This window comes from Pinus tabuliformis, chromosome 1_2 (assembly GCF_031772625.1).
Source record: "Pinus tabuliformis cultivar Carrire ecotype Pingquan chromosome 1_2, CPIR1, whole genome shotgun sequence".
Taxonomy (NCBI): Eukaryota; Viridiplantae; Streptophyta; class Pinopsida; order Pinales; family Pinaceae; genus Pinus; species Pinus tabuliformis.
In genome coordinates, this window is record NC_142298.1 from 1266799855 (window position 1) to 1266871943 (window position 72089).

The 72089-nt window shown below is 35.9% G+C and overlaps 3 protein-coding genes across 3 annotated transcripts; 1 reads left to right on the top strand and 2 right to left on the bottom strand.

Annotated features, from left to right (window-relative positions):
• Window positions 1–30937: 30937 nt before the first annotated feature.
• On the bottom strand, window positions 30938–33112 carry LOC149210828 (uncharacterized). The gene is made up of 2 exons (XM_089399110.1): window positions 31836–33112; window positions 30938–31688 (listed from the first exon to the last, which is right to left on the bottom strand). The coding sequence occupies exons 1-2, from the start codon at window positions 33110–33112 to the stop codon at window positions 30938–30940; spliced, it is 2028 nt and encodes a 675-aa protein (XP_089255236.1).
• A 2196-nt stretch (window positions 33113–35308) lies between these two features.
• LOC149210829 (putative glucuronosyltransferase PGSIP8) lies at window positions 35309–39024 on the top strand. Its single transcript, XM_089399111.1, has 4 exons — window positions 35309–35438; window positions 38033–38231; window positions 38426–38681; window positions 38896–39024. The coding sequence occupies exons 1-4, from the start codon at window positions 35309–35311 to the stop codon at window positions 39022–39024; spliced, it is 714 nt and encodes a 237-aa protein (XP_089255237.1).
• Window positions 39025–40133: 1109 nt separating this feature from the next.
• LOC149210830 (F-box protein At3g26010-like) lies at window positions 40134–41165 on the bottom strand. The gene has a single exon (XM_089399112.1). It carries the CDS (start codon window positions 41163–41165, stop codon window positions 40134–40136), a length of 1032 nt encoding a protein of 343 aa, XP_089255238.1.
• Between the last annotated feature and the right edge of the window lie 30924 nt (window positions 41166–72089).

The window sequence follows — 72089 nt, forward strand, 5'->3', positions numbered from 1 at the left end:
GCAACAAGATGAGCCTTACGTAAAGGCAGTTACAAAGAAGAACAAATCAAAGAGGGACCTACATCTTCTACAATTCATCAAGCAAATCTCATCATCAAAAAAGTCCACTTGGAGAAGGCAACTTGAAAAACATCAAGATTCTAGGAAGGCAAGCCATCAAGTCTCCAAGGAGAAAGAAAATCCACCACATCTGAAAATCTATCAAGTAAGTATGTGTCCCCTTCTGAATATACATTAATGTCTTTTTTCAAGGAAAGAAACAAATTAGAAGGTACCAATAAGTTTCTTTAATGGAAGAAGAGGACTAATTTACTTCTCAAAGAGAAAGAACTCCTAGAACACATCAAAGGGAATATTACTATTCCTGCTAAGGAACAATCTCAAGCCTTAGCCAAGTACAATAAGGATGAAACACGAGCTCAAAGGAATCTAATAGAATCTATCAATGACTCTCTCATTCCTTACGTCTCCAAATTTGAAACTTCAAAATAAATCTATTATAAACTAGTAGATCAATTCTCAGTAACCATTGTTGGGGAAGTGATATCTCAAAGGTATGAATTGTACACGATGAAGATATCAAAGGAAGGAATATATCCCTACTTCATGAAGATCTCTCAAATGAGAGATCAACTTCAAGAGCTAGGGGAAGTCATGTATGAAAAAGAAATGACAACTGTAGTACTCAATGCTCTACCTGAGGATTGGGGAAACCTCACATCTAGCATATATGCTAAGAAGGAATCTATCACACTAAGTGAAATGTGGTCTCTATGCAAAATATAGGAAACCAGACTCAAAGCTATGGAAGATGTGGGATCAAAGGAGCAAGGATTTGCTACCATGGCGCAGAGAAAGGGAAAATTTGGAAAATTTGGTCCACGAAGAACAAACAACATAGATATGTCCAAAATCCAATACTATGGACAGTACAAAATGAATTGTCCTAAGCTTAGGAAGGACAACAACAACAAAAGAAAGAGGGAAGAATCTCACATGACTGAAGAGGTGGAAGAAGAAGAAAATAAGCAAAAGAAGGAAGATCCTCTGGATCTCTACTATGACTAAGTCAAACTCTTTACTTAAAGTATTCTTTCAAAGTTTTGAGTTGGATAGGAGCATGTAGGAATAAAATAAAAGTTCATGGCTAGAAACATCTTCTAGAATCTAGAAGCATGTAGTACATAAAGTTCTAGATACTCATGTAGAAGTAGAATTTATAATGAGAACAAAATGCATGGTTAGAAATATGTTATAAGAATATAGGATCATGGTAGATATAGCTCAAGATATTCATGTAGAAGAAGCACACCTAGAATAGGACCTCATCCACTATGAAACAAAATTGACCATGATTAAGAATCTTAGAAGACCTCCATCATCAAAAGGAAAGAAACATTTGCAGGGTAAGGGTCCTCAAGATTCTATGATGGAATCCTCAAAAGAATATTTATAAACAAAACCATATGTTTCATTGGATGCCCCATTCATGGGATTCAAAAAATGGATGATGAGCAGACATGTTAAGATTAATCAAGAAGCGCCACACCATGAACAATCAAATAAATTCAAGGTTATCAAAGAAGAATAATTATGAGGTATGTATGCATCAATGTTTAGTCATGTTATCATATTTGTATTATTGAGTCATGGGAATAGTTCTATAACATGATCAAGTATGGAAGAATCTATTTCACAAAGGACTTGCTCGAAGGCATGTACTACAATGCAATGAAGGTCAACAAAAGGATATGCTCACATAAGGAGTATAAGGTTGCTGACTAAGAAGCAAGAAGAAATGTTGACTAGTCCAGGAAGCAAGAAATGAAGATGTGCTCTCACAAGGAGCATAAGGTGGTTGACCAATCTATCCAAGAAGAAGAAAATGAATAAATAAATCAAGCATGTGAAGAACACCATGATAACAAAGAATCACTATCTAAAAAAGAAACATTGATGATATATCCCGAAAGAAGGCAGGACAACTTTGACAAAGGAAGGAAGGACCCTTAACACCTTTGAAGGCCTTGGAGATATGAAGGATATAGATAAATAATTCAACTCCAAAAAAGATGTCATAATGAAGAAGTCATCCAACAAAACCAAAAGTAATGTTGAAGAAATATCAGGATGAGGTCATGATTGGCTACTAGGTCAAAGCATGTAAACAAGAAAGTAGGAGGAAGCATCCGTGGGAAGGGTATTCTGAAGCATGGACAAATGACAAAAGAGTAGTTAGATTACAAGAAAACCTTATGTATGTCAATAAAGCTACTTTCCATGAAGGAAGCTATGACATGAGTAACTAGGAAGGAAAGTGATCGATTGATGGTACCCTACCTAGAAGAAGTTCAAACAAATACGTCATGACATCAAAGAAAGGAAGGAGATCAAGCAGTTGAAGGACCCACAAAGAAGAAGTTGTTGATGAATGAAAGAGTCCCTAGTTAAGATGGAGCTATGAAATGTCCCTAATCAAGAGGAAGATTTGGATCACCATTGATTACAAAGGAGTGACACTTGTGTTTTTCCATTTCATGTGTCATGCACTAGACCATGACTAATAACCGTAACTCTAGATGAAGTCTATGAATGGAAATTTAGACACAACATAGACACACCATTCTTGTCTTCACTTGGAAGAAAGAATTGGAGGATTAGGTAATCATTTGGCATCTAATACTCTTTGAGGATGTGTAGAGTGTCCAAGACAAGAGTAGGTAGGAGGACCAATATTCTTTGAGGGCTAGGAACCCAAGGTAAGAATAGTCCTAGAAGGTCATACTCAGAGAACACCTAGGTGGGTATGTACCTTGAGAAATAATAATGAAAGTATCTATAAATCATTGGTATCACCAGCATTGTAGATCATGTTCTCATGAAGAGATTGAGTTGTTAGTCAAGGGCTTGCACTATGATAATGTTGATTGATATGATACTATAACAGATGGATTGCAAATCTGGTTTCTCTTATGTGTATTCTTCAAGATTAAAAAATAGCCAAACACCTTCTAATGATTTATGAATACCTCAATAGTTAAGAGGGAGCATTGAAGAAAGTGTAACTAGGTTCGGTCTTCATAAATGTATCTTTGATATTTGTATTTACCCAACAAAAGAGAAATTATTTTTATGATATTTGTCAATGAGTTTCTTGCTCATTGAAGTAGGTCAAGCACATACTTAAGTGCTTCTAGGAAGTCAAAGCGTCAATGTATTTATGCAAGACCGTTTGAGGGCATGTTACACTATGTATAAAATGGTATAAATGTCAAAGGAATACCTCCAAGCAAATTCAAAGTCATCTCCTTGCAGCGAAAGCCTTCAAGCAGTAAAATAATGAATAAATAGTCAAGTCAGCCTAAAAGTCAACCTAAAGGAGGGAGAATCCTCTATATATAGAGGTTTTCCACTCCCTCATAACGTCAATCAGTGATTTTGAAATCAGAAAAGAAAAGGAGCCTATAAAGGGTGAAAAAGTGAAAAAATGGGCAGCCTCTAGCGCAACGTACAAGGTGAAGTCTAGGTTGAAGTTAAGAGGATTGTTTTATAGGGTAGAAAATAGTAACACGTGCGAGAAACAGAAGTTTCCTTACGATCATTACAACAACAAGCTAACGTTCATGAATATCACATTGTTTGAGCTAGTAACCTATGCCTATAAGTCCTCCTACTCAAAGCGAAGAAGAGAGTCTATCAAATGAAGAAGAAAGGAACCAAAGCATAGGAGAAACCTCCCACACATGCGAGAAATTAGGGTTGCAGTGTAGCCATATCAAGTCTGCAACTACACCTCAAGAAGAAGATAATTTGGATAAAGGGAAAGAAGGTATCCGCATCGATGAAGGATCTCACCATGGACCAAGGATTTGGGTCTCTTCTAGAGCTCACATAAACAAGGTCCATCACCTGTTTTTAAAAGAAGGAGGACGAAGTGCCAGAAGGAGGATGAAGTGCGGAGAAAAAAAGTGTAGGAAGAAGAAGGATTTGACTTGTGCTTCGAGGATATTCTAGTCAAGGGTCTAGGATTTGGCATTTATCAAGAAAGAAGCTTCAATAACAGAAAACTTACCGAAGGGTTTTCCTCTCAAGAGAAGAGACGTTTTCACCCTAGCAGAGAGCGAACATCTTGTGTTCTTGTTCTTATGTTTTATATTGTAGTTTGATGAAGTACACACACATGATTTAATAAGAAGAAGAAGATTAAGCTAACAATAAAAGTGAAAAGACTCCACAAATTGTTATGAAGTCAAGAATAATCATAGTAAACCTAATTTCCCTAGATTCTTCAACATGGCCCTCCTTCAATGGATCACTTTGTGTCCACTTCATCTCATTATCCATGAGGATGATCTAGAAAATGACTAAAATATTACCACGTGTAGCTCACTTTGTGATGATTGCACTGCATAAAGAAAAAATACTAAGGTTTATAGTCAAGAAAAACCAAATTCCTTACAATAAAATCAAATGCCAAAAACTGAACCTTAATGCTTTGAAAACCACATAGATCCTTAATGGGGAAAATTGAAACGTACATGAAAAACCTCAATGCCTTTGATGGGAAAAATTTGTACAAAATCCAAATTCTAGGGCCAATTTCTCAATTTTCCATAACAGGCAACAAAACCTTCATCTTTTGGTTTTGCGTTGATATTTGGCGGAGCAGCAAGAAACTGTCACCCTTGGTGGCCAAGGTGAAGTAAAGGCTACCAAATTCACCATAAGAATCTTGTAACATGACCACTTCACCAAGAAATTCGTCTAAGAAATGACACCCGAGTTCAACATACAGTGGTGCCTAAAGGCTACCAACTTCACCATACACATCTTATAACATCACCGCTTCACCAAGAAATTCATCTGAGAAACTATACACGAGTTTAATAGGTGATGGTGCCTTGGGATCCCTAACTTATGGGACAAGATGTGTGAGGTCCACGAGCTGACACGGTTATGTGTGATGAGATGAGTTGGAGGCCAACCCCGTTTTATGCAACGAGTCATGCAAACTCGATTTTATGTGACGAGTTGTGTGATTCAGTTTTATGTGATGAGTTGTGTCGAGATGAGGTGGGTTATACGCGATGGTGGATGACATCGGTTGAAGGGTGATGGGTTGACATGACGATGAGTCAGCATGAGAGTCAAAAAATTGAAAGGTAAAAATCAGCTAAGTGTTGGGTGTCATCGAGACTTTATACAATTCGACAACGTGTGGTTGAGCTGACTTGCAGAGGAGCCAACATACGGTTGGACCAACCTAAACAAGTGGAAATATGGTGGAATGAGTAGTGGACTTGGAGGAGATCCAAGGCCCTCTAACACATGGGCATCACATATATATCGAAGAGGGATACTTAGTGGAAGGCAAGAAGCCAAGTGAACTCAAGCTAAAGAAAATCCAAGAGATTTGGTGAGCAAGAGGAATCATAAGGCGAGGGCGAATGTGCAGGTCGACAGAAGGAAAGAGTTAGGGCCAAAGCAACCATAACCGGATTTCTAAGCGATCGCAGAGCAGGGGTGTTGACATGGTTTGGGTGAGCGCACACGACCCGGTGTGCAGGCAGGCCATAGCTGGGTGCATCGACCTGGACTAGGGGGTGGACACGACTTGATGGACAAATGAGTTCTAGGCAGGGTGAGTGCATAGATAGGTGGATGACCTGACAGATAAACGAGTTATGGGCAGGCGTCAATGGATAGACAAGTGGATGACTCGATGGACGAGCTACAGTGAACAGGCATATGAGTTCTTAGATGGCGCAACTGAACAGACGAACGAATGCATGACCCAACGATGAGTTGCGATGAATGGGAAGACAAGTTCTGGGCGGGCGCGCAGGACCCGCGACGAGCTGCTGTAGAGTTGGGTGCACCGACTTACGCGACCCAACATAGTGAGAAGCAAAGCTACTGTTTTGAGGCAAGTTGTAGGGTAGATTGGAAAGTTTTGCTAAAGGGAAATTTGAGGTTTCCAGCAAAGGAAAATTATACATTGTATACTTGCAGAGATTATTGAATTCTTATTACTGATTGGGAAGACTCTATATTTGGGGAGTTACCCCTCCCATTCAAGAAAAGTGTATTTCTATTGTGCATATGAATAATGTTATGATAATGTGAAGAATGCATGAATGCTTATTTCTGCTGTGTTATAATACTTAGTAGAAGAAACAAAAAATAAACTAAGTGTCAAAAAGTTAGTCCAGACTCCGTTCGCAATATTGAATGCTACCAGGGAATTGTTGTCCAGACTCCGTTCGCAATATTGAATGCTACCAGGGAATTGGTAGAGAAATTCCTCCAATAAAACTTTCCTTTACAGTAAATACCCTTTCCGAAAGGGTCAATATTATTGGGGACCATCATGGAAACTTGAGTCCACGCACTCGACTCTGAGTCATAAATACACATCTCAATTTCTCTATAATAATCCCGCCCTAGCAGAAGAGTTCAACACCCTGTGGAAGAATCGAAGGCTAATCCGCTGAAAAAGTAAGCTGATACAGGAGGCGGTGGAAAATGTCTCCAGTTGCTACTACCAGGAATGCCTATGGAGAATGCGTAACTATTCCCTTTCCTACGAATACACATGATGATTTTATAAGAACCCACAACAATGTTATGGGGCAAAGGAAGTTTGTAGATCTCCGAACCGCGCCCTTCTAGAACCCAATATTCCATGTCATCTTCCACATCCCAATCCCATTGGATCTGAATCAAAAACCCCGCGGTGGAATTCAATGACCAATTTGGAACATTTACTTGGAGAGCATCATGGGAAGAAAGCAGATAATTCCACTTTTTACAAACAATCCTCATTTTGCAAAGAACTCTCATGGGTATCCTTGCTAAAATCATGTACACCAATTCTTCATTGAGGCTTTGCCAGATTTTTGGTTCCATTACTACCATATTTATTTTTCACCGAAAATTACTTTTGACTAGGCAATCACTCTTTTTAAAAACCCTTGAGAGACTTTTTCTCGCTGTATTAAGATCTAGGCTGCTATTTTTCTGCACTTAATAGATATAGAGTCAAGATGGATCTCGACTGATTTAAATCTCCCTTTAAATAAGCTATATTCCACATGAATACTTTGGGTAATACCGTGGGTTTTCATAAACATGGAGCTTAAAAACCAAAAATAATGTGACCAAGTCAAATTCACTTTAGCATACTCAACAAAAATTAATGTAAACATAATAACGGAGAATATTTATTCTAATATAGAATTATTTTATTTTATTTTCATCCACTTAAAATGTTTACATTACATAAAAAAATTATTTATTTTTATTTTAGTATATTTTTATGGACATTACATCTCTTGCATAAAGACAAGACCCATATTTTTTTTACCATCAAGGTCCACTTATATAACCACCCATCAAAAAATGTGCTGTTGTCGCTACACAGAAAAGGTATCTTCATTAATTAATTAATATATTTACGAAATTGTTTCTTAAAGTACACATAAATTCTAAAAATAATTAATTCAAATTCGTTACATTTTAAGATAAGATAAAACTAAACCCAAGAGTTTAAATAGTTTAGAGTTAGGTGTGAAGTTCTTTTTTGGTAACATTACTAGTTGTTGTTGGGAAGGTCCTTGATTTTATTACAGCTAGTTGTTGTTGGATGAAGGTTTACCTAGTTTACCATCCAGAAAAAAAGTGGGAAAGTACTTTCTTGAGTCCAAAAAAAGAAAGGAAGGTGAATCTAAACTTTATTTTTGTCTATTTGGAGTAATCCCTTTTTTAAATGTGAGAGGGTTTTCCACATATTCATGCTATCTTTTCCTCAATTATAATATATTATTTTATTATTTTGAATAATTTTGGTTTATTATTATTAATGAATTTTATTTTCAAATTATATTTGAAGGTTATTGCATAAAAAGTAGTGCAATGTTTTTTAAGATAATTTTGTAATTCAGATTCATTAAAAATTGAGAAGAATCAAAATTTTTATGTATTTTTTTTTATGATGTAATACAAAGGAATTAATATATGACATGGAGTAGAAAAAAAATAAAAACACTAAATTAGATCTTAAGGAATTTGACCATTATATCATGGTTTAAAATGGATTTTCCCTCCTACACAAAACTCAACTAAAGGTATTTAATAATATTTTTCCAACTAATGTGCACTCTACAACCTAGTATTAGGAGACTTGTCACATTGTAATATATAATTTTAAATTAAAAAATAATATTGAATATAAATACTTACTTTAAAAATTACAAAATACAAGTCCTTTTTAAAGTAAAAGGAAAAAAAATAGGAGGAAGGAGAGCTCTGCAACTAAAACCTAATGGCGACCATGAGGTAAAACAACAGGGAGAAACCAAGATAGTTAACGGTGTAGAAACTAGAGAGTAACGGCAAAAGACAAGCGGAGAAACCGAGAGCAAAGGTTGTGATGGAAGAGGTCAGGAGGGGAGAGATCCCCTCCTACCGAGACGCCGCAGCAGGAGAAGGACAAAACAGTCAGCCAACAGTAGAGAAGGAGAACGCAGGCCCTGTCCTAGGTGCGACCTAGTAGGCAAGTAGAAGGGGAAAATGTCTGCCATGTGCATAGGAGAAACCATAGTTCATAATCCCACAAAATAAACGGGAAAGGTACAGAAGCTACATGAAGGATCACACCATGATCTACAAGTTTGTTGGAGTATGGTCATCCGAAAAAGACCTCACCAGATGGATTTAGCAAAAATGGCAGCCCCTAGGACACATTGAGCTAAAGCTGGGATCAGAAGGCTTCTTTACGGTAATCTTCTCTAACCTGCAAGAAAAAGAAAGAGTGTTTGAGAATGGTCCTTATTTTTACTATAATGCTGGTCTATTCATGAGATATTTGGAAGAATGCTATAACCTCGATAAGGAAAAAAATTTAGCAGCACCGGTATGGGTTAGATTATTTGGTTTACCAATGGACTTCTGGGACCCAGAAATTTTTGAAGGGATAGGAAACGCAATAGGGAGTTTTGTGAAAATAGAAAAAACTACAAAAAAAGGAAGGTATACTTCGTATGTTAGGGTTTGTGTATACATGAAAAATGCTAACCTGATCCCAGATACAGTGCAGTTAGAGTACCAAGCAGAAGTTTGGCAGAAAACCCTGGACTATGAACATATACTTTTTAGATGTCGCAGATGTCACGAATATGGACACCTGGTTAGAGAGTGCCCCATAACAACGGAAGAAGACCAACAAAACAAAAATCAAACGAAGGAAAAAAGGTATGGCAAACAAACTCAGGAAAATCAAATAGCTTCAAAATCCTCTAAGAAGAAGGGGAAGATGAGGATCAAACCATGGAATACCAGGAAGACAAAGAAAGACACTAGCTCCAATAGTGAAAGGACCCATACTAAGAAAAAAGCACTAATTGATATTCTAGAAAAAGGCAAAGAATAGGAAGAATAGACAGAAAACATGGAGACAAAAATGGAGATAAACAAGATAGAAGACCTAAGAATAGAAGAAGAAGTCATGAGAAAGTTATTAAATGAATGGAGAAACTTGGATGAGTGATTTATCCCCAAGGATCAGAAAAGACTCTATGCGGAAACATTCCAGCAATATCAAGCCAAACAGGGAAAAGGAAAAACAACAACTAAAGAACATCAAGAGAATCAGAAGGACAGTCAACCATACCAACAAGGACAAGTAAAAGGAGGAAAAAAAAACAAGGACAGAAAATATTCCATCCAACTAATGGGGGAAATGTTAGTGAACACAAGGAGAGTTGTTTCGCTTTCGACGGTGTTCCAAACCCTCAATCAAACCCCTGAATGATAATGACATCTTGGAATATAAGAGGTCTGAATAGTAAAGGGAGCAGAGACATCTAGCGGAACAACTGAGAAAAGACAAACAACAGATTATGCTGCTCCAGGAAACCAAAATCTCAGGACAAAAGATGGAGGAAATTTTAAATAAAATTAAACCTAGATATGAGCAAGTAACCATAGATGTTAAAGGAAGTGCAGGAGGGATAGCAGTCATCTGGAACCCAGCAAAATTCATAATAGACTGGTGGATAGGAATGCCCAGAATCCTTACAGGAAAGTTTAGACTCATAGGGAAAAGTTAATGGTTTTTAGTTTCAGCGGTCTATGGGCCCCACACTCTAGTAGATCAAGGCTTATTCCTCACTCATATGCAAAAGCTTGGGAATATGCATTAGGAACATATGTGGATCATTGCAAGAGACTTCAATATGACAACATCCAAAGAAGAGAAGAAAGGAGAAATACAGAGGGAAGACCCGAAGATGGAGAGATTCCGAGATTTGCAAATGGAATTAAGGTTGGTGGATATTCCAACTATAAATGGAAAATTTACCTGGAATAACAGAAGAGGCGGGAACAAACAAATAGCGTCAAGACTAGACAGATTTCTAGCCTCTGAACAATTAATAGGAAATGACATCTTCTATGAAGCTTCCACTCTCCCATCTATAAGGTCAAACCCTTGGCCTATTAAATTGGAGATTGCTATGAAGCCTCAGAATAAAAAAAGGCCTTTCCGGTTTGAGGCCTTTTGGCTAAGAGATCCAAAATTCGTAGACAAAATGAAAACGTGGTGGTAGGAGAGTAAAACTAGCATGGAAGGTAGAAACAAAATGCAAACATTCCAAATTAGACTAAAATACCTAAAAGGAAAAATAAAGAAATGGAATAGAGAGGAATTTGGTAACATTCAAAAAGAGAAAGAAGAACTACATATAAGAATGGAGGAAATCCAACAAAAAATCATAGAGGGAGGAAGAAGTGAGGAGCTGGCAGAGGAGGAATGGAGGGTGATTAACCAAATCGAGGAAAGAAGAAAGCAAGAAGAAATTCTAAGGAAACAAAAAATCACGAGTCCAATGGTTGAAAGAAGGGGAGAAAAATTCAAAATTCTTTCACAAATCAATGTTGAACCATAGATAGCATAATAAAATATTTTCACTAAAGGACAGTCAAGGGAACAAGGTACTTCAACAAGAAGAAATGGAGAATTTACTGGTAGATTACTTCAAAGTGATCTTAACAGAACCTAATATACGAAGGGAGGAGGACATTACTAACGTGTGCCAATATATTCCTAAAAAAATGACCAAAGATCAAAATCGGGCTCTACTCAGGGTGATCACGAAAGAAGAAGTGGAGGAAGTGGTAAAAAAAATGGCGAAGAACAAGGCCCCGGGCCAGATGGATTTACTATATAATTTTACCAAGCCTCCTAGAGTTTCATGAGCCAGGACCTTGTGGAACTTGTGGAAGAATCAATATGTATGAATCGCATGCATCCAGCCCTAAACGCCACCTTCCTTGCTCTAATCCTGAAAACTGAGAGCTCGGAAGAACCCCGGGGCTTCAGACCAATATCTCTTTGTTATGTAGTATACAAAATACTGGCTACAATAATGGTAAACAAACTTAAACCAATCTTTCCTGACCTCATAGCTCAGGGGAAAACTGGTTTTTTTAAGGGAAGACATATAACAAATGGTATAGTAGTTGCTCAAGAGGTAATACACTCACTATAAAACTCCAGAAACAAAGGCATGTTAATAAAACTGGATCTGGCAAAGGCTTATGATCGTCTTCGTTGGGATTATCTGGGGGGTATCCTAAAGGCTCATGGCTTTGACGAAAGATGGGTGAAATGGATAATGTCAATGGTAAGCACCCTGGTTATGTCAATTATGCTCAATGAAACCCCTTCGAAGCCTTTAATCCAATGAGAGGGCTTAGACAGGGAGACCCCCTCACCCCGTTTCTATTCATTCTAGCAGTAGAAGATATGGGCAGGCTGGTGAAAGTGCACTTGGCCAATGAATAGATAAAGGGATTGTGAATTTGGTGTAATGAAATTCCTATAACGAACCAACAATTTGTAGATGAGGTAATGATCTACGGACAAGCCACCCTCAAGGAAGCCCAATAGATCCTAAAAATTCTCTCAGAGTTTACAAAAGCCTCAAGGGCAGAGATTAACAATGAGAAATTAGAAATATTCTTCTTTAACACTCAGGTAGCATCCTAAAGATTCTTGGCTAGAACAATGGCATTCCGAGTAGGAAGCTTCCCAGCAAAGTATCTTGGCATAATGCTCAATGAGTATCAGTACAAAGTAGTGAATTGGGGACCTCTCATAGGCAAGATAGGAAAACATATAGACAATTGGACATTCCAGTCTCTAAATACCCCTAGCCTGATAATCTTACTAAGAGAAGTATTGTAATCCATTCCAATATACCAGATGTTTAGCCAAGCTATTCCTAAATCTATTTGTCAAAAATTAGTAGCCATGTTTAAGAAATTTTTATGGCAAGGAACAAGTAAAACACGAAAATGGGCATTGCTCTCCTGGGAATGGCTCAGCAAACTAATCAAAGATGGAGGCTTAGGTCTGCGTGATCCTTATATACTCAATCAAGTGATGGGCACAAAATTGTGGTGGAGGTGGACAGGACCTATGGAAGAAAATTTGGGAGAAGAAATATGAGGCAACAGAGAAACCAGAAGATAAGATGAGAAGCCAAATAGAGGAAAAAATATCAGCAATATGGAATCTGGCTAGGAAAAATAAAGATTTGATAAGAGACTACATCTTTTGGGAGGTAAGAGAGGGGGATGCTGTTGAGATTTTCAGTTTTAATAAAATAGGAAAAAATCTCAGTAGGTGACAATAATCAGATTGTGTTGCTATTTTAGCTCTATTTTGTTGGGAGAGAGTTAATGCATCCTATATTTGTTGTAAGAGGATTTATGAGGCAGTTAGATCCTCTTAGCTATAAAACAGGTGTCCATACGGATTGGGGTGTGGGTGTGAGATTTTGTGAGGAAATTGAATATCTTGTAATCTCCTGTTTGATAATAAAAATTGTCGATGCCTATGTTTGGTGGACGTAGCCCAGAATGGTTGGGTGAACCACGTTAAACACCTGTGTTTTTTGTGATGTGTTTATATGATGTTGCTTGTCTTTTATTTAGTTGCACGCTGGTTGATCTAACAAGTGGTATCAGAGCATGTTGGATGCGTGGCGCAGTAGAGGAGTGGCATAATCTGTTTGAGTGTTGCTTGGTGTTGCGTTGGATTGTGGTTGTGAAAATGGCTTATGCCAATTTACATGTGTGCTGAATGTACCTACGTATGCGGTGGACCTGTGTGGCGGTGGTCTGGTATCACGTTGTTTTGAATGTTGAACATATTAATATGGTGGATCTATCCATATCGTGGCTGAGCATTGAACATTGCTGCGTGGACCTACTGCGTGCGAGGATTAAAACCATAAATGACAGCATGTAACATGGTTGTATATGCACTGCGCTTCCTAAACACTGTGCGTGTGGCTGCGTATGTGTGGCTATCTATGAACTGCGCTCCCACAAATCAATAAGAGAACCGGAACGCATCTTTACACATGCCATCAGTTCTCAAAACTGTTGTAATAACCCGTGAAACTCCACGTGACACAAAACTGCTGCGAAGGGTGCGTGTTGATTGCAAGAACATGCAGAATAACTAATGAGTAGTGTATTTTTGTTCTGAGTTTTTTATTTGTGATTGGCGCGGGCTAGGATAAAACAAGTGCGCCAATAACCAGAGTGGCGCGAAACCGATTTGATTAAGAGAGCCAATGCGCCTATTTTCAGATCAGCACGGATCCGAAATTAGAAAGCGCGTCATTTTTGTCACTCTAAGCGTTTTTGCTGTTGGCGCGGTCTTTCTGGAGTTACGAGAGCACCAACGCGCCATCGATTGTGTTGGTAAAAAATTGCAATTGTTTTTTTCTGGGTTTTTTTATTGTAATTCGCACAGCAAATTTTTTTAAAAGCAAAAGCAGTGTAATATAAGGCATAGGTGGTTTGTATATATTATCTTCTTTTATTTAAAAGTTGGATTTGGAGATTTTTTTTTTAAACGAGATGGCGAAAACTCAGAGTGCCCGATTTGAAATCGAGAAGTTTAATGGCAAAAATAACTTCGAGATCTGGAAGGTCAAGATGCATGATTTGCTGGTACAACAAGGCATGGCAAAGGCACTGTCGGGCAGATCCAAACTGCCTTACCCCATGACAGATGATGAATGGAATGAATTGGATGGAAGAGCCTTGAGTGGTATTCGGCTATGTTTGGCTGATGATGTTTTGTTTAACATCGTGTCAGAGAAAACTGCTGCTGGTTTGTGGACGAAGTTGGAGAAGCTGTATATGACAAAATCCTTGACAAGTCGGATTGTCCTGAAGCGACAACTATACAGTTTGCGAATGAAGGAAGGTACTTCCATTACTGATCATTTGAATGTTTTTAATACTCTAATCGTGCAATTAGAAAGCATAGAAGTAAAATTTGAATCCGAGGATAAAGCCATAACTTTATTGTGCTCGTTGCCCAAGTCGTGGGATCATTTTGTTACTTCTATAAGTCTTAATTCATCCGAAACCATTGAATTTGATGATGTCGTTGAATCTTTGTTGTCTGAGGAGACCAGGAAGCGGTCGAATGCTGACGCCTCTACATCAGAGGCAATGATGGCTAGAGGTCATTCTAGAGAAAGATGCTCTAGTAAGCACAATGATTCGCGTTCAAAGTCAAAAGGAAAGAAGAGTAAAGTAAAGTGCTGGTTCTGTGGCAAATCATGGCATTTGAAGAAGGATTGCTGGAAGCAACAACAAACTTCTAAAGAAGCTTCATCGACAAAGAAGAAGGAAGCAATACGACCGATACAGGTTCAGCATTTGGTTCAAGTATGAGCGACGAAGTCTTATCAGTTAATTTGTCAAATCATGATCAACATTGGTTGTTAGATTCCGGTGCATCAAACCACATATGTTTCATAGAGAATGGTTTAAGATGTATAGATTAGTTAATGATGGAGTCGTGTACATGGGTAATCATGTCACATCTAATATTGTGGGAATAGGGAGTATACAGCTGCAAATGTTTGATGGGACAACCAAAATGTTAATTGATGTAAGACATGTACCATATTTAAGGAAAAATCTAATTTCACTGGGGGCACTTGACACAAATGGATATAAAACTATAATTCAATGTGGAGTAATGAAAATTTACAAAGGTATTTTACTAGTAATGAAAGCTAAGAAAGTAGGAAATTTGTTTCAGTTAGAAGGAAGAACATGGTCAGTTCATGTGTCTACCGTGTCTGAACATGACAGTAGTTCCATTCGCCTATGGCATCAAAGGTTGGGCATCGAGAATGACAGTAGTTCCATTCGCCTATGGCATCGAGAATGGGTATCTTAACACACAAATTCCTTAATTCCCCCAGGAGTTCAACCTATTTTGGGTGTGCTGGCTAAAGTGGATCAAGATTTCAGGAAATGGAGGTAAATTGGTTGTAGGATGACTTCTTCCTTCTCTTCTTCAAGATATTTAGGTAGATAAGTGGATGATTATCTGGGAGCCCTCTCCCATACCGAAGGTTGATCTCCTAGATTTCCACAGCATAAGGAGGATAGGATGTCTCTCCACTATAAACCTCTTGTGCCTGCTTGTTGTTCGAGTTCAGATTGGGTTGAGCAGGCATTTGATTTTTCTTAGGTGGAGTAGGATGAGTGATTTGTGGTTGATTTTGGGGTGGAGGTAGTAAAACAAAATGTTGCTTATCTTAAGGCCTCCACCCTTGTGATGGGTTGACCCATTGAGAATATTGGGGTGGATATGACTGAAAAGGATGTTTAACATGTTGGGGAGGGTATTGAAGAGCATAAGTCCAAGAAATAGGTGTGTACCATGATAGTTGATTTGAAGGGTACCAAGGCTAGAAAGCTGCATTATGGTTCAGATTTTAATACGAGTAATGTGCACCTTTCATTCCTTATGGATATGGCCAAGGTCCTTGAGTCCTTCTTTGATTAATGAAGAATATTTGATTTGACCCACATTCTTCCCCTTGGTATACAAATTTTAAGCTTGGAAAAGAGGGGAATTTGTCTGTTGCATTATTTTCTTCACAAACTAGGAATACTTCTACGACATTTGATGGGCATTCATTTTTAGGATGTCTTTTAGTGAATCTAGCCTAAAAAATAGCTAGTTCCCTCTCTGATTCCTCTTGATTTTTTTTTTATTTTCATGGTATCCATTTGAAATGCAAACATATGCAAACTTTCACTCTTGATATACTCCAACATGTTCACTATCTCATTCTTGATGGATGTTGCAGAGGGAGAGGAACTAACCAAGCCTTGACTAGCCCTACCCTTCTTCCTAGTAGCCCTAGAGTGATTCTTGAATAAAATTTTGACATTATCATAGTGTAATTGATAGATATCTCCTCTAGACAACATGTTGAGGGTTTTCTAACATATCCTCCCATATCCCTCACAAAATAACTAGCTTGAGTTATTTAGGACCAAGGGTGTAGTTGGCCCTCCTATAATTGAGTTGAAATATCTCCTAATAGTCCTCTAGGGATTCATTAGGTCCCAAAGTCATCCTAAATATTTCTTCATTAGTTTCAGCCAAAAATTGTTAAGCCTTGGTATTACACCATGAATGTTGCAACTCCCAAGGGCTCCTCAACTTAAATTATCAACTCAGGATTTGAACATAATTATAGGTTATAGTTCTATATGAAAAGTAGGTTAGATTCTACTCATGCCACCCTCATTCATAAAATTAGATCAAGGTGTTAATAGACCATTCCTCCTACTAAACTATGGTGAAATATTATTGATGAAAGCACAATTGAAAATGGTATGAGTTGTGAAAGTAGAAATGACATTTTCTCTACTTATATATGCTAATTTATCATTCCATGAAAGGAAAAGGGATAATCTACTTGCAGAAGGAAATATACTCTATCTTACATAATTCCTCAAACTAGAAACATAATTGCATGTATCATCTATTTATTTAACAGTTGCTTGAAAATCATAAATATAACTTGCATCATGCCTGTGATTAAAAAATCTAATTCTACTATCTTTTGCAGTGAGGAATAGGAATGTTTGGAATGGTCTACAAGCTTCTCTTGATGATCATATCATAACATAGGGTCATTATTCATATTGACTGAGATAAGGTTGAAGTGGGGAACAAATCATGTGAAGAAAAGTGGTGTTATAAGTCTAATACATGAGTTTCTATAGGAGGTTGTTATACAATAATTTTTCACACTCCCTATCTCATACCCTAAGTTGTCGAAAATTTCCCAAAATGTCGCAAAGTGACAAAGGTTGTCAATGAATTCGCCATGCAAAACATTAATTAGAGCATTCCTAAATAAAAGAAGAAGAAATTCCTTGAAGTAATTATGGAAGATCTTGTCAAAAAACCCTATTTGCAATCCCAACACTACTTTTAGTAGGCAAATTCGTGTTGATACCCTTTGGTATAACTAGTGAGTAGCACTCGTAGTGTGACTTTCTTTAGGAAAATCTGCGATGATCCTCTTCAAGTAGTTTCTCCAAAAAAGGAGCAGAAGCTTCTCTTACTAGAAACCTCGACAACGACAAGTTGGTTATTTTTGAGCAAGGATATGGTCAAGTTCTAACATTTTGAGTCCTTAATACTAACCTTAGGGATCTTCCCCTTAAGACATGGACTTTCTTCCCCCTGTTTTTGATCCCTAACTCCCTCTCCTTCCCTATAAATAATTTCCCTTATAACCTCAAATGGTTGGTCATACCAGATTCGTCATTCTCTTGATAAATTGTGCCTAATTGTTGCCAATTTGTGAAGGAGAAAGGTGAGCTTGAGAATTCCTGGCTTGGACTTGGAAACCCATCCCGAAGGAGGCTTCGAACATCAAGGCAGTGGTTGCATACTTCCCTCTTGTGTTTATTATTAATAAAAATCATGTTTACTTTCCATAAGCATGTAAATGATTACTTGATTAGTATGATGCTCCTTGATTTGTCATATAGTTTAAATTAGAATGCATATATTATGTTTTTCCTTTGTTGTGTTTGTTTGATCTCTCTTGTAGGTATTCGTGCGTAATAGAATAGCGAGGATCGAGCTTGAATGTGAGGAGATCGAGATCGACATAAAAAATAGGCTGCATAGTAGTGAAGTAGGCCATATTTCCTCTCTCATGTTATTCTAATTTAAACTAGTAGATTTTTACATGTATTTGTTCCAATTGTTACTAGATAAATTAATTAGACTACAGGGGTTGCCTAGATAACAAATTGGCAACTTCACTAGGTATCAAACCTAGAATCTATGGATTTTAACAGAGGAACCAGTCGACCGTTAGAGATCCTTCATAAGTTGCCTATTACTTTGGGAGGAAAAATCATCTATCTCGACATGGTGGTTTTCCAAGGCCCTTTGGATTTTGATTTACTCCTCGGTTGTGACTATGTTTATGTGACGGGAGCTCTTGTCTCTTCTCTCTTTCATGTCATATGTTTCTAACCCGAAGGAAGAATTGTTGTCATTGATCAGATTTTGTTTGTTGGTCCTAATCTGACTCCCAATAAACCATCTTCCCTAAATTTTCCTTGTATGCAAGTGGTATCACCCTTGCCATGGGTTAATTATGTGTCCACCTATTCCATGCCTACATCTACTAATGATCTAGTCAGTGATATAATGCATCATGAACTGGGGGCATTAGAACATGATATTTCTATTAGATCCCATGACATGTATCCCTTCCAGAGTGTCGTTGTCCCGTCTGATGAGAACCTCTTGGAAGCTATGACATCTTATAGGCCATAATCAAGGTCATGAGGATAGATCTATGACTATGTCAACCTTGTTAAAAAATGAAATAGGTCCCCATGAGGGTGGTTCTTTTACTATGTCAACCTTGTTAAAAAATGAAATAGGTCCCCACGAGGATAGTTCATTTACTATGTAAACCTCATTAAAAAATGAAATAGATCCCCATGAAGATAGTTCTTTTACCATCTCAACCTCGTTAAAAATGAAATAGGACCCCATGAGGATAGTTATTTTACTATTTCAACCTTTGTTAAAAACGAAATAAGTCCCCATGAGGATAGTTCTTTTACTCTATCAACCTCGTTAAAAAATTAAATAGGCCCCCATGAGGATAGTTCTTTTACTATGTCAAACTCGTTAAAAAATGAAATAGGTCCCCATGAGGATAGTTCTTTTACTATTTCAACCTCGTTAAAAAATGAAATAGGTCCCCATGAGGATAGTTCTTTTACTATGTCAACCTCATTAAAAAGTGAAATAGATCCCCATGAAGATAGTTTTTTTACTATGTCAACCTCATTAAAAAATTAAATAAGTCCCCATGAGGATAATTATTTTACTATGTCAACTTCGTTAAAAAATGAAATAGGTCCCCATGAGGATAGTTCTTTTACTAAGTCAACCTCGTTAAAAAAGGAAATAGGTCCCCATGAGGAGAGTTATTTTACTATGTCAACCTCACTAACAAATGAAATAGGTCCCCATGGGGAGAGTTCTTTTACTATGTCAACCTCATTAAAAAATGAAATAGGTCCCCATGAGGATAGTTCTTTTACTATGTCAAACTTGTTAAAAAATGAAATAGGTCCCCATGAGGATCATTCTTTTACTATGTTAACCTTGTTAAAAAATGAAATAGGTCCCGTGAGGATCGTTATTTTACTATGTCAAACTTGTTAAAAAATGAAATAGGTCCCCATGAGGATAGTTCTTTTACTATGTCAACCTCATTAAAAAATAAAATCGGTCCCCATGAGGATAATTCTTTTACTATGTCAACCTCATTAAAAAATGAAATAGGTCCCCATGAGGATAGTTCTTTTACTATGACAACCTCGTTAAAAAATGAAATAGCCCCCATGAGGATAGTTCTTTTACTATGTCAAACTCATTGAAAAATGAAATAGGTCCCCATGACGATAGTTCTTTTACTATGTCAACCTCGTTAAAAGCTAAAATAGGTCCCCATGAGGATAGTTCTTTTACTACGTCAACCCTGTTAAAAATTGAAATAGGTGTCAGAGCGTAGTTCCTTTTCTTGTGTCAAACTCCTTAAAAAATGAAACAAGGTGTCATGAGCATGGTTCTTTTTTTGTGTCAATCCCATTTAAAAAAATGTAACATATCCCCTTCCAATTCAATTCCTTGTTTAGATTTCATAAGTTCTCAGTCGAGTCTTTCACTTGATCTCATAAGTGAACATTCATTTCATCCTCCTGTTAGTAACCAATAGTCTACTTATGTGAATGAAATGAAGCTTGTTGGGTGTGTATATCAAATTAATTCATTACGTTGGGGGCATGCAAACTCATCTCAAGCATAGTTTATCTTTGTTTCAAGCTTGTGTAAATATGAAACCATTTCTCTTTCTACCTCTTGTGATTGCCATTTTATGAGCCTGTTTTTTCTAAATGAGCCTTTCTTTTTTCATTCCATCTTCACCATCTCTTTGGCTAATCATACGCTTTCACTTGGTTCTTTTACCCTTGTCTTACCAACATCCGCGATGAGTAGTCTTATTAGCCGACCTCTTGACCTTTACATGTTTTTATCAGTTCCATCATAACCAGAACTAGTTCTTATCCTTTTATACCACTTATTCCTCTAGGTGGAGTCATATTTCATCTCTTTCAGACTCCAAAAATATGAAAATATTGTTGAGTAATTTTCGTTTCAAACTCGTTAAATTAAATGAAATTATGTTTACTTAGTGTAAGTTTAACCCTTTTATGGACTGAGATAGACTAATGTACAAAAAACGAATACCTTTGTCACACGTGGGTAAGAGGTTTTCTTGAATATTGTTTTCCAGCTTTTCAGATTCGAGAGACTATCTACGAGAAGGGACCTTTGGATTTTCCTTTTTGATTCTTTTTCAAACTCTCTAAACATGAAAAAGATGTCAACTTACCCCTCCATCAGACTCATAAAACTTAAACGACGCAATACTTGTAACCATGACAAGACCGAGTTACTTCCTAAGGGTTACTATGATGGATTCATTTTAAGGATGAACTTATAAGACAAGAATATGGTATCCACTTCAAGCCTTTGATTAAAAATAAATATGTATTCATTAGAAATAGCGAGGGGAAAATGGAAGTAAATGTGTCTTGTATTCTATATGAAAGGAAGCATGTCGATTTTGAACATGACACCCATCTGCATTTTGTATTTGGTTTGGGGTATCCTCACTTAGTCACTTTCCTTCCTGGGTTTGGGAAATCCTTTTTCCTCTCATTTGATTGTTACCTATCGTCATCATGACCATTGATCCTATTTTGAGTCAAATGCTACGAAACTCTAGAGTCGTGTATCCAATATGTTCAAGAGAAGTTTCATTTGCAAATTAAAACCTATAATACCCCATTTGACCTTCTCTACTAAAATCCTGAATCACTCTTGCCTACTCTTCTACATTCTATGTTTCATGTCGATGTTGTGGTAAACATTATGGCCTGTTGAATAAAGTGTAACTAGGTTGAGTCTTCATAAATATATCTTTGATATTGTATTTATTCAAGAAAAAATAAATTACTTTCATTAATTTTTCAATGATTTTCTTTCTCATTGAAGTCGGTCAAGCACATGCTTAAGTGCTTCTAGGAAGTCAAAGAGTCAATGTATTTTTTTAACACCCTTTGAGGGCATGTTACACTATGTATTAAATGCTATAAAGGACAAAGGAATACCTCCAAGCAAATTCAAAGTCATCTCCTTGCAACGAAAGTATTCAAGCAGCAAAATAATGAAGAAATAGTCAAGTCAACATGTAGTCTTATAGTCGGCCTACAAGTCATCTTAAAGGAGGGACAATCCTCTATATATAGAGGTTGTCCACTCCATCATAACTTCAAGCAAGTGCCTCTAAAATCACCAAAGAAAAGGAACGTGTAAAGGGTGAAAATGTGACAAGAAAGGGAGCTTCTAGTGCAACATACAAGGTGAAGTCTAGGCCGAAGTTAAGAGGAGTATTTTCTAGGATACAAAAAAGTCACATGTGCGAGAAACAAAAGTACCCTTATGGTCATTACAGAAACAAGATAATAGTCATGAATATCACATTGTTTGAGCTAGTAACCTAGGCCTTTAAGGCCTCCTACTCAAAGCGAAGAAGAGAGTCTATCAAGTGAAGAATAAAGGAACCAAAGCATAGGAGAAACCTCCCACTCGTGTGAGAAATTAGGGCTTCAGTGCAACCATATCAAGTCTACAACTACACCTCAAGAAGAAGTTAATTTGGATCAAGCGAAGGAAGGTATCCTCATTGATGAAGGATCTCAACCAGGACTAAAGATTAAAGTCTCTTCTAGAGCTCACATAAACAAGGTCCATCACCTGTTGTTGAAAGAAGAAGGAGGACAAAGTGTTGAGGAACGAAGTGATGGAAGGAGGATGAAGTGCTGGGAAACAAAGTGCAGGAACAAGAAGGAAGGATTTGACTTTTTCTTGGAGGATATTATAGTCAAGGGTCTAGGTTTATTCATTGATCAAGAAAGAAGCTTCAATAAGAGAAAACTTACCGAAGGGTTTTCCTCTCAAGTTAAGAGAGTTTTTGGCCCTAGCAAAGAGCAAACGTCTTGTGTTCTTGTTCTTATGTTTTTGATATCAATTTGATGAAGTACACACACATGAATTAATAATAAGAAGAAGATTAAGCTAACAAGAAAAATGAGAAGGCTCCACAAATTGCTATCAGGTCAAGAAGAATCATAATAAACCTAATCGACCTATATTCTTCAACATGGTTTCAGAACTAAGGTGACACATCAAGGAAAGGGCATCTCATGAATACTCACAAGGTGACTCATCAAGGAAGGAAATCTACAAAGTTTAAGCATCAAGTGAAGAAGTCTCAATCACTTCAAGAACAATAAGGCCTACCATCTATCATTAATCAAGGAAGACTACATAGCAAGAAGATGAGCCTTACATAAAGGTAGTTACAAAGAAGAACAAATCAAAGAGGGACCTACATCTTCTACAAGTCATCAAGCAAATCTCATCATCAAGAAATTCCACTTGGAAGGCAACTTGAAAAACATCAAGATCCTAGGAAAGCAAGCCATCAAGTCTTCAAGGAGAACGAAAATCCACCACATCTAAAAATATACCAAGTAAGTATATGTCCCCTTCTGAACATCAATGTCTTTTTTCAAGGAAAGAAACAAATTGGTAGGTACCAATAACTTTCTTGCAAGGAAGAAGAGGACTAATTTACTTCTCAAAGAGAACGAACTCCTAGAACACATCAAAGGGAATATTACTATTCCTGCTAAGGAACAATCTCAAGCCTTAGCCAAGTACAATAAGGATTAAACATGAGCTCAAAGGAATCTAATAGAATCTATCAAGGACTCTCTCATTCCTTATGTCTCCAAATTTGAAACTTCAAAATAAATCTATTATAAACTAGTAGATAATTCTCAGTAACCACTGTTGGGGAAGTGATATCTCAAAGAAATGAATTGTACACGATGAAGATATCAAACGAAGGAATAGATCCATACTTCATGAAGATCTCTAAGATGAGATATCAACTTCAAGAGCTAGGGGAAGTCATGTATGACAAAGAAATGACAATTGTAGTACTTAATTCTCTACCTGAGGATTGGGGAAACTTCACATCTAGCATATATTCCAAGAAGGAATCTATCACACTAAGTGAAATGTTGTCTCTATAAAAAATAGAGGAAACCAGACTCAAAGCCATGGAAGATGTGGGATCAAAGGAGCAAGGATTTGCTATCATGGTGAAGAGAAAGGGAAAATTTGGTCCACGAAGAAGAAACAACATAGATATGTACAAAATCCAATGCTATGGATAGTACAAAAGGAATTGCCCTAAGCTTAAGAAGGACAACAAAAAAAAAAGAAAGAGGGAAGAATCTCACATGACTGGAGAGGTGGAAGAAGAAGAAAATAAACAAAATAAGGAAGATCCTTCGGATCTCTACTATGACTAAGTCAGACTCTTTACTTAAAGTCTTCTTTCAAAGTTTTGAGTAGGATAGGAGCATGTAGGAATAAAATAAAATTTCATGGCTAGAAACATCTTCTAGAATCTAGAAGCATGTAGTACATAAAGTTCTAGATACTCATGTAGAAGTAGCATTTATAATGAGTACAAAATGCATGGTTAGAAATATATTCTAAGAATATAGGAGCATGGTAGATATAGCTCAAGATATTCATGTAGAAGAAGCACACCTAGAATAGGACCTCATCCACTATGAAACAAAATTGATGATGATTAAGAATCTTAGAAGACCTCCATCATCAAAAGGAAAGAAACATTTTCAGGGTAAGGGTCCTCAAGATTCTATGATGGAATCCTCAAAAGAATATTTATAAACAAAACCAGATGTCCCATTGGATGTCCCATTCATGGGATTCAAAAAATGGATGATGAGTAGGCATGTTAAGATGAATAAAGAAGGGCCACACCATGAACAATCAAATAAAGTCAAGGTGATCAAAGAAGAATCAATATGAGGTATGTATGAATCAAATCTTAGTCATGTTATCATCTTTGTATTATTCAGTCATGGGAATAGTTCTATAACATGATCAAGTATGAAAGAATCTATTTCACAAAGGACCTGCTTGAAGGCATGTACTACAATGCAATGAAGGTCAACAAAAGGATATGATCACATAAAGAGTATAAGGTTGATGACTAAGAGGCAAGAAGAAATGTTGACTAGTCCAGGAAGCAAGAAATGAAGAAGTTCTCTCACAAGGAGCATAAGGTGGTTGACCAATCTATCCAAGAAGAAGCAAATGAAGAAATAGATCAAGCATGTGAAGAACACCATGATCACAAAGAATCACTATCTGAAAGAGAACCATTGAAGATATATCCCGAAAGAAGGTAGGACGACTTTGACAAAGGAAGGAAGGACCCTTAACACCTTTGAAGGCCTTAGAGATATGAAAGATACAGATAAATAATTCCACTCTACAAAAGATGTCATGATGAAGAAGTCATCCAACAAAACCAAAAGTAATGTTGAATAAATATCAGGATGAGTTCATGATTGGATACTAGGTCGAAGCATGTAAACAAGAAAGTAGGAGGAAGCATCCATGGGAAGGGTATTCTGAAGCATGGACAAATGACATAGGAGCAGTCAGATGACAAGAAAACCTTATGTATGACAATAAAGCTAATTTCCATGAAGGAAGCTGTGACATGAGAAACTAGGAAGGAAAGTGATCGATTGATGGTACCCTACCTAGAAGAAGTTCAAACAAATACTTCATGACATCAAAGAAAGGAAGGAGATCAAGCAGTTGAAGGACCCACAAAGAAGAAGAAGTTGATAAATGAAAGAGTCACTAGTTAAGAGGGAGCTCTAAAGATGGAGCTTTGGATCACCATTGATTACAAAGGAGTGACACTTGTGTTTTTCCATTTCATGTGTCATGCACTAGACCATGACTAACAACCGTAAGTCTAGATGAATGCTATGAATGAAAATTTAGACACAAAATTCTTGTCTTCACTTGGAAGAAAGAATTGGAGGATTTGGTAATCATCTGGCATCCAATACTCTTTGATGATGTGTAGAGAGTCCAAGACAAGAGTAGGCAGGAAGACCGATATTCTTTGAGGGTTGGGAACCCAAGGTAAGAATAGTCCTAGAAGGTCATACTCAGAGAACACCTAGGTGGGTATGTACCTTGAGAAACAATAATGAAGGTATCTATAAATCATTGGTATCGCCAGCATTGTAGATCATGATCTCATGAAGAGATTGAGTTTTTAGTCAAGGCCTTACACTTGACAATGTTGATTGATATGATACTGTAAAAGATGGATTGCAAATCCAATTTCTCTTATGTGAATTATTCAAGATTTAAAAATATCCAAACACCTTCTAATGATTTATGAATACCTCCATAGTTAAGAGGGAGCATTGAATAAAGTGTAACTAGGTTTAGTCTTCATAAATGTATCTTTGATATTTGTATTTACCCAAAAAAAGAGAAATTATTTTTATGATATTTATCAATGAGTTTCTTGCTCATTGAAGTAGGTCAAACACATGCTTAAGTGCTTCTAGGAAGTCAAAGCGTCAATGTATTTATGTAAGACCCTTTGAGGGCATGTTACACTATGTATAAAATGTTATGTAGTTCAAAGGAATACCTCCAAGCAAATTCAAATTCATCTCCTTGCAGTGAAAGCCTTCAAGTAGTAAAATAATGAAGAAATAGTCAAGTCAGCCTACAAGTCGACCTAAAGGAGGGACAATCGTCTATATATAAAGGTTTTCCACTCCCTCATAATGTCCATCAGTGCTTCTGAAATTGTAAAAGAAAAGGAACCTATAAAGGGTGAAAAAGTGACAAGAAAGGGAGCCTCTAGCGCAACGTACAAGGTGAAGTCTAGGTCGAAGTTAAGAGGATTATTTTCTAGGGTAGAAAACAGTAACACGTGCGAGAAACAGAAGTTTCCTTATGGTCATTACAACAAAAAGATAACATTCATGAATATCACATTGTTTGAGCTAGTAACCTATGCCTATAAGGCCTCCTACTCAAAGTGAAGAAGAGAGTCTATCAAGTGAAGAAGAAAGGAACCAACTTCACCATAAGAATCTTGTAACATGACCACTTCACTAGGAATTTCATCTGAGAAATGACACCCGAGTTCAACATATAATGGTGCCTAAATGCTATCAACTCCACCATACACATCTTGTAACATCACCACTTCACCAAGAAATTCATCTGAGAAACTACACCCAAGCTTAACACGTGATGGTGCCTTGGGATCCCTGACTTATGGGACAAGATGTGTGAGGTCCACTAGCTGACACGATTATGTGTGATGAGACGAGTTGGAGTCCAACTCAGTTTTATGCAACGATTCATGCAAACTCGATTTTATGTGACGAGTTGTGTGATTCGGTTTTATGCGATGAGTTGTGTGGAGGCGAGGTGGGTTAGATGCGACGGTGGATGACATTGGTTGAAGGGTGATGAGTTGACATGACGATGAGTCAGCATGAGAGTCAAAAAATCGAAAGGTAAAAATCATCTAAGTGTTGGGCGTCTTGGAGACTTTATACAGTTGGAGGACATGTGGTTGAGCTGACGTGCGAAGGAGCCAACATACAGTTGGACCAACCTGAACGAGTGGAAATATGGTGGAATGAGTAGTGGACTTGGAGGAGGTCTGAGGCCCTCTAACACATGGGCGTCACGTATATATAGAAGAGGGCTACTTGGTGGAAGGCAAGAAGCCAAGTGAACTCAAGCTAAATAAAATCCAAGAGATTGGGTGGACAAAAGGCAAGAGTCGAGGCCAAAGCAGCCATAACCAGATTTCTAAATGATCGCAGGGCGGGTGTGTTGACATGGTCTGGGCGAGCACACACGACCCGACGTGCAGGCGAGCATAGGTGGGCGCGTCGACCCAAACTGGTGGGCAGACACGACTCGATGGACAAATGAGTTCTAGGCAGAGTGAGTGGATAGACAAGCGGATGACCTGACAGACAGATGAGTTCTAGGCGGGCACAAGTGAATAGACTGGTGGACGACCCGACAGACGAGTTGCAGTGAACGGGCATATGAGTTTTGAGAAGGTGCAGCTAAATAGACGAACGAACGCATTACCCAACAATGAGTTGCGATGAATAGGAAGACGAGTTTTGGGCGGGTGCACAGGACCCACGACAAGCTGCTATAGAGATGGGTGCACCGAGTTAGGTGACCTGACATGGTGAGAAGTAGAGCTACTGTTTTGAGGCAAGTTGCAGGGTAAATTGGAAAGTTTTGCTGAAGGGAAATTTCCAAGCAAAGGAAAATTGTACATTGTATACTTGTAGAGATTATTTAACTGTTATTATTGATTAGGCAGACTCTATATTTGGGGAGTTGCCCCTCCCATTAAAGAAAAGTGTATTTTTGTTGTGCATATGAATAATGTTACGATAATGTGAAGAATGTATGAGTGTTTATTTATGTTGTGTTATAATACTTAGTAGAAGAAACAAAAAATAAACTATGTGTCAAAAAGTTAGTCATATTCCAAACTCATAATTATTGGTGAAAAGAAAGTGGGTAGCAGTGTCGCACCTGCCTATGTGTTGTTGAAATACCACCGCCAAGATAGGGGCGTGACAAGATGGGACAAGACTGGACTGTACAAGACTGATGTACATTTTCCTGTATAGGCAAACTAATGCCTTGCACCCGCCGCTATATGTCACATAAAGTGACATAACAAAGGAAAATGAGTATTTTTAAGAATATAATTATTATTTTAGTTTTTATGACATATATAAATTTATGTGAATATATTTATATGAAAATAAAAAAGAGAAGAAGCAAAGTGAATTTAGTTGTTTTAAGAATATTATTATTGTTTTAGTTGAAATAGAGATAGGGTGCAGTCGTCGAGGCATTGCAAGAAACCAAAAAATCATGGATATACTATGCTTTTGTTGAAATATCAATGGTATGGATGTATCACCATCCATTGCAATGTCATATCTCCAAGAATAGTCCTAATAGACTTTAACTTTTTAATAAAACTTAAAATTCAAGTTTGAAAATTTATCAAAATAATGATGACCAATTTACGTCAAATATGAAATGACTTTATAACAATTTTTTTAATGTATTTAAATATTTTTAAAGTATATTTAGGTAATTAAAATTAAATAAGTTATTAATTATAATAGATATAATTAAAAATATCCAAAGTATGGCATTGAGAGCTTTCCCCTCCTCGCCACCTTGTTATGATGCCAACTCACACAAAAGGGGGTTGTGGCTCCCACTGTACTTAATGCATTGCATGCACTTATGTCATTTCATCGAACATGACATGAAGCCAACACAAGGTTAAATTCCATTTGAATATTACAGGAAGCATATGGAGGTACATGTACATGAAGACTCAATAGGAGATTTTTATGATCAATCGTGTACACAATATAGATTACAAGCTAGTCATTCTAGTGAGGTTATCATTAATCATCTCTTTCTCCTTGAATGAGGGTAGAGACGAGACAATGCAAATACTTAGAGATTCTACCAAATAGTTGTTATGACTCACTAGTTTTTTTCTTGTAGCACTAGTAGTCTTTTTTGTCATATCACGTAGATATATGTCATTTACAATCTTAACAACCTCAATATTATGAACTTATGTTACTAGTGTGAATTTTTTGGAAGAAAATATTTGGTCTATGTAATCCTTATTTTACCTAATGCAAAACACCTAACTAGAAAAAAAATGAAATTCATATATTAAAAAAACAATAAAATAGCAATAGGTTCAAAATTTTAAAGAGCCTTTGAATTTAAATAAAAATATAAAATAAAAATGGTTGAATATTAATTAGCTATCATTGTGGAAATTATGTGAGTGTGCTATTGAATCTTTTCTATTTATGAATGTAATCATTGAGAGATATAGGAAAAAGCTTTCTAGTGTTCTCTATTTTAGGTTTATGTGGCAAAATACCTTACAAATTGTGTTAACTCTATTGAATCTTTTATGCCTTATAATCATAATATGTTTGTAGAAATTATCCTCAAATCTTACAGATAGTAAATTTCTTTTAAAATCTAATTTTTGATTAATATTTTAATAGTAAATTAATATTAAGCATAAACTAATGTCTATTTATTTTTAAATGTTATTTTCAATGGTAATCTAATATGAAAAAGAATCTCACATTAATTATAGTAATCTAATAAAAAATAATATTTTTAAAAATAAATCCTATATCAACTCTAAAAAATATATTTTTAAAAATAAATCTTATATAAAGTATAAAAGAAGATTTTATGAAAATGAAAAAATTATTCCATTTAAAAATTTTATAATTATTTTAACAATGAGGAAACAAATTCTATACTTATTTTAACAATGAGGAAATAAATTTAATATACCTTAACAGTAAGGATAATATCCATATTTAGGCCGATAGGCCTTCCTATGTCAACACTTTTAACCTGTTCCGTTCGATCAGGGAAAACATTTTCAACCGTTGATCTGAACCAAAAAAAGAAACAACAAAAAATCAAGAAAACATGGAAAATCAAGAAAAACTCTCTTAAGAACTGCGAGGTTTTTGTCATATTATTGGGTATACGACCAGTGATCAAATTTGAAGGGTAGGTCTTAATTTCATTTAGAAGGGCACACATTTAGGTCGCACTTCTATAATGAAAGGCATAACAAAAAAAAGCAATTCAATTGACAATAGTAAATTATTTTCAAATTTCTTTTTATTTTTTCACAAACAAAAAGATACTACTATGTTAAAGGCTCCATTCGTAAATGAATTACCCTTACACGTGTGATTGAGAAATGTAACCACATAAGATCATATTGCACAGGCCTTGAACTCAGCCACAATTGAACCAACTATAGGAACAAAATCATAGTTGGGAAACTGCATATGAGTACAAAAAATAAACATATATACATAATTACATCTTAATGAAATTGAAATAAAAATAAAAATACGAAGAAACAAAAATACTTATATTAAAAGTATATGGAAGGTCTCATTTATAAAATTAAAAATAAATTCTAGCTTATATAGGAAGTATCAGTCTAACTCTAGCTTATAAACTTCAAATTTGACCAAATCACTATTCTATTGTCTATTAGAACTCTTTTGGAAAGCTGAGACTTCCAATATTTGCACATCTCAAATTATTGGAACTATAGTCCCTATACTTGGCCGCAAAATTGATCTAAGATAGCGTTTTCTTTCATTATAAAACTTTGACACTTGTGGTCCTCCAGCTTAACATATCTTGTGCAATATCCTGCAATGATTACATTCAATACGTGTTAGAAAATCTTCACATACAAACTTGAAAAATATGGTTATGCTTTCATTTAAAAAAGGCAAATGGTATAAAACTAAAAAAAATCACTTACCAAAATGGTTCATTCAAGTGCTCAATAGAGTAAGACAATGATGGTAATAAACACTGAAACTTACTAGTTCTTTCAATCTATTTTCATAGTGGAAGAGGTTTTCGAGTTTTCATATCTTTCCATTCATCATAAATAACATTCCAATCTATCTCATTTAGAGCATGAGGTGCACTGAGAGAGATAAACATTAACATATCCAATGTTTTTAAAGAAAGCCTTGACCTATCCTCATTTTTTATCCGATTTAATTTTGAAAAACCTCTTTCACAAACTGCTGTACTAGCCGAAATAACAAGAATTGCTTGCCATAGCTGCATTAAGCATGGAAATCCTTCAAACCATTCAATTTCACCTCCACATATATCCCATGCTCCAAACATATGCTTCTTTGGGTAAGATTTATACATAGTACATATAAATTCATCCATTTCACCCATACATTTAATGTTGTCCACAAAAAGAAAGCCTCTAGCACTAAATTTTTCACATAAGCATTTCAACCATCTTCTTGTTTGAGAGTCTCTGTCATCCATATCCTCATAATAATTACGAGGACTAAAAAACTTAGCTGCATTAAAAATAAGTAAATCTATGAACCTTGCATTTAGAGAGTCAATCACCTTCATTACAAAAGCCTTTCCCAGTGTACTGCAGTCATCTAGTGTCTCTGCTCTTTGTGACTTTGGCAAACTCTCGAACCTTAATTCATGTACATGTACTATACCTGTGCAATCTGCAAACTCAAGAGTTCCCTGTTGTGTTTTATTTAAGAAGGATGATGTATGCATTGCACCTGCCCCAAATGTGTCTTTTAGAAATCGCTTATGAAGCAAGCTAATAGTGATATCCAAAGTTGTTCCAATAGATCTAATGTCAAGATGATCCTCTTGAAACTTTTGATTCAGGTTATTTAATTCAATAAGCACATCTGCAAGTAAGTGGATGCAAAATTGAACTTGAAATATTGTAGCCATCTCATACATTTTTTTCTCCACTAACTCCCAGTCCCTTAACAAAGCAGGCATGAGCTTAACGAGTCTTTCCATGACTTTTCCTCTAGAAAGCCATCTAATATGATGAATTTGTAACACTTCTAGCCTTGTGATTTGAAATGACTCCATTAGCTCTTTCAATTCTCCATGTCTTTTAGTAGATTTCCCTAACAATGAATAGATCTTGTTTGCAAACTTATCAATAGCTTGCAACTCTTCAAAATAAGATGAAGCATCATTAGCTGCTAATGCTTCTCGATGAGCTATACAATGGATATCTACTAAATGAGGGGCATGTCGACGAAGCTTAGTAGATAAACCTTCACGAATACCCCTCATGGATGATGCTCCATCAGATCCAAATCCAACTAACTTTTTCATGGATAGATTCATGTCTGCTAAAAGATATGTAACAACATCATACATAGACTGTGATGTTCCATCCCTAATTTGTAGCAATTGTATGAATTTTGTAGCACATGGACCTCTTCCTTCATTGGTCAAATATGTAATATAAATAATCAAATGTTTCACCATAGTCCGATCAGTGCTTTCATCAACTAAAAGTGAGTAATATGGACTTTGGAAAATCTCATCTTTTAATTTTTTCCAATATACCTCCTTAGCAGCTTCTAGAAAGTCTTTTCCAGATGTTGTATTTGTATATGTTGAGTATTCATCTGTTAGAGGCATGTGAGGAGTGTTTTTATACCTATTCAAGTCACAAATTGGCTTATATACTTCCAAAGGTAAATCATGTATTGCAACAAAATACATGTTCTCAATAACTGATATAATTCTCTCTTTCTGAGCATCAACCATTAGTTCTACATGTTTTGTAATTGGAAGAGTACTCCGTTTACTTTCTCCCTCTACAAGTTGCAAAGCAAATTTATGAGCCTCTGATGTTGCATGGATGTTTAAAGAACTAACTTGAAGGGTTGTGCTTCCATCTTTAGCAAATGGAGTTTCCCTTTTAAATTTTACACACCATGAACATTTTATCCTTTCAACACCATTAAAATATTTTATAGCATAAGCCCATGGAAATCTCAACTTCCATTTGGACTTGAATGTTCTTTTGTACCTCTTCGATGTTGGTTCCTCTTCAAGAAGTTCTGCACTATCTGATTCATGGTCCTCATCCACATGATCATATACTTCATTTTCAGAAATATGTGGTTGATTAGAACATTGAGAGATACCAAATGCATCGGAAAGTGAAAGTTGTTTCAGATCCTTTTTGGGGCGACCAAGAGGTGGCATTTTATACCTATAGTCAACAAAACAAGAAATATAAAAATATAAATTAATATAAAAAAACATAATATTATTTGAAAATAAGACGATATACAACAAAATTCATATGAAAACTAATGAAAAGCAACATATAGATCTCACACACATAGCTCTGTTGATCATCGAAAATTAAAATTAACATTGATCTTCATGGAAGGTTATGCACATTGCTATCACCAAAATGAAATTTCTTCTATAACAAGGAATATCTCAAATTGTCTTTTAGTAATTGTAATGTAGAAGCCATCATGATTCACAAGGACAACAATCACAAAAAAGGGGATGCACAAAGCACACCAACAGTTGGCAGTTCGAGTGGGGCAAGTCTATGCAGCATGTGTCATGTATGGATACTTCTTGAGAAAAGTTCACAAACACTTCCAACTCGAGAAGAGCATTAAGATGCTTCCTTTTGTCTCAAATGAAGAAAGTGGTTCTCAGCAGTTGAATTACACCCACCCAGAATTAGAAGGTAGAAATTAGCAAGAAAATTCAGCTGTACAAGGTGGTGTGGCTGGATAATAAATAATGAATAAAAATCGTACACGATTATCTCCCAACACTGCTAACACCAGATGATTAGGATGGCCATGAATATTAACATGCATGGTTCCATGATTTTTATGTATGTTAACAACTACACATGGTTGAGAGTGGAGGTGGGCAACTAGAAGTCCAAATTTCAATGCTCAACAACTTACATTTCAATGTTATGGTTCTAATTACATCACACATAAAATTATAGACATGCATGTGTGTACATTTCAATGTTATGGTTCTAATTACATCTCAAATAAAATTACAAACATGAAATAGTGTGCATTTCAATTGTTTCAAATACTCTTATTGTGTGTTTTGCTTTAGGAAAATAAAAACAACAAATGCCTCTATCTCTCTCTCTGAGTTGTTACATGCCTTTATTAGTGGAATATTTTTCTTCATCTATTTATCCTTCTTTTATATAGTAAAAAAAATACATTGAACAATGTACATATGTTTCAAATCATTCCATTAAATCTCAAGTCAACTTGTTATAATGAACATAACATTGACTAGCCAACACATATAAACATATTATCACATGACATTGTAAAGACATCACTCATTCTATCTTATTAATTATTATTGTCCTATATGGATTTATATCTATTGTTTTTTGTATGTTGGATTTCTCTATAATAAATTAACATTATTCATTTCACTATTGCAAACATGTGATATTAGACGTCTCTAGGATTAAAATATAGGTAGATATACTTTGATCAATGTCATTATTGTATAGGGATTTAAACAATACTTTGATTGATTGAATAACTTCCAATTTTTTTATCCTTCAAAATGCTTGTTTATATTTTTGTAAAAATAAATAAAGTGAATGAACAATAATCAATTCACTAATGAGTGTGAGTTTTTTCTAGTGTAATTAAATTGCTTTGTATATCATGACCAAAAACTTGTGTTTCTACTATAAAATATAGCATTTTAAATTTCTTTGTTTAATTTAAAAAGATATAAAAAATTTATTTTCTTACTTCTTGATTTATAAAATTCAAATCCATATTACATTTGGTAAAAAAGATGATTGACATATTGAAAAAAAAAAAACAAAAAAAAAAAATGTTGTTAAAGCTTTTCCACTTACATCTTATTATTCTCTTTTTACTCATTATTCTTCTATGTTCATTTCATTAACTAAACTTTTATGTTCAAAATAAGTTATTATGAGAGACAATTGATTGTAAATCACTTTACCCTTAACTTTATTGGCAATGAAATTGATAATCTTTCAATTTTTGTTCCCCTTAAATATCTTATATTGTGCTATTATTAAATCAATCTATGTATCACTTTGGTCTAACTTCATGAATTAGAGTTTGGGATACATAATTCATTTGGGATACAATGTTAATGAAATTGATAATCTTTCAGTGTTTGGTCCCTTTAAATCTCTTATATTGCGCTATTATTAAATCAATCAATGTATCGTTTTGGTCCCCGTTCACCAATTAGACTTTAGGATATTTTGTTTTAGAGCATACATTCATAGTCAACACAAATGTATGAGCAAAATTAATGGCCACTCATTTGAAATTATTATTAATTCTTATAAACTGAATAAATTAAGCTTAATTGCAACTAGGATAGTTATTCAGACGTATAAAAATGATAACAGAACGCGAACGTAAGAGAAGCTCTGAGAAATCGAAGAAGGGTGTTGTATTTTATAGAAGACAAGGGATTAAAAAACAGTGGGTTGTATTCGTAAGCAAGGCGGATTTGGAAACTGTGGGCTGTATTTCTAATTTTTATAATTGATGAGGCGGTTTCGTGTTTGGCATGGGATAGTTTGATAGATTTATGTGTGGGTAAGGGTTTTCAATCAAAATATTAAATTAAAGTATTGATAAAAAATTCATAATACCAATTTAGATTGATTTTAATTTTAGATCTAAAAATGCCATGAAGCATTAAATTTATTTTCTTTTAAAAGTGTTAAAAGAAACATCATTTTTTATAATATAAACTGAATAAATTAAGCTTAACTGCAACTAGAATAGCTTATTCAGTGCACACAAACTCTAAATTCAGATGCTAGCCTTTATACATAAGTTTCATCTGAAGGTGGCGTCAATCAAAAGTGGAAGACATAGTTAAAATGAGAAGGACGATTCATTTTCATGTTGGGTGACACATGTTCATCACAAAGACATTTAGGTTCCAACCCTTATTTCGTATAATTAATTTGAAGCAGGCCATTACTTGAGAGTGGGGTAAGTCTGTAAAGCTTCAACTTTATTTTTACCCCGCAATTTTAATGAGATTGCAACTAAATAAGCAGGGAAATGACTGAGACAACATATGTACATTATTCTCTCTTAAAATTATATGCTTTTGAAAGAAACCAATCTCCATATTACTTGGTACCGTCACCAAGGTGAAGCTGATGAAGCACCGGACACTGTAACTGGGGACATTGTTTTTGTATTGCAATTGGAAGATCATTCTAAGTTCAAACCAAAGGGTGATGATGAAATGGACCATCCTAATTGAATATTGATATTGAAATTTTATGGGGAAATAATATGATATTGATTGATTAAAAATGAGTACATGTTTATTTACAGATGACAGAGAATTGCCTACTATATCGATCTGGACTAATCTTGTTATGTTATGACATGCATTTCCTCAACAAAACTGTCAATACTCATCAATCAGAAACTGAATAATTTCTTCAAACTCTACAAGGGACTAAAACAAGATTTTTCCCCTTCTCCATTACTATTTATTTTAGTTATTGATGGTCTAAGCAGAGGCATTCAGTTGGCTAGAGAAAATGGACTAATTGCTAGATGCGGGGTAATAAGAACCACTCGTATTTCACATCTCATGTTTGTGGATGACCTGTTGTTTTCTAGAAAAATAAAGTAAGCAAACTACAAGCATTCCACAACATATTTTCCAAATTTGGGGTGGCATCTAGAATTATTATGAACAAAGATAAATCTATTATCTGGTTACTAGTATCTTGCCTCCAAGTCACTAGCATATTTACTAACACTGATACAAGTAACTCATTCAGAAATTGGGAATATGAAAACATACCAGGGATTGGGAATCCGCAAACAAATAAAATCCAGTACGTTAGGAAGCCTGTGGAATGCGCTCCTCTCCAAGCATAAATTGTGCTTAAACCTTGCTTGACAGGGGTTTGCTGAATCATAAATCTATGCTCCTCTCCAGCTTAAATCGTTGTTAAACCTATTGGCTCTCAATTGAAACTACCAAATGAAATGGTATCAAAGGGTAATTGTTAAATAATAATTAATAAGAACTTGGATCATATGCACAATTAGAAAAAACAACTCAAAAAGAAATTGTTGTTTTTTAAATGGGAGCAAATTAGAAACTCCCAAATGTAATGGTATGAAAAGGTAATGTTGGCATAATAAGTAATAAAAATTTGCATCATATGCACATTAGAAAAAACAACTCAAAAAGAAACTGTTGCTTTTGAAATTAGAGTTTCTCAAATGAGATTTAAGTTTTAACATGAAAGGAAATTCCCAAATTCAACATTATTAAAATTTTAATTTTAGAAAAAATGAAATTTAAAAAAAAGGGTTGAAAATTTAACAGCCCTTCTTAAAAAAATTTAAGATATTATTCCAATTTTTTTTCAAATGACAAAAATCATATTTTAATTTTTTTTTGACGTGTAAAAATTTCTCATTACTTCTCTGACGTGCCAAAGGTCCTTTGAAGGGCTCTGACGTGTTCAATTTTGAAAGCTGTATACGAGTTACAGATATTATCTTTCCCATTTCGGGCAACTTTGAGCTGCTTTTGCCCAATACTCCGATTAAATTTCAGCGTTTTGTGACCTGTCAACATTATGTTGTTTTGAAGAATTTGCCGAAAAATCTTTGGCCAAGCGTCCTTTTGAATGCATCTCGTAGCGTTTTAAGCTCTTCCTCGGTTTTATCATCTTTCATAGCCGGAAATTGAGGTTTGAGGTCCAAATCTCATCAAGCCACTTTTCCTGATGGCTTTAGTGCATTGAGAAAATAAACTGCAAATTTCCTCCATAAAACTGGAAACGCATTCCGGAGCTACTTTGCCGTTTTTAATTTCGTCAGGTTTGGGCCTTTTTATCTTTAAAGTTTGCATAGTAGCCACCTGCAATCTTTTGTAGTGAACGGAGGCAGAAACGTAGACAGAGTTCAAGCAGTTGATGGCATTCTGAATCTCTTTACTAGTTCGGAGCATAAGTAGCAGAAGAATCCCTGGTTCAGATAGGCAGATATACTGAATGGACCGAGAATCCCTTCCTACTGCACGGCTTTTCTTGTTCCTCTTTTTTTTGCTATTAATTTGTCCGATCAGATGTGCATGGAGCGTTGGCACCTACGAAGCGGAGCTCAAAAAATGCATATGCTACAATGATGTACATGGGGACACCGAGAGACTATGAATTCTATGTTGCTGTCAGGGTTATGCTTCGATCGCTCATTCGGCTTAGAGTGAATGCAGACCTTCTTGTTATTGCTTCCAAGGATGTTCCTCAGCAATGGATAAGGTTTGTGTAAGAATCTTGGATCCCTTGTAACCCTTTCCTGTTTTCGGCTTTATTTTGATCCTCCGTACTTGGCTTATAGCGCATTATTCGCATGAGGGCTTAAGGTTTATTTTGAAATTGCTTCATGCAATCTGCATACTTTGTTCTCGATGTTGCGGTGCCTGATTTAAGGCTCTTAATGTTTCCCCTTTGTTCTGCAGACAGTCAGATGGGGTTATAGTTAAACCTGTGGACAATATAGAGAATCCTTACAGAAACCAGCCTGGATTCAACAAACGGTTTACTCTAACGCTGAATAAGCTGTATGCGTGGACCCTAGCAGAATATGATCGCATTGTCATGCTTGATGCAGACAATCTTTTCCTGCAGAATGCGGATGAACTTTTTCAGTGTGGGCAGTTCTGTGCCGCCTTCATTAATCCCTGTATTTTCCATACGGGGCTTTTTGTGTTACAGGTATGCCATTTCGTTTTGGCTTTCTTTTTATGACAGATGCCTAAACTGGCGAGCTGCTCCCCTGGTTGAAGAACCATCCCGCGAGCATCGGCATCTTGATTACTTGAAAATGAATAGCAAATTGTATTCATGAAACCCTTGTTGGATGTGCTGTCATTTATGTTAAATTGTTATATCTATCTCTGAATGTGGTTTACTTATTGTTTGTTTGCAGCCCTCAGTGGCTGTGTTCCATGATATGATGCATGAACTGAAAACATTAAGAAAAAAGAGAGATGGTGCAGACCAAGGATTTCTGGTTTCTTATTTTAATGACTTGCTAGATAGTCCGATGTTTTTATAGATGCGAACTTGCACCTGTGGCTTGATGGGAACTCTAGCAGTGCAATCATAGGGCAATTGATTGGACACGAGGAACCGGAGTTGGAGTTGTCTTTCGTCAAACTTCAAAGAGCTGGATGGATCATTTCACACATTTGGTAATAGGAGGATCTCTTCTTCTGGCTGGGTAGAATCCTCTCATGGCAAGCTCATTACTAGATCTCTTCCTCTTGCTGGGTAGAATCCTCTCATGGCAAGCTCATTACTAATACTTCGCAAGAGTTCACATATGATAATTTAATGACATTTTAAGCACTATTTCGCAAGAGTTCACTTATGATAATTTAATGACATTTCAAGCACTTGGAGAGTCACAGTTTGTGAACCAAACGATAGCAACCAATAGTAAGGTTATTGTAGAGGCAGTCACAGGAATAGACCTATCCTCTGAAGTTGATGACTTCTTCACTTTATATTTAGATTTCAATGCTCCTATGGCTGTAATAAATGCACTTAATAAAAATACATCCGTTGTTGACTCTAGTGGAATGTTTTTCAGCTCTCTGAATAATAATCAAAATGTAGAGGGAGACGATACGATCACCAGCAACCAACAACCAACAGACGTACAATTATCAAAGCACTCAAGGTTGCTATTCTAGGCAAGTTAAAGCAATCAACTCAGCACTTGGGATCAAATCCCACAAAGCAATTCTATACCTGCTCTTCAAATTCCTTCAAGCTTTTGAAAGTAAAACCAATGAACTATCAATATAATTTTACAATAATAAAAAACAATTAGAAGGCCTTTAGCCAGCTCAAATAGCTCATCCATTAGGCTTGAATCAACATCTCTTCTAGAGAAATTCAACAATTCTAATTTAATAATCTTATCGGCCTCTTTTTGTACCTTTTGGGACAATTGCTAATTTCTATAATTTTCAAATAGAAATATTAACCACCCATAATCTCATAATTTTGAATTATTAAAGAGAAATGTTTGCGAAAATATATTCATAAAACAAGCGCTTCCATTAAAGCCGTATTAGTAAGAAATCTACAATAAAAATAAAAATTAACTGTCTAAACATTCCTCAATAACGGAACGGATCATCATTATACAGATCATGATCAAGGCCACCATAAGTTGTTAGATTCGAAAGATGGTGTTTCTATACAACAAGGTCGTTGAGACGTGCGAAGCCCTGGCAATCTCAATCTCCTGCTTATCAATTTCCCCTTCCAGTTATATATCCATATATTCATTTCCCAATCCATTACCATCATTAACCCGCTGCTGTTGACGGTTACTGGATAAAATGCTGCACTAAAGCTGGGTGTTGCCAACCGGCATCTGTGTAGAACACACCATACTTGTGCTTCATTCAGCTTCCACATGCGAACAGAGCAAAACCCGTTCTGCTCCAATACCATCACTTGCCCATAGTATTCACGTAAACTGTCACTGCTAATTATTCCACATCCCGGCGGCAACGGGATTGTTGTCCAAACTCCGTTCGCAATATCGAATGCTGCCAGGGAATTGGTAGAGAAATTCCTCCAATAAAACTTGCCTTTACAGTAAATACCCTTTCCGATAGGGTCAATATTATTGGGGACCATCATGGAAACTTGAGTCCACGCACTCGACTCTGAATCATAAATACACATCTCGATTTCTCTATAATAATCCCGCCCTAGCAGAAGAGTGCAACGCCCTGTGGAAGAATCGAAGGCTAATCCGCTGAAAAAGTAAGCTGATACAGGAGGCGGTGGCAAATGTCTCCAGCTGCTGCTACCAGGAATGCCTATGGAGAAGGCGGAACTATCCCCTTTTCTACGAATACACATGATGCTTTTACAAGAACCCACAACGATGTGATGGGGCAAAGGAAGTTTGTAGATCTCCGAACCGCGCCCTTCTAGAACCCAATATTCCACGTCATTTTCCACATCCCAATCCCATTGGATCTGAATCAGAAACCCCGCGGTGGAATGCAATGACCAATTTGGAACATTTACTTGGAGAGCATCACGGGAAGAAAGCAGATAATTCCACTTTTTACAGACAGTCCTCATTTTGCCCAGAACTCTCATGGGTAGCCTTGCTAAAATCATATACACCAATTCTTCATTGAGGCTTTGCCAGATTTCCGGTTTCATTACTACCATATTTATTTTTCACCCAAAATTACTTTTGGCTAGGCAATCACTCTTTTTAAAAACCCTTGAGATACTTTTTCTCGCTGTATTAAGATCTAGGTTGTTATTTTTCGGCACTTAATAGATACAGAGTCAAGATAGATCTCGACTGATTTAATTCACTTTTTAAATAAGCTATATTTCACATGAATACTTTGGGTAATACCGTGGGTTTTCCTAAACATGGAGCTTAAAAACCACCAATAACGTGACCAAGTCAAATTCGCTTTAGCATACTCAACAAAAATTAATTTAAACATAATAACGGAAAATATTTATTCTAATATAGAATTATTTTTATTTTATTTTCATCCACTTAAAATGTCTACATTACATAAAAAAATTATTTATTTTTATTTTTATATATTTTGATGGACATTACATCTCTTGCATAAAGACAAGACCCATATTTTTTACCATCAAGGTCCACTTATATAACCACCCATCAAAAAATGTGTTGTTGTTGCTACACATAAAAGGTATCTTCATTTATTAATTAATATATTTACGAAATTGTTTCTTAAAGTACACATAAATTCTAAAAATAATTAATTTAATTTCGTTACATTTTAAGCTAAGATAAAACTTCACCTCAAGAGTTTAAATAGTTTAGAGTTAGGTGTGAAGTTTTTTTTGGTAATGTTAGGTGTGAAGTTCTTTTTTGGTAACGTTAGTTTACCATCCAGAAAAAAAGTGGGAAAGTACTTTCTTGAGTCCAAAAAAAAGAAAGGAAGGTGAATCTAAACTTTATTTTTGTCTATTTGGAGTAATCCCTTTTTAAAATGTGAGAGGGTTTTTTACATATTCATGTTATCTCTTCCTCAATTATAATATATTATTTTACTATTTTGAATCATTTTGGTTTATTATTATTAATGAATTTTATTTTCAAATTATATTTGAAGATTATTGCATAAAAAGTAATGTGATGTTTTGTAAGATAATTTTGTAGTTCAGATTCATTAAAAATCGAGAAGAATCAAAATTTTTATGTAATTTTTTTTATAATGTAATACAAAGGAATTAATATATGACATGGAGTAGAAAAAAAATAAAAGCACTAAATTAGATCTTAAGGAATTTAACCATTATATCAGGTTTAAAATGGATTTTCTCTCCTACACAAAACTCAACTAGAGGTATTTAATATTATTTTTCCAACTAATCTCAACTAGAGGTATTTAATATTATTTTTCCAACTAATGTGCACTCTACAACCTAGTATTAGGAGACTTGTCACATTATAATAGATAATTTTAAATTAAAAAATAATATTGAAAATAAATACTTACTTTAAAAATTACAAAATACAAGTCCTTTTTAAAGTAAAAGGAAAACAAATAGGAGGAAGTAGAGCACTGCAACTAAAACCTAATGGTGACCATGAGGTAAAACGGCGGCAACAAATCCAAGATAGTTAATGGTGCATAAACCAGAGAGTAACAACAAAAGACAAGCGGGGAAACCGAGAGCAAAGGTCATGACAGAAGAGGTCAGAAGGGGAGAGATCCCCTCCTACCAAGACGTCGCAGCAAGAGAAGGACAAAACAATCAGCCGATAGCAGAGAAGCAGAATGCAAGCCCTGTCCTAGGTGCGACCTAGCAGGCAAGTAGAAGGGGAAAATGTCTGCCATGTGCGGAGGAGAAACCACGGTTCGTAATCCCGCCAAATAAACTGGAAAGGTACAAAAGCTACATGAAGGATCACGCCATGATGTGCAAGTTTGTTGGAGTCTGGTCGTCCGAAAAGACCTCACCAGATGGATTCAGCAAAAATGGCAACCCCTAGGACACATCGAGCTAAAGCTGGGAGCAAAAAGCTTCTTTATGGTAATATTCTCTAACCTGCAAGGCAAAGAAAGAGTGTTTGATAATGGTCCTTATTTTTACTATAATGCTGGTCTATTCATGAGATATTGGGAATAATTCTATAACCCCAATAAGGAAAAAAATTTAGCAGCCTCGGTATGGGTTAGATTATTTGGTTTACCAATGGACTTCTGGGACCCAGAAATTTTGGAAGGGATAGGAAACACGATAAGGAGTTTTGTGAAAATAGCAAAAACTACAAAAAAAGGAAGGTATAATTCGTATGCTAGGGTATGTGTATACATGAACATTGCTAACTCGATCCCAGATACAGTGGAGTTAGAGTACTAAGAAGAAGTTTGGCAGCAAACCCTGGACTATGAAAATATACTTTTTAGATGCCACAGATGTCATGAATATGGACACCTGGTCAAAGAGTGCCCCATAACAACAGAAGAAGATGAGAGAAAAAGTAAGCAGTAGAAGAAAAAAAACAGATCAGGAAGGATTCCAGGAGGTGACGAGTAGAAGAAGACAAACAAAAGAAAACTCAAATGAAGGAAAAAAGGTACAACAAACAAACCCAGGAAAATCAAATAGCTTCAAAATCCTCCAAGAAGAAGGGGAAGATGAGGATCAAACCATGGAATACCAAGAAGACAAAGAGAAAGACACTAGCTCCAGTAGCGAAAGGACCCATACTAAGAGAAAAGCACTGAGTGATATTCTAGAAAAAGGCAAAGAACAGGAAGAACAAACAGAAAACATGGAGACAAAAATTGAGATAAACAGGGGAGAAGACCTAAGTATAGAAGAAGAAGTCCTGAAAAAGTTATTAAATGAATGAAGAAACTTGGATGAGCGATTTATCCCCGAGGATCAGAAAAAACTCTATGCGGAAACATTCCAACAATATCAAGCCAAACAGGGAAAAGGCAAAACAACAACTAAAGAACATCAAGAGAATCAGAAGGACAATCAACCATACCAGCAAAGACAAGTAAAAGGAGGAAAAAAAAAGGACGGAAAAACATTAAAGATTCCATCCAATTAATGGGGCAAATGTTAGTGAACACAGGGAGAGTTATTTCGCTTTCGGCGATGTTCCAAACCCTCAATCAAACCCCTCAATGATAATGACATCTTAGAATATAAGAGGTCTGAATAGTAAAGGGAAGCAGAGACATCTAACGGAACGGATGAGAAAAGACAAACCATAGATTATGCTGCTCCAGGTAACCAAAATCTCAGGACAGAAGATGGAGGAAATTTTAAATAAAATTAAACCTAAATATGAGCAAGTAACCATAGATGTTAAAGGAAGTGCGGGAGGGATAACAACCATCTGGAACCCAACAAAAGTCATAACAGACTGGTGGATAGAAATGCCCAGAATCCTTACAGGAAAGTTTAGACTCATGGGGAAAAGTGAATGGTTTTTAGTTTCAGCAGTCTATGGGCCCCACACCCCAGTAGATCGAGGCTTATTCCTCACTCATATGCAAAAGCTTGGGAATATGCATCAGGAACATATGTGGATCATTGCAGGAGACTTCAATATGACAACATCCAAAGAAGACAAGAAAGGAGAAATACAAAGGGAAGACCCGGAGATGGAGAGATTCCGAGATTTGCAAATGGAATTAAGGTTGGTGGAAATTCCAACTATAAATGGAAAATTTACCTGGAATAACAGAAGAGACGGGAACAAACAAATAGCGTCAAGACTAGATAGATTTCTAGCCTCTCAACAATTAATAGGAAAGGACATCTTCTATGAAGCTTCCACTCTCCCATATATAAGGTCAGACCACTGGCCTATTAAACTGGAGATTGCTATGAACCCTCCAAATAAAAAAAGGCCTTTCCGGTTCGAGGCCTTTTGGCTAAGAGATCCAAAATTCATAGAAAAATGAAAACGTGGTGGCAGGAGAGTAAAACTGGCATGGAAGGTAGAAACTAAATGCATACGTTCCAAATTAGACTAAAAGACCTAAAAGGAAAAATAAAGAAATGGAATAGAGAGGAATTTGGTAACATTCAAAAAGAGAAAGCAGAACTACATATAAGAATGGAGGAAATCCAACAACAAATCATAGATGGAGGAAGAAGTGAGGAGCTGGCAGAGGAGGAAGGGAGGGTGATTAACCAAATCTAGGAAAGAAGAAAGCAAGAAGAAATTCTATGGAAACAAAAAATAACGAGTCCAATGGTTGAAAGAAGGGGAGAAAATTTCAAAATTCTTTCACAAAATAATGTTGAACCACAGACAGCATAATATAATCTTTTCACTAAAGGATAGTCAAGGGAACAGGGTACTTCAGCAAGAAGAAATGGAGAAGTTACTGGTAGATTACTTCAAAGTGATCTTAACCGAACCTAATATATAAAGGGAGGAGGAAATTACTAATGTGTGCCAATATATTCATAAAAAAGTGATCAGAAATCAAAATCTGGCTCTACTCAGGGTGATCACGAAAGAAGAAGTGGAGGAAGTGGTAAAAAAAATGGCGAAGAACAAGGCCCCGAGCCCGGATAGATTTTCTATAGAATTTTACCAAGCCTCCTGGAGTTTCATGAGCTAGGACCTTATGGAACTTGTGGAAGAATCAATATGTACGAAGTGCATGCATCCGGCCCTAAATGCCACCTTCCTTGCTCTAATCCTGAAAACGGAGAACTCGGAAGAACCCCAGGGCTTCAGACCAATATCTCTATGTAATGTAGTATACAAAATACTAGCTACAATAATGGTAAATAGACTTAAACCAATCTTTCCTGACCTCATAGCTCAGGAGAAAACCAGTTTTGTTAAGGGAAGACAGATAATAGATGGTATAGTAGTTGCTCAAGAGGTAATACACTCACTAAAAAACTCCAGAAACAAAGGCATGTTAATAAAACTGGATCTGGCAAAGGCTTATGATCGTCTTAGTTGGGATTATCTGGGGGGTATCCTAAAGGCTCATGGCTTTAACGAGAGATGGGTGAAATAGATAATGTCAATGGTAAGCACCCCGGTTATGTCAATTATGCTTCGATAGGGAGACCCCCTCTCCCGGTTTCTATTCATTCTAGCAGCAGAAGGTCTGGGTAGGCTAGTGAAAGTGCGCCTGGCCAATGAACAGATAAATGGATTGTGAATTTTGGATAATGAATTTCCTATAACACACCGACAATTCGTAGATGAGGTAATAATCTACGAACAAGCCACCCTCAAGGAAGCCCAACAGATCCTAAAAATTCTCTCAGAGTTTACAAAAGCCTCAGGGACAGAGATTAACAATGAGAAATCAGAAATATTCTTCTTTAACACTCAGGTAGCATCCTAAAGATTCTTGGCTAGAACAATGGCATTCCGAGTAGGAAGCTTCCCAGCAAAGTATCTTGGCATAATGCTCAATGAGTATCAGTACAAAGTAGTGAATTGGGGACCTCTCATAGGCAAGATAAGAAAAAATATAGATAATTGGACATTCCGGTCTCTAAATACCCCTAGCATGATAATCTTACTAAGAGCAGTATTGCAATCCATCCCAATATACCAGATGTCTAGCCAAGCTGTTCCTAAATCTATTGGTCAAAAATTAGTAGCCATGTTTAAGAAATTTTTATGGCAAGGAACAAGTAAAACACGAAAATGGGCATTTCTCTCCTGGGAATGGCTCAACAAACTAATCAAAGATGGAGGCTCAGGTCTGCGTGATCCTTACATACTCAATCAAGTGATGGGCGTGAAACTGTGGTGGAGGTGGACACAAAGTGGACAGGACCTATGGAAGAAAATTTGGGAGAAGAAATACAAGGCAGCAGAGAAACCAGAAGACACGATGAGAAGCCAAACAGAGGAAAAAGGATCAGCAATATGGAATCTCGCTAGGAATAATAAAGATTTGATAAGAGACTACAACTTTTGGGAGGTAAGAGAGGGGGACACAACCAAGTTCTGGGAGGAATCCTGGCAATAGCAAGAAAAACTTCTCCATAAAGAAGCCCTCCAAGAAATCCATGAATTTACCTCTCGAACAGAGGGGGAATTGGTCGGAAACTTCTAGAAACCAAGCATAGGGGAATACTGGCGAAATTGGAAGCAAAAGGATGACTGGGTAGCAGCCCCAGAGACAGCAAGCTCGGGTGATTACAACAAAGAAATGGCATCTAGGAAAGTTGTGGTAAAAACAGGTCAAGATATACTCTGATGGGGAACTCGAATAAAAGGCACGTTATCTATAGCAGAAGGTTACTATTTAAAGGCAGGGCATAATCGACAGACTGAATAAAAAAAATGGAAAAACATCTAGAAAATCAAGACTTGGCCTAAAGTAACCTTCTTTCTATGGATTTTACACCATGGATAGGCACTAACCAAGGATCAAATTTAGAAAAAAAGGCATGCAGGGACCCTCACGATGCGCACTATGCTACGAACAGGAGGAGGCAATGGAGCACCTAACAAACAACTGCACTGTCAGTAGCAACCTGTTGAGTAGTCACCAACAACTGTTTGAAAATTATCATAGAAACTACCATAATATAAAAAATACTCTAGAAAATTGGCTAAGAAAACCTTACCAGAACTAGATCTTATACTGCAAGTGGATATTGTCCATAGAGTTCATGGTTTGGAACATCTTGAAGGAAAGAAATAGTGTGATATTTAAATAAAAAAAGAGGATCCCAACCGAAATATGGAAACAAGCAATACAAAATATTAGAGAAACAATTTTAACAGAAAGGTCGAATGATGAAGACTAGAAGATTAACCAAACAGAGGAGAGAATTTTGTAGCGGTTACGATTAAAAAAAGGCATGTTAGACAGAACCCAAAGTTAAAACCAAAATAGAGAAGTTGAAGAGATAAGCACTTATAGGCATCCACCGCAAGGCTTTGTCAAGTTAAACTTTGACGGGAAAGCGAAAGGCAACCCCGGAGAAGCAGGAATAGGGGAGCTAATAAAGAATGATAGCAGAAAAACTTTGAGAATTTTTGCTATAGATTGTGGAGAAGCAACGAACAATGAAGCATAGTTACACATGCTAAAACAAGGACTCGAAATTGCCATTTGAAAAAAGCACCAAAACCTTCAAATTGAAGGTGATTTGAAACTGGTAGTTGACATGGTAAAACAACAGCAAAACAAGACACCTGCGGAAAAGATTAGCAAGAGCTGGAGAACAGCATGGTTAACTAGTGAAATAGGGAAATTGATAACTAGAATAGATTATCGTATCCCCACACACGTAAGGCGAACATGCAACAGACTGACAGACTGACTATCTAATTGGGGAAGCCGAAACAAGGGTAGGTCGATGGACCTTGGAGGAACAGAGCTCCCTCAACTGGAGGAGAAGGAGCAGTTGCAGAAACTCCTAGACGTCGATAATGGCGGCAATAGCAATCCAGAGAGGAATGCTCAGGAAAAGGCAGCAAGTGGAAGATGCAGGGAAAGTACACAGTTGGTGATGACAGATAGGACACACGTGAGAAATGAACGAATTAAATGGAAAAAAGGGTAGCTAACAGAGCAGGGCAGGGATGGATCGTATCCCGAGGATCCAACAGAGGTGAAATCAAGGAATGAGATGGTGGAGGGCAGGTGTGGACCCAGGAAAAGGGTCAGAGAAGGGATGGCAAGTGGCAGCAGAAGGATAGAGAGTATACAGTAGGAGCAGCTGGGAGGATGTATGAGTTATGAGGAGTAAAGGCGGACATAACGGTTGAGGCACATCCCGAGAAAAGGACTAAGGAAAGTGTGCTGGGAAAGAAATAGGACAAGTGGAGGTCATAAGGGACAGATGGATAGGAATAAACCAAAGAGGGCCTGAGGTGGCATTAAGAATTTGCATGCAGCAGAGCACGAAGCAGGAGGGAACAAATAAAGGTGGTAGATAGTAGCAGCGATCAGAAAAAGGCTACAGTAACAGCGGGGAAAGGTGGTAAGAAAGATTCAGTAAAGCGCAGCATTCAGTCAAGAAAGAACATGGCCCCGCGGAAAGCGAAAAAGGTTCCAAAACAGGAAGAGGGAACCAGCAAAAATCCGAAAAGGAGAGGAAGGAAATCGGAGGCTGAGCATATGATGAACATTATAAATGCTTATATGGCGTGGAACCCACCCGAAATTCGGGAGCAGATAAATGGTTGGGAGAGAGAGCTGAGATCAATCAGTTTGAACCAAGAGATCCCCAGGGGAGATTGGGAGGCCATGGTGCTAGACCCAGGTAATTCGCGTAGCCGTAACTCACTCTTCAATAAAATGATGTAACATTACTAGATAATGAATCATGTGGTAGCCAGCGCCATGGAAATGAATCACGCTATCTGAGAGGAAGAAGAGGAGGAAATGAGGCAGCGGAATGAGCAGTTATGGAACTAGAACTAGGAAGAATTGGAAAACATGAAATATGTGCTTCTTAAGGAAATTGCAGCGATACAAATTTCGGCCTCTCGCAACAATCTCATCTTGGGGAGAGTTGAACAGATTCTGAGGGAGATGAAATGGATAATGGAACAGAGAAACGAGACCCCTGGATCAAGTACCAAGGTGTCTGCCCTGATAATCTCCTCAAATGAGGACTGATGCAGTATGTCAAGTCTATTAATGTTTTTTGATGCAAAAAACTGAAATCTGATGTATTACCATAGAATAAAAGCTAGGATAATGAGTAGAGCTCGGAAGAGCAGACATGTTAGAAACACAGAGATGAACATTTTCAAAATTTGGGCTGGATTTAATGTAGACAGGCGGTTTCCTAGTTTCCTTCGGGCAGGCTAACCACCTGGGACATATGAAGGATGGATGTAAATTTTGATTTTGAAATATAGATAGCAGCTCTGCCAGAGTTAACCAAAAAAAAAAAGGTAAAAAGAAAAAAACACACAAATCAAATTTAAAGTAAATTTAGATTTGTGTTTTTTTAGTTCAAAAAGAAACAAATAACTTTTGATTATGAGTTGGTTGTTTAATCGGTTTATAGTAAGAAATATAAATAATTGAGTATATAATTATTGTTTGTATCGATTATATGATAATAATTATAATAACACATATTTTCTTTAATTAGGAGTTAGTTACTCTCTCTTTTGGGGTAAATTATATTTGTTTCAAAAATGGAAATTACAAGATAAATTGAAAATCAAGTTTGTCTCTCACTAGGGAGACTTGACCAAATACAAAAGTTAGTTGGTCTTAGTCATGTGAGAGGTAACTAAGTACTAGGAGATTCAAAACTTAGTATAAAAAATGAGAATTTGGCCTAAGTGGCAATGTAGAAAGTCGTTAGTTTAAAAAAAACCATATAGCCTACACATACTAAAATCTAGGTAGAAGCGTCTCAGTTTGAAACAACGACCTAGATGGGTTATTTAGTATTCTTGAGGTTCCTTCCTCCAAGCGGGGGGGGGGGGGGGGATGCCAAGATGTTGTTGAATTCACTCCATTCTTTAATCTAAGTCCCTCAAAAGTCGGTGCAAATTCTCAAGGGAATGGAGAATATCTCAATAATTATGGTGATGGTCTAAGAGAGTGCACACCCCAGTAGAAATTTCATATTCCATTTGGGATAAACTATTTGCATATATTGATTAAAATAACCTCACACATTCCCTATATCTAGAATCCAATCTTCCCATTCAGTAAGAACCTTCATGTATGAGCAGCATAGTCTATGAGAGGATGCTTCCCCCTTAGCATGAGCAAGATTTACCTAAATGGGTTTTGGCTTGAGGCTACAAAAGAAAAATACAATGTCCTCCAATTGGTAATGCATACACATACTCCCCTTGTGGGCCCTCTCCTGGTAGTAGGAAACTCCACTCCTAACTCGCACTTATCGACGAGCCATGGAAGAAAATCTAGGGCATTGGTAAAGCTCCAATAAAGACCAAAACATACTCGAGGATGCAGGGAATTCGTAGGAGTTCCATATTAGTCAACCATCTTTCATACAATCCCTATAGCCAAAATGATCTCCACAAAGATACACTAGTTGCATCAGGGCAACAAAAGGGGGAGGATGAAAAACAAAACTAGACCAAAATTAGGCCAGAATACAACAAAATGGGAACTTGTGCCTTGCCAACTTAGAAGGTGGAGTAGGTAGTGAAAGGAGGATATTTCAAGGAGGATGGACATTCCAAATTATGAAGGAATATGGAAGCCCAAGCATAGGAGAAAGCGGGTGGACCAAGAAGGGAATCAAAAGAAGACGAGAAATAGTGGGTGTTTTCGCAAAGGAATATGCTCGGAAGATCCTGAGCACCATTTCCAATCATCAGTTGAACAACATGTAAGAGAAAAAATAGCATAGGCTAATATCAATGTCACATGGAAAACCACTATTACCAGTTTTAAAACAGTCTCATAGGACCAAGAGGAAAACCACTCTTTTTTATTGTCACACTTTGATATTAACAACTATCTTTTTGCTAGCCTCATTGGGGTCTAGAAATAGATGGTGCCATGTCGATCCCAAGACATTCCATATAGGCTTCAGACTTCAGTGCGTCTATGTGTTAATTTCCACTACAAAAAAACTCAAAATGCAGATGTGGGCTTTGATCCATGGGAAAAGTCCTATCCCACATTACAACCACTTGAATGAGCAGTCGAAAAATGCATACACGTGATGGTGAACAACTAATTAATAATTCCTTTACCCCTATGGTATTACTAGCTACAATGATGACCCATCTATCATAGTTTAGTCCCATTAACTATTCATGGGGGTGTGTTCTGATGTACCCCATCTCTATTGGCTAGGTGGGAAATTCACAACCTACACCACCCTTCCCTCTTTTTTCTCAATCACCACTATATCTCATACTCGAAAGTATTTTTGAATCAACTTCCAACATATGGTCTTAAGAGGGGAGTTCGAAAAAAGGTTCCAACTGGATGACACAAGGGGAGAGTAATCTAAGAAACTATAATAAACTATCAAGTACATTATTTTGTTACCATACCACCAAACATGTGTTGGAAATAGAGTTTAAATGAGGGCAATCGAAGAGGAGACTTGACAAAGGAGAGATTCCATCTGCCAATTTGATGAAACCTTATGTATATTGGTGTCATCCTGAATTTTTCAAAGCATATTTATGATAATTTGAGAATTGTCTTCTACCAGGAGCTTGATGATGCCTTCAAAATGGGAAATATCTAATCCCATGTGAAGACCCATATGTTAAATGATGTTATTTCTATTTATTTCAAGTGATCTAGAGGATATGTAGAAGGGCATGTTTTCCAAACTTAAATACTTCCATTGTAATTCGTTGGACAAGGATTACCTTTCAATGTCCCATCAAAATTCAATTTTGGGAATGAAGGAAGAAGGGGGGCCAATTCAAAGGGCTAGAGATGGGGTAAGGATGGAGGGTGAGAGGACGGTAGAGTGGGAGGGAAGGGGAACACAACATGATGAAGAATCACCTCATGTCCATAAATATACTAATTCTTTGGATACAAAGTAAGAGTAAGAATTGATTCCTTGATATGGTAAAGAATATAGATCCAAATGGAGGCTTAAGGGATCAAATCTCTTGACATGCAAACCTATTTTAGAGTGAAAAGAGATTTGATACCTCTCATCTCTTGATCAATCCAGAGTTAAGATGGGTCTAGGATGGTATAAAATGGATCCATTTCAAATTTTCGAATTTGTAAATGGAAAGCGAAATTGAGTGACGTTTTCCTCTAGTGCGTTGAGGCCTCAACATCTCCCCTTAACTTTCTCAAAAATTATGAGGTCCCTTTATATGAATTTTGCTAATTTTTATTTTATATTTGTTTAACTTATTTTTCTTTAAGTGATTTTAGTTTTCCTTGACTATTTTTAGCTTTTCTTGGTTTCAATTTTTGGATTGCTCCATTGCCTCAACTTCTCTAACATTTTTTTAATGATTGAAATTTGGTTTCATTTTGACTCATAGTTTGAAACTTATGATTGTTTGAAGTTTTGGAATACTTCACAATATTGATGACTTGGCATAATGAATTCCTTCTATTGAGTTGTCTAGTCTTAATCTGACTTGGTCTCTACATAGCATTCCCATAATCCATATCCACTTGAAAAAATGTAAATATATCTATATATGCTAACATAAAATTAACTTTAAATTAACAAATAATTGATTTGTACATATAAATATTAATAAACCTTTGTTAATAATAAATTATATTATTTAATTAACTTATAAAAAGCATTTATATGTAAATACAAATTATAATTATATTAATAATACTGTGTAAATATATTATAAATTATTCCATATAATCATAACCCTCTCGCATATACACCATATATAACAAACACATCATATATATAATACTTGATATAATAAAAATTAATAAAACAAAACGATCACCATATGTTATAGTCGGGACTTATAAACATGCTATGAACCATCACAATAAGTCATGAATCATTAATAACACATGGGGGAAGTCCGTAAAAACGTATTTTTATATATAAATAAATACCATTCAACATAGTTTCATCCTACACGCAATCAAGACCCCATTAAATTTCCTTTGATCTCTAGCCCTAACCCACCAAGTAATTACATAACATCCAAAAAGTAATTACATAACATCCAAAAAAGGCTAAGGTTTGAGGTTCCAATAGAGGCCAAGACGGAGAGTTCTAGGTTAATTGATGTAAAATGATGAGAAAAGAGAGTTCTAGGTTAATTGATGTAAAATGATGAGAAAAGTTTTTGTCTTGCCTTGGGTTTTCTCTAGGGGAATTTTAGTTTACACTTTGAGAGAGTGAGATCGAGATGACATCATCTTGGGTTACATTCACTTGAATCTCTTATTTCAACACTTTGAATTGTTATTAAATTTTAAGTTTTGTTTTGTCCCCAAAGGCCAAGGCCATGATTGAGAAGGTTTTCTTCGCCCATGTGGGATCAATTCCCCTCAACCACTCACTCTATATTGGATTTAAAACATATTTAATTTAGGTCACGAAGGTTGAAAGCAAGTTTTGTAATATATAAATTTTAGGTGTTAATATTTGCAAGTGGGATAATTTTTCATGATTTTTCCAAGAAAATATATTCGCTAATATCTATTTTTTTTTTTTTAATGATTTGCCCAAATTTTACAATATAAAAATATTTTACCTTAAAAATCGCCAACATTATATAGAGGCTATATATAAAATCATTATAAATTTGAGTAATTTTACAAATATATTAATAAACATCTTATAGTTTTCATATTAGGGACTAGTGAGATTCGCCAATGTTTTTAAACTTCAAGATAATTTTCTATCCTTAAAATTTTCCTTAGTCATATAATTCATTTAACTACATAATAAAAAATAGAAAAACAAAGCCTTGAGTCCATTCTATGGGCGTGGTGATTATTGTAACACCCCATTGTTCTAGAGAAATATATTGATATTTAGGACATAGAATCAGGCCCAATAGGAATCGTTCAAAATCTTATTCAAAGGAGAATAATCCAAAACAACTATTTTACCAATTATGTACATTAAACACTCCAAACACTCAAAAGACAATAGGGTTGTGATTTTGCAACGACCTTAATTTCTAAGCGAGTTGTTGGGATAATTTAACTCCCATAACATTTCATTCCTAGAATATTGTCTCCATATTCTGTATTTGTTAGTAATATCATAATAGAAAACAATGGGATGATCATATTTATTTTATATTAGTTATTTGATTTGGACTCTTTTGAGAAGGTTTCTCTTTAAATGTTTTTAGATTTGGAATTTGTTTGCAATTCTATTAGGCCTTTAATTATCATTTTGTAATGATTTTGTAGAATTCATTGAGTCAAATAAAAACATGAACTTCCAAAATTTTCTAGATCTCAAAATCAGATATCAAAATCTTCATTCAAACATTTTGAAACAAATCCCATTTTTTGGATTTGAATTACATAATGATAAATAAGAGTTCTGAAAAGGACATAATGTTTCTATTTCTGCAAAAGAGATTACTCATTTGCACAATTGTAAGGGGGGTTATTTTCTGTAAAATTAGAAAGAGGAATTGTTCAAAAGGAGGGATTCTTTGCGCTATTATAAGGGACAAATCTCAAAGGAGAATTCAATGGCTAGGAGTTGTTAATCATTCCTATTGGTGCATTTTTGTATTACTTTAGTAACCAATTAATTGCTTAATTAATTTATTTTCAATTTTATTTTTAATCATTGTTCCTTATGAATATAATGTTCATGGTTTTTCACTATTCTTAATACCATGCAACTGTATGTTTATTTAAAATAATGAAAAAATATATTTTTTCATCGTAGGTTTCGATTGGAATAGAGTTGAGTAATGGGTTTATGTATATTTACATGTTTTCATTGATAAATCTAATTCATGGTTTTCTATCTGCTTTTAATCATTTTTAAATCAACTAAACTATTTCAAAGTTGTAACAATGCATTTAACACTGAAATCATTTTAATATTTAATCTAAGAATGGACTTATTACATGCACATTTTATGAACTATTTCATAATTTGTAGGCTTATTATACACTTCTATTCAAATCCAACCTTTATTCCTTACTCTTGATTGAGATTAGGAGTCTTCTTCCTCTCAATTAAGATAAATTAAATTTTTTTGTTGTTTTCATATTTAGATTAGATTGCATCTACATTTACTAATGTGCATTTGAACATCTCCTGTCACAACAGAAAGAATCCTTTTGGCCTAACTAAGCCCTTATTTCATCTAATTTAACAAATGTCCTTCCTTCAAGTTGCTACAAGTAGGCAAGTCCATTTTTTTTCCCTGTTAATATCAACAAAGTATATCATACACCAATTGTTGTTTGATACCATGTAGTTGTTTGTTATTTAAACTAATCCTTTTTCATGGTAGGTTTCGATTGAAACAAAGTTAAGTTATTGGTCTATGTATATTTAAATGTTTTCATTGGTAACAATGCATTTAATAGTGAATCCATTTTAATATTGAATCTAAGAATGGACTTATTGGTTTTATATTTTATGAACTATTTCATTAATCGATGGGCTTATTATACACTTGGATTCAAATCCATAGTTTATGCCTTTCTCTTGATTGAGAGTAGGAATTTTCCCTCTCTCAATTAAGATATATTAGATTTCCTTTTGATATTTGCATATTAAGATTAGATTTCATCTACATTTAGGAATGCATATTTCAAATCCCTATGGCCTAGTTAATCCCTTGTTTCAAAAAATTTAACAAATTGTCTTCCTTCAAGAAGTTTCAAGTGTAGGTAAATTTGAGTAGGCAAGTTTTTTCCTTTTACTATTAATATTAGCAAAGTATATCATACAACAACATGTAAAAGATAGATTTAAGGAAAATTTATGCATGTAAAATAGTTTTAGATTAGTTTAGGAATTTAAATAGGTTAGATTTAGGTTGAGGTAACTCGGCCCATATCTTGTCAAAATCACGACGAAAAATAGAAAAGGGTTTAATTGGGGCCTTGAAGAAGTGATTTCATTAATGTTGGACATGGCCAATTAGGGCCATCAACATTTTTGGCACTAGAAGGGAGGACACTGATAAGCTAACCCTTTGTTTTAATTGTTTAATTTCTTTCTAATGGCTCCTTGAAAGATTCCCATTTGGAGTTGCATCTCTTCATAAGTATCTTCCAACACTCCAATGAAGGTAGTAAAACTCTTGTCAAAGATGAAAATTGATGGTAAGGGTAAAGTCTTTTCATAAGAAAATGTTTTTTAGTATCTTCAAAAATTTATAAACTATAATTATACTAATATTCATGATGGTGTAATGTGTAGTATTTTTACAGTTACTTTCATATAACAAGCCGAAAAATGGTCTTAATCAATGTTGATTGCCTCTATACACACATGGGATGAATTTAAAATAAAGTGTTGTAATATCCCTTTGTTTTTATAATAATTTTTTATTTGCTTAGACTGAATTATGTTAGTGGATATTGGTGGCCACCTCCATATTCCACCTAGACCCCCTAGTCAATTTCATCTGTTTCCTTATTCATTTCAGCATTTACTATTTTTAGCATTTTTTTGGGTCCTGAACTTCTGGACGACGAAGGCCATAGGTAGGGGCCTGCTGCAAAACTTATATTACTCAGTGAGACATTTCCAACAAGGTATTGTACATGCCAAATGGAGATAATATGACCAAGTTACAACCTCGGGAATTTAGATGCCCTACTAACCCAAACAGGGTGCACAAACTCTTGGTGTTACATCTCCTAGGGTTAGTTTTTTGGTTGTTTAGGGTTTTCTCATGTTTTCCAATAATAAGTAGGCCTTTGAGCCTCATTGTAACACAATTCAGAGGCGTGTAGCCACCACATCTCTTCTCAGAGATAAGTCACCATCACCCAAGCGATCTTATTTCCATTCTGTTTGTAGGTATAGTTCAATATTTTTCTATGTTTATGATAATATATATAATTTATTGCGTTCTCATTTAAGTTTGGATTAGTGGTATCAGAGGGTTTTTCTCTTTCTCTGTTTTTATTTTCATGTCCCCAACAAGGTTAGGGTTTAAGGATTTAGGGCTCAACTTGGTTTAATCATTACAGGATAAGCCTCACAAAACCCAACGACCTCACATGGCGGAAGAAAATAATGATAAGGGGGTAGGATATCCTTTCAAAATGTTTCTCAAGGAAGCCCTCGTGCAATAGAGGGATGTGATGATGGATAAATTTGCCTAGATACTTCAATGACTACCCACATGTGATGCATCTTCATCCAACAGACAGTTTGGAGGCATCACTCCTTTTAAGGTAAAGTTTAACTTTGATATGACAACCCACATGTGATGCATCTTCATCCAACAGACAGTTTGGAGGCGTCACTCCTTTTAAGGTAAAATTTAACTTTGATATTCCCATATTCGAAGTCCTGATAGATGTAGACACTATAGATAAATGGTTAAATCTATTGGAAGGATATTTTTTATTTCATGACTTTTCCAATCGGAAAAATATTACATTTTCACTTCTCAAATATGCCCCACACATCAATGACTGGTGGGAAACCTACTATGAACAAAACCACGAGAGCGAACCCTCGTTGTTTTTAGCTGCACAAACTTGGAATTCTTTCCGAGATGCCATCAAGGAACAATGTTACCCTATCGGGAGCTATGAAGATAAATACATAAAGTGGACCATGCTACAGTAGGGAAGGGACCAAGATGTGCTAGAGTTCACCAATAATTTCCATACCCTTTGCACGAAGCTAGGTATCAAGTATATTGAGCATAAATTAGTGCTTAAGTACCGCAAATATCTACACAAGTACATCCAGGACGAGATGGAGTGCCTTGACATTTCTTCGCTCTACATGGCATATCGGTACGCTGTAAAGATTGAGCAGAATTTTAAACAGAAGAAGTGAGACTTTGGATATGCGAATCCAAAGCAAGGAAAAGGTGCCCCCAACCCAAATAAAAAAGGACCAAGCCAAGGTGGGGCTACCTAGGACAACCTGCTAAGGTCGCAAGAAAATAAGAACACCATGAAGTTGAAGAAGGACACAGGAAAATGGCGTGAGTTCCATAAGAGTACCACTCACAATACAAGTGATTTTCAAGCCAAGTCGTCACTAGTGGATGAGTTGAAGGCTTACGAATCAGACACAGGTTTCCACTTTGAATTAAAACTCGATAATGGAACTAAAAGTTACCAAAATCCATTACCAAAATCAACCCGCTGCTGTTGACTGTTACAGGATAAAATGATGCACTACACCTGGGTATTTCCAAACGGCATGTGTGTAGAACACACCATATTTGTGCTTCATTCAACTTCCACATGCGAACATCGCCAACTGCATATTCACATAAATGTTCACAGCTAATTAATTCACATCCCTGCGACAACAGGATTGTTATCCAAACTCCATTCGCAATATTGAATGCTTCCAGGACATTCCTGGAATCGATAGAGAAACATCTCCAATAAAACATGCCTTTATAGTAAATATCCTTTTCGATAGGGTCAATATTATTGGGAACCATCATGGAAACTTGAGTCAACGCACTCAACTCTGAATCATAAATACACATCACAATTTATCTATTGTCTAGTTGTCCACTAACAGGATAATAAACAAGACCTAGCAAAAAAGTGCATTGCCCTGCGAAAGAATCAAAGCCTAATCCACTGAAAGAGGAACCTAATATAGGAGGCAGCGAAAAATGTCTCCATTTCCTGGTACCAGGAATACCTATAGAGAAGGTGGAACTATCCCCTTTTCTATGAATACACATGATGCCCTTACAAGTACCCACAACAATGTGATGGGGCAAAGGAAGTTTGTAGATATTCGAACTGCATCCTTTTATAACCCAACATTCCACGTCATGTTTCACATCCCAATCCCATTGGATCTGAATCAGAAACCCCACGGTGGAATGCAATGACCAATTTGGAACATTTACTTGCAGAGCATCACAGGAGGACAACAAATAATTCCACTTTTTACACATAGTGCTCATTTTTCCAAGAACTCTCATCGGTAGCCATGCTAAAATCTTATACACGAACTCTTGAGCCTTTGCGAGATTTTTGGACCCATTACTACAATAATTATTTTTCACCAAAAATTAACTTTGACTAGGCAACCACTCTTTTTAAAAACCCTTGAGACACTTCCTTTCTCTGTTTTAGGATCTAGCCTTCTATATCTCTGCACTTAATAGATACAAAGTTATGATGGATATCGACTGATTTAATTCCTTGTTTAAATAAACTATATTCCACATGAATACTTTGGGTAATACCTTGGGTTTTCATAAACATGGAGCTTAAAAACCACAAGTCAAATTATTTTAGTGCCCAACAACAATTAATTTAAAAATAATAATGTAAAATTTTATAGAATTATTTTTATTTTGTTTTCATCCACTTAAAATGTTTACATTACATTAATTCTTTTTTTAATGGAGTCAAAATGTTTACACAACAAAATAGGACATTACATATCTTGCATAAAGATAGGACCCATATTTTTTTACCATCAAGGACCACTTATATAACCACCCATCAAAAAAAGTGTTGTTGTGGCTACATAGAAAATGTATCTTCATTAATTAATTAATATATTTTGGAAATTGTTTCTTTAAGTAGACAAAAATTCTAAAAATAATTAATTTCATTTCATTACGTTATATGATAAGATAAAACTAAACCTGAAGGATTAGTTTAAGTGGATTAGATTCAGGTGTGAAGTTTTTTTTGGTAATGTTACTAGAGGTTGTTGGGAAGTTCCTATATAATGTTACAACTAGTTGTTGTTGGGCGAAGGTTTACCCGGTTTACCATCCAGGAAAAAGTGGGAAAGTACTCCCATATTCCTTAAGTCCAAAATAAGAAAGGAAAGTGAATATACACTTTATTTTTGTCTACTTGGAGTAATCATTTTTCTAAATAAGAGAGGGTTTTCCACATATTCATGCTATCTCTTCCTCAATTATAATATATTATTTTATTATTTTTAATGATTTTGGTTTATTATTATTATAGAATTTTATTTTCAATTTATATTTGAAGATTATTGCATCAAAAGTAATGTGATGTTTTTTAAGATAATTTTGTAATTTTTTGTTTTAGGTAATTTTATATTAAAAAATAAGAGTGAAAAAATTACTTTCACTAAAAATTCTAAAAACACAAATCAATTTTAAAATAGAAATTACATAGTATAAATGAGATTAAGAGTAAATTCATCCATTTTTTGTTTAGCTAAAATAGAAAAGAAAAATATTGATTTCTTTATTATATGAAAATAATAATAAATAATTGTTTTTGACTATGAGTTTGTTACTTGATTAATTTAAAATCAGAAAAATAAATCAACATAGTTCTGTCTTAAATTCAGATTCATTAAAAATCCAGAAGAATCAAAATTTTTAAGTTGTAATTCTTTTTATGATGCAATACAAAGGAATTAATATATTACATGGAGTAGAAAAAAATAAAACACTAAATTAGATATTAAGGAATTTGATCACTATATCATAACAAACTATGATTTTCGCTCGTTGACAAAACTCAACTAGAGGTACTTCATATTATTTTTGCAATTAATGTGCACTCTACAACTTAGTATGAGGAGACTATCACATTGTAATAGATCCTTTTAAATTAAAAAATAATATTAAAAATAAATACTTACTTTTAAAACTACAAAGTACAAGTTTACCTTAAAGTTAAAAGAAAAAAAACACAAATGAAAAAAAACACAAATCAAATTTAAAGTAAATTTAGATTTATGTTTTTTGAAATTAAAAAAAAAAATACTTTCAGAGAATGAGATGGAAATAACATCATATTGGGGTAGATTCACCTCAATCTCTTATTTCAAGACATTGAATTATTATTACATTCCAAGTTTTCTGTTGTACCTAGAGGCTAATATTAAGAAGGTTTTCTTGGCTCACGTGAGACCAATTCCCCTCACCCACTCACTCCACATTGAACATAACATTGAACATATTTAATTTAAGTCAAGAAGGTTGAAAGCAAGTTTTGTAATATATAAATTTCATGTCATATAATTCATGTGAAGCCTTCAGTCCATCCGTGGGTGTGGGGATTATTGCAACACCCCATCCTTCAGCTGTATATTGACATTTAGGGGAAAGAATCAAGCCAAAAAGGAATCATTCAAAAGCTTATTCAAAGGAAAACAATTCGAAAAAAACTATTTGACCAAATATGTACATTAAACATTCCAAACAGTGAAATGAAAATAGGGTTGTGAATTTGCAACAATCTTAATTATTTAGTGAGTTCCTAGGATAATTTAACTCCCATAACATTTCAGTTTTGGAATCTGGTCTCCATATTCTCTATTTGTTAGTAATATCATAACAGAAAACAATGGGATGATTAATATTAATTAATTGATTTGGATCTTTTTGAGAATGTTTTGTTTTAAATGCTTTTAGATTTGGAATTTGTTTGCAATTCTAGTAGTCCTTTAATTATAATTATGTTACAAATTTGTAAAATTCATTGAGTAAAATCAAAACTTGAACTTCCAAAATTTTCCAGATCTCAAAATCAGATATCAAAAATCTTCATTCAACTATTTTGAAACAACTCCCATTTTTTGCATTTGAATTACATAATGATAAATAGGTTTTCGATTTGAATTACACAATGATAACTAGCAGTTCTCAAAGGGACAATGATTCTATTTCTGCAAAAGAGATTACTCATTTGCACAATTGTAAGGGGGGTTCTTTTCTATAAAATTAGAAAGAGGAATTGTTCAAAAGTACAAATTCTTTGCACTATTGTAAGAGACAAATTTCAAAGGAGAATTCAATGGCTAGAAGTTGTTAATCATTTTTATTGGTGCATTTTTGTATTTGTTTAGTAACCAGTTAATTGCTTAATTAATTTATTTTCAATCATTGTTCCTTATGAATATATTGTTCATGGTTTTGCACTATTGTTGATACCCTGCAATTGTATGCTTATTTAAAATAATGAAAAACTATTTTTTTTCATCGTAGATTTCGATTGAAATAGAGTTGAGTAATGGGTTAATGTATATTTACATGTTTTCATTGATAAATCTAACACATGGTTTTTTATCTTCTCTTAATCATCTTTAAATCAACTAAACTATTTCAAAGTTGTAACAATGCATTTAACACTGAAACCATTTTAATATTGAATCTAAGAATGGACTTTTTACATGTAGAGTTTATGAGCTATTTCATTAATTTGTAGGCTTATTATACATTTCTATTCAAATCCAACCTTTATTCCTTACTCTTGATTGAGATTAGGAGTTTTCCTTCTCTCAATTAAGATAAACTATATTTTTTTGTTGTTTGCATATTTAGATTAAATTGCATCTACATTATTAATGTGTATTTGAAAGTCTTTGTCACAAGAGCAAGAATCCTTTTGCCCTAGCTAAACCCTTATTTCATCTAATTTAACAAATTTCATTCCTTCAAGTTGCTTCAAGTAGGTAAGTCTATTTTTTTTCCTATTAATATCAACAAAGTATATCATACACCAATTTTTGTTTGATACCATACAGGTGTATGTTTATTAAACTAATATTTTTTCATGGCAACTTTCGATTGAAACAAAGTTGAGTTATGGGTTTATGTATATTTACATGATTTCATTGATAACTTTAATGCATGCTTTTCTATCTGTTGTTAATCGTTTTTATATCAACCATATTATTTCAAAGTTGTAACAATGCATTTAATAGTGAATCCATTTTAATATTGAAACTAAGAATTGACTTATCAGTTTCATATTTTATGAACTATTCCATTAATCGATAGGCTTATTATACACTTGGATTCAAAACCAGAGATTATGCCTTACTCTTGATTGAGACTAGGACTTTTCCTTCTCTCAATAAAGATATACTAGATTCCTTTTGATATTTGCATATTAAGATTAGATTGCATCTGCATTTATGAATGCATATTTGAAATACTCATTTGACAAGAGCAACCATCCATGTGGCCTAGTTAATCCCTTATTTCAACAAATTTAACAAATTGTCTTCCTTCAAGAAGTTTCAAGTGTAGAAAAGTTTGACTAGGCAAGTTTTTTCCTTTCCCTATTAATATCAACAAAGTATATCATACAACAACATGTAAAAGCTAGATTTAAGGAAAATTTATGCATGTAAAATAGTTTAGATTAGTTTAGGAATTTAATTTAGGTTAGATTTAGGTTGAGGTAACTGCGCCCATAACTAATAGTGAAAATCATCACAAAAAATAGAAAAAGGTCTAACTGGGGCCTTGAAGAAGTGATTTCATTAATGTTGGACATGGCCAATTGGGGCCATCAACATTTTTGGTGCTATAAGGGAGTAAACTGATAAGCTAACCCTTTGTTTTAATTCTTTTATTTCTTTCTAATGGGTCCTTGAAAAATTCCCATTTGGAGTCGCATCCCTTCATAAGCATCTTCCAACACTCCAATGAAGGTAGTAAAACTCGTGTCAAAGATTAAAATTGATGGTAAGGGTAAATTTTTTGCATAAGAAAATCTTTTTTCAGTATCTTCGAAAGTTTATAAACTATACGTTTACTGATATTGATGATGGTGTAATGTGTAGTATTTTTACCCTTACTTTCATAAAACAAACTATAAAATGGTCTTAATCACTGATGATTTCCTCTATGCACACATGGGATTAATTTAAAATAAAGTGTTGTGATATCTCTTTGTTTCTATAATAATGTTTTCTTTACTTAGACATAATTATGTTAGTTTGATGGAAAAAATATCATGAATTAGTTAAGATGAGAAATGAACATAAAATTGGTTATGATGTAAGAGATAAATTGAGGTGACCCATCGTAGGAGGGCCTTAATGAATCCCACATCTACGACACGAAATGGAGCAAACGATTTTGTGGAGGTGAAAATGATCTGATGATACAAGGTTCAGGGTGGCGGTCATGAAAGAATGAAGCATGAAGGTATAGCAGCGGGTGAGATACAAGCTGGGCTAGTGAATTCTTTGTGTGACTTCTCTTGAACATATCAACGACACTGAAATGGATTTGTAGCATTAACCCCAAGAATGGATGGTACGGTGGACCAATGGTAATATGATCGGTGAACAGAATAAACCAATCCAACTCAATCATGGCGATGGAGTGAAAGTGTCATGTTCAAGAGCGACTTGATACCAATAAAGTTTCTTCAAGTTTTCTTCCTAATTTTTCCCCAGTAATTGCTGACCAGTAACTCTTTATTTTTGTCAAGCTTGAGGAGGATAACATATGTTTGTTCTATAATTTTCCCTTCGAGCAAACCCGTCGCTATGTTTTAACGAGCCTAGCAACAATGAAAGTCGCTCTTGTCTGCATGAACAAGTTTGTCGCTATTGTTTTAACGACTTTAATGACAAACATAACTCGGTCCTTTTCAATTTTAGAGAGTCTAAAAAGAGACGGAAAGGAAACTCCAGTAATCCTTTTTCACCATATAATCCCTTAAGTCCGAAAAAGTATAAAATAATACGAAAGGGATGAATTTTCGATAGTTTTAACGAGCCTAACAAGACAAGCACTCGATATTTTTGTGTAATGATCCCGCAGGTCCAGAAAGATTAAAATCTAGAGGAGGGATAGCACTTCCGATTGCTTTAACGAGCTGGAGATGCCAATTTCTCGGCAATCTTTTCATATTTTACGAGTCAGATGAAAAGAGCTTAAAGGAGACTCGTTTTTTGGGGAACGAGTGATATTTTTGGGTAGCAGCTGGTTCCAGGTAAGGTGTGGAACTTTCCAATCACGACAATGTAAAGAAGATGGATAACAGAATCACTCATCGCAGCTGTTCCTCAAAAGGGGTAAACAATCAAATGGAGGCGTATGATCGGCTAAAACAAAGTGGAGGTGATGGTAAGAACACGACCAAGGCTCAAAAGCTGATGATAATGCGATCACAATGGTTATTTACCGAAGGTGGGTTCATTTTTTAATGAGCTTAAACTGTAGTGGAACATATGCTCATTGCTAGGTTTATTTGTAACGAGTTTGAACTTCGCGTAAAACTACTCGTGCTAGTCATATAATAAGGATGTCACATCGATAGGTTCATTTTTTAGGGAGCTTTCCCCATTCGAAACTTTTCTTTGGATCCTTTCATTATGCAAGCTAGGAATGACCAATTACTGTCCTAGGGGTTAATTAACTACTGGGGTTGGGTAGGAAAACTCTTCCTTTACTTTTCCGGTGCCAATTGGCCCTTACAAAGGTGAATGGTTGATCAAACCAATCACCTAACTTAAGCAGTCGAAGTCAGTAGAAATTATGGGGTTAGAGTTACATTGGTCGCTTTTCACTTGCATGCAAAATGGTTTGTGTTAGCACCTAGATTTTCCTCAGGCTGGAAATACAAGGTTCTAGGTCCACATCAAACCATGCTCAGCCTTGTAGCTAGCCCTACAAGGATAGGAGAGGGCTCTCTCCGGGTCGATCTCGACAAAAGACAATTGATGGGGCTTGAGATGACTGAAATGAAAGCTAATTTTAGGCTAGGTATGAGGTACAAAGGTTTTGATTTAAGTTTTTGGGGTTTTGTGTTGGAAACAAGGAAAGCAAAATTTGGGTCCGGGAATGAGGCACATTTTCTGCAGAGTTTTGATTGGGGCAAGGAAGGCAATCGTTTTGATGCTTTAAAGTGAGTGAATGGATGGATCAGACTGGGGAGGAGCTAAGGAGAGCAAGAAAGTCTCAAGAATTCTCCTTAAATAGATGAAAACATGGAAATTTAAACAAATTCAAAGGTAGAGCATAACAGTTAATGGATTCTACCTTAATCACTCATTTGTTCAAATTCATAAGAAGATATAGGAAAATGATACACATAAAACTAATGAAATTACAATTACTTAGAGAAGAACACCATCAAGACATAAAGCCACATGGATCCCAAACAGCGTTGCAAAACCCTGGTCTTTCCTTAGCCAAAAATGCAGAGATAGAACGTACAATGATATGCCAAAGAAATCCCATGTGTCCAACCCTGAAAATGACTTATAAATTACATGATATAGACTATACCAACCCATTCCCTTGCCTCTAGGGGTCGAGCTCATAATTGTAGGAGTTGTTTCAACCAATTCTAAACAAAGCACTAAAATCTAGGCAATCAAAACAACTTGCCTCTATAAGGTAGGGAACTGATTCATTCATTAAATTTTCACTTTTTAGTGAATGAATACTCTAGAACAAGTAAATAAGTGCCCAAATCACATCATGTTTATCCAATTAAATCAATATAGATCAAAAATTACATCACAAAGCAAAAAAAGTCAAACTGGCCGAATTTATGAGTTTGAAGGTGAAAAATTGAGCAAAAATCCTCTGTGCGCCGCGCCAATTTCTCTGTGCGTCGCGCCACTTTGAGGTTGAGTTTGAGGCACTTCCTGAAGTCCAAATTGAGCCCAAGTGTGATTTTTGGAAAGCCCTACCTATCTACCTTCCAACGCAAGTGGAATTTCTGAATTTTGTGCCCATTTTCCCCTTCAAAACTTCAATCTCCCAAGACTACTTCTTGTGTGTCAAAATAGGGGCAGAAAGGTCTTTTTGTGAGTGTCTTTGACCTCCTGAGGACTCAAAACTTGCCCAAAATTCTTGGCCATGCACCAATAGTCATGATTTTTCATGAAAAATCCAAAAATATAAACCTTTTTCCATTTGGAACTTCCTATCAAAAGCGTGTGCCACGTGGCGCGACGCATAGGGAGAAAAACCCTGTTTTTTGTACAAAAAAATGCCAAAATGCCAAAAATGCCCCAAATTCCTTGAAATTTGGGCTGGAGATTATTCATTAAGTGTTATTCTGGGCTAAAGAGGCTTCAGCCAATATCTAAAGACGATCAAGCTCCCTTTACCTCTTTTTCTTCCTTATTTCCTTCTTTAGTTTTGCCTTCAAATTCCTGATTCGTGCCTTGCAGACCTTGTTCTGCGCCATATAGTGAAAAGCCATGTGTCTTAGCAATTCAAGGTCCTTATCAGCCTTTTCCAGTAGTCCTTCCAAGTGAATGTTGACTCTCTCGAGCCAAGACTCCCGATCATCATTAATCTCTTGCTCCAATGACGTGAGCTCAATTCTTCTCCTTTGTACAGCTTGGCGATGCTCTCGGATGTTATGTAACTCCATGATTTCTTGCTAATCCTCAAGCTGTTTTTTCCTCTGCTCCAAATATTTCATATTCCACTTAGCTGTCTCCAAGTCAATGGATAAGGCTTGGATCTCTGTTTGCTGCTCCTAGATGATCTCCCTAAGCTGTGCACTTTGCGGACCTGTATCTGTATCATCATCATGAAGGAGAATGAAGTCGGTCTCTCATTCACCTGAAGGCCCCTCATCCTGCATTGGCCTCTTGCCTTTGTCCTGTACCTGTGATGCTGATGGAGGAAATGAGGCCCCTTCCACCCCGGGTGGAGATAACACTCGCTTTGCCGCTGCAAACAAATGTCTGGTGCCTCTATGATATGTGATGAATACAGGCACACTAGCAGTCTCATGGCGCTCATATTGATGAGAAGGTCCACCTTCATGCTTAACCTCTGATAATCCCTGTGAAGCTCTAAATAAGTCATGAGAGATGAAATCATCCCAAGTGATACCCTGTAATTCAAGCTGATGAACCACCAAAATCTTAATAAGAGCAAAATGATAGACACTGTTAAGTTGCTGGTGAGGTGTTTTGTGTTCAACAAGGGTAGTCATCCTCTTTATGTTCTGGCAAAAGAAATACAAAATGTTCATCATCCGTACTATGCCTACCTTAGAGGTGAATGCCTACCTTAGAGGCCTACCTTAGAGGTGAATGCCTACCTTAAAAGAGAGAATGCCTACCTTAATAGAATGGATCCTTCTTTATCTAGATCGAAGAGCCTCTGTCTTTATCTGGCTCCTTTATCTGGCTCGAAGAGCCTCTTTATAGAATGGATCCTTCTTTATCTAGCTCGAAGAGCCTCTGTCTTTATCTGGCTTGAAGAGCCTCTATCTTTATCTGGCTCGAAGAGCCTCTTTTGCTCTGTCTTTATCTGGCTCGAAGAGCCTCTTTTGCTCTGTTGAATTTAAGTCAGTCCCTTTCTCCTTTCCCTTATCTCTCCTTCCTTATTCTTTTTCTTTTTCTCCTTTCTCTTATCTTACCTTTCCTTTCTCCCCTCAGTTCATTTACTCTTTCTATGAAAGGTAACATCTCATTTCCTGCCAGTCAAATAAATATATCTTATCCAGTTGGTAGGCCCTTCAAATTCACGTTGAGATACCGGATGCCTAATCATACCAGTTGATCCATAAACATATCTTTATTTAACCTAATTCGCCGTCCGCTCCCTCGTTATCCTGCCCCCCGGGTTTCTTTATTGGAAGGAACAACCATGCATTAAATAAGCTATTTGCCTATAGACAATTGAGAGTTCGGGAACCCAGATTTCATATGCCTACCCCCCACATAGATTTTATTTATAAAATACACGTTTGGAAAAGGGGAAGCAAGGGAAGCAAGGTCCTCTCCCTTATGTTCGAGCCTGCTTACTCATCCTTGTTGAATTGATAATGCACCCATGTCTAATAAGTTCTGGCTTTCCTATCCTCATGAAAAGAGGGCAGCGAATGGAGGGTGAGAGGCTCCTTCCTGGTGAGGCTCCTCCCGGTGAATGTCAAGGCATCTGGAAAAAGGCTTTTGTCGAAAGGTGAAGGCTGAAGGTGAAAGGTTCCAAGGGTCAAGGCTAAAGGTTCATGGCTGAGGGTTTATCTACTAGTGCTTATTATACACATATTTTGAAGAAAGGGGTACCCTTCCATTGGGATCAAGTTGCGAAGGATTCCTTTGATGCTCTCAAACATTCCTTGATCAAAGAATCAATAATGTATGCCCCCAACTATCAAAAATACTTCTACCTGTATCTCGTCGCTGCAGATACAACCATCGGTATGGTTTTAGTGCAAGAATATGATGGAATTGAACATCTATATATTATTTAAGTTGCAATCTTAATGATATAGAAAGAAAGTACTCTTATGTTGAAAAGTTGGCTGTAGTAGCCGTTCAAGCAGTACAGAGATTTCGACATTATATTCTCCTTTGCAAAACTACCATTGTGTCAGATTGCAACCCTATGACATAAATTTTGTGACGTCAATTGCTGGGGGGAAAATATTCCAAATGGATAGTCATCTTGCAAGAGTTTGATCTAGAATTCATCAAATCCAAATCAAATAAGTCTCTCGTCTTTGCAGAGTTAATTTGCGACCTTCCCTCGTCCTCCAATGATTTAACATTAGAAGCATCAATCATGGATGAGACTTTGTTGCTGATATCGTCAAGTGATCCGTGTTATGGGGATATACTAGTCTATCTCCAGACCCAAGCTTTTAGGTCTAACACCTCTCGCTTTGAATAGTGATGTATTTGATACCAAGCCAAAGATTATCTGATCGTTGGTGATACAATTTATCGTCGTGGTGTTGATATGATTTTACGAAGGTGCCTCATGCATGAGGAGGCCAAAAAAGATTTGAATGATTGTCATTCAGGTGCTTGTGGGGGGGAATTTATTTGGTTATGCAACTGGGCAAAAAATCTTACGAGTTGGTTACTTCTGGCCAACCATATTCAAATATTGCATACTTGTAGTTAGAATTTGCCATGCTTGTCAGATTTTTGATCGTAAAACTAGATTACGACCTGCAGCATTGCATCTAGTAGTTGTTGTTGGCCCATTTGCGAAATGGGGTATTGATTTCATGACATGTAACCCTAACTCGGCCGAGGGGCATGAGTATGTTATAGTTGCTGTCAACGACTTTACAAAATGGGCCGAGGTGATGCCTACATTGAACAACAGCGGTGAAATGGTTGCTCTTTTTTTTTTAATCATCTAGTTTCTAGATTCGGTATGCCACAGGCTATAGTCATAGATCATGCGTCGCATTTTTACAATCACATGATGATCGAGTTAACTACCAAATTGGGACTACCCCATGTTAGTTCCACTCCATAGTATCCACAGGCTAATGGACAAGTTGAGGCAATCAACAAAGTCCTTAAGCGCATGCTGCAAAGAATGATTGGAGTCAATAAACTGAATTGGAATTTAATCATGTACTTAGCTCTGTGGGCATATAGGACCTCGGTGAGAAATTCGACCGAATTTACGCTATTTCAGTTGGTGTATGGTCTAGAAGTAGTCTTACCAATTCAGTGTGAAATCTCATCCCTCAAGCTCGCAATCAACCTGCTCCCCGAAACTTCTGAAGAAGAAGCTCGTTTCTTGGAATTAATCCATCTGGATGAAACCCATCATGGTGCTGCATTGACTAACAAATCACATACAAAATGTATCAAGGCACAGTATGACAAAAATTTTAAGCCTTGTGTCTTCTCAGAAGGTGACCTGGTCTTGCTTTATGATCAAGATTCTGTCAAATTAGGAGCAAGTAAATTTGAATCATTATGGACGGGCCCTTATATCGTTAAACATGTTTTGACAAAAGGAACCTACAAGTTAGTCGACTAGGATGGGATTCCACTGCCACAGCCCCGAAATGGGTTGTATCTCAAACATTACTATGCTTGATTAAGTGTAGTAAAACTCATTGTACATATGCTTTCATTGCATTTTTGAGTGTTTTCTTTTAGAGTTGTAATTTTGGTTAGGTAATCCACTTCACATTTGTTGCAAATGTCAGAATTTTTGGAACCATTTGTTGGGTATGCTGATGGAGCTAGTCGTAGTACGCAGAACCTATCTTCTGTAGCCTGGGTCATTTTCACTCCAAGTAGCGAGTTAGTGAGTTTCAGGGGGATATGTATTGGTCGATCAACGAACAACATCATTGAGTATATTGTGTTGATTGAACTCCTCTCTGATTCCATTTCACATGGCATACGTTGAATCATTGTCAGGCTAGATCCACAACTTGTCATCCTACAACTTACTAGCGTTTATTCCGTTCGGAACCCAGCTATTCATCGCATGTTCCTAAGAGTTAGGATTTTGGAAAGAAATTTTGATTTCATTCAATATCAACACATTTCTATAAACTTAAACACATTGACTGATTCATTAACAAATTATGTGTTAAATAGACATTTGAATCATATGTAAAGAAAGTATTTCACATCAAACATTTGCATTAGGATTTCATCACTTAGCCAAAATAAAACTCTGAAAGTCAAAATAGATAGCTATTTTTAATTTTTCACAAAATGTTTTGTGTCCAAGACAATGTTGGTCATCTGACCCAGAAACTCAAATGAATGCAGAAAAACATCCTATACTAGTGATGCTGGTGATAACAGGTCACCGCCCGTGCTATCATGCACAGGAGCCTAGTCCAATGACTCAATACACTAGTAGTATGGCATTGTAGCCTCATAGGTAGCTTGTCAGTCTAGACATCTAGGATGCCAAGAGTTAATTCCTCTATCTAATCCTACAACTGTGTAAGTGTCTCCACTATGTCCAGGTCCCTAACGACTTCTCTCCCTACAACTTCACCCGTAGGAGTATCTTCTCCCCGTGGGCGTGCCACTGGTCGAACTGGTCCAATA

What these genes read in the sequence shown, in the direction of transcription:
- LOC149210828 (XM_089399110.1), bottom strand. Translation starts at nt 33,112, where the DNA reads ATGCCACCTCTTGGTCGCCCCAAAAAGGATCTGAAACAACTTTCACTT. An exon ending in GAGTTAGTGGAGAAAAAAAT is followed by an intron (nt 31,689 to 31,835) that starts GTATGAGATGGC and finishes TATCACTATTAG; the next exon opens with CTTGCTTCATAAGCGATTTC.
- LOC149210829 (XM_089399111.1), top strand. Translation starts at nt 35,309, where the DNA reads ATGATAACAGAACGCGAACGTAAGAGAAGCTCTGAGAAATCGAAGAAG. An exon ending in GGATTTGGAAACTGTGGGCT is followed by an intron (nt 35,439 to 38,032) that starts GTATTTCTAATT and finishes TTGTCCGATCAG; the next exon opens with ATGTGCATGGAGCGTTGGCA. An exon ending in CGGGGCTTTTTGTGTTACAG is followed by an intron (nt 38,682 to 38,895) that starts GTATGCCATTTC and finishes GTTTGTTTGCAG; the next exon opens with CCCTCAGTGGCTGTGTTCCA.
- LOC149210830 (XM_089399112.1), bottom strand. Translation starts at nt 41,165, where the DNA reads ATGAAACCGGAAATCTGGCAAAGCCTCAATGAAGAATTGGTGTATATG.